The sequence below is a fragment of the Cygnus atratus genome, chromosome 1, assembly GCF_013377495.2.
Source record: "Cygnus atratus isolate AKBS03 ecotype Queensland, Australia chromosome 1, CAtr_DNAZoo_HiC_assembly, whole genome shotgun sequence".
Taxonomy (NCBI): domain Eukaryota; kingdom Metazoa; phylum Chordata; class Aves; order Anseriformes; family Anatidae; genus Cygnus; species Cygnus atratus.
This window is the reverse complement of record NC_066362.1, coordinates 114,971,064-115,042,304: the sequence shown is the minus strand read 5'-3', so window position 1 is coordinate 115,042,304 and position 71,241 is coordinate 114,971,064. Positions and strand designations below refer to the sequence as shown.

General features: G+C 42.3%; 3 protein-coding genes across 3 annotated transcripts in view; 1 reads left to right on the top strand and 2 right to left on the bottom strand.

The window, feature by feature from the left end:
- Positions 1–21,264: 21,264 nt before the first annotated feature.
- TMPRSS2 (transmembrane serine protease 2) lies at positions 21,265–32,960 on the top strand. Its single transcript, XM_050712015.1, has 13 exons — positions 21,265–21,279; positions 22,107–22,299; positions 22,609–22,692; positions 23,961–24,080; positions 25,494–25,623; positions 26,465–26,575; positions 27,277–27,320; positions 28,044–28,218; positions 29,939–30,114; positions 31,311–31,406; positions 31,949–32,091; positions 32,624–32,776; positions 32,949–32,960. The coding sequence occupies exons 1-13, from the start codon at positions 21,265–21,267 to the stop codon at positions 32,958–32,960; spliced, it is 1,452 nt and encodes a 483-aa protein (XP_050567972.1).
- A 1,140-nt stretch (positions 32,961–34,100) lies between these two features.
- On the bottom strand, positions 34,101–56,031 carry LOC118247687 (interferon-induced GTP-binding protein Mx). Its single transcript, XM_035545890.2, has 14 exons — positions 55,949–56,031; positions 52,419–52,740; positions 50,693–50,885; positions 49,142–49,279; positions 47,737–47,891; positions 45,986–46,124; positions 45,295–45,493; positions 43,767–43,845; positions 42,713–42,835; positions 41,842–41,983; positions 41,007–41,165; positions 40,135–40,211; positions 38,117–38,356; positions 34,101–36,013 (listed from the first exon to the last, which is right to left on the bottom strand). The coding sequence occupies exons 2-14, from the start codon at positions 52,647–52,649 to the stop codon at positions 35,780–35,782; spliced, it is 2,109 nt and encodes a 702-aa protein (XP_035401783.1). The 5' UTR covers positions 52,650–52,740; positions 55,949–56,031; the 3' UTR covers positions 34,101–35,779.
- A 14,993-nt stretch (positions 56,032–71,024) lies between these two features.
- The window catches only part of FAM3B (FAM3 metabolism regulating signaling molecule B), a 14,721-nt gene continuing 14,504 nt past the window's right edge, over positions 71,025–71,241 (bottom strand). Inside the window, 1 exon segment of the mRNA XM_050711984.1 lies at positions 71,025–71,114. Coding sequence (XP_050567941.1) covers positions 71,025–71,114 — 90 coding nt within the window.

The window sequence follows — 71,241 nt, the reverse complement described above, 5'->3', positions numbered from 1 at the left end:
CTTAGTCGGAGACCTACGCACAGCAAACAGCAACTGTGAGGAGAATTTCCCAGTATTTTTTCATAAAGACAGAGATCATTACGCCTCTGACCTTCCATATGCATTTTAATATCTTCTTACGACAGGCCTGAGTAAATATCAAACTGGGATGTGGTATTTTCAGTCTTGAAGATGGTGAAGACCAAGGATGCATAGGGATGCCAGCTCTGCACTCATCCTCAGACTGAACATAGCTAAGTCTGAAAATACTTGTCAGAAAGCCTCAGGGGCTTCATGGTCTACATCTTACCTTAGCTCAGAGATTTTCTGGATGTGATAACAGAAATATTAACAAAGGTACCACAGAAGTACAGTGGCTGCTCTGTCTGCACCAGGCAGGAGAACTATCTTGATTTGGCAGAGATCTGTAGTTCTCTCTGTTTCTTTTTCCAGGACAGGTTTTAGTAGGTCACATTAGGTATTTGGCAAGGTTCTTTTATGCTCACCTATGAGATGACATAAGTAATCTGTCTGCATGGATCACAAGACTTGAGGGAGGGTAGGGAAGAGTTTTTGATTTCAGCCTTAAAGTCTAGCTGACTCTTCCACAGCATTTGCAGTGGCTACATTGGGCTTTTTGCAGATCTGTCATAACCACCCACCAGCATTTGAACATAAGAATAGATCTGAATACATTTTGGCGTGTTGAAAAGAAATCTCTTGTATAAGTCTATTATTCTTATGGGCAAACATTCCTAGCAGACGCTCGGGGCAGAAATCCCATCAAGGCCTGTGGTACTTCCTAGGAGGATATGAATCATAGAATCAAAGAGTCATAGAAAGGTTTGTGTTGGAAGGGGCCTTAAAGACTATCTGGTTCTACCCCCCTGCCATGGGCAGGGACACCTCCCACCAGACCAGGCTGCCCAAAGCCCCATCCAGCCTGGCCTTGAGCACCTCCAGGGATGGGGCACCCACACCTTCTCTGGGCAGCCTGTCCCAGTGCCTCACCTCCCTTCGCAGCAGTTAGTATACATTGTGCTGCTGTGTATCTTTCTTTCAGCATGTATTTTATAGTTCCGTCAAAAGTCCCCACTGATCCTGTACTTGCGGATGTTAGACAGTTCCTGGTTGGCTCAGTCATGAGACTTTTGTGAGTTTTATGCAAAAGCCAGGCAGGAAAATCAAGTTTTTGATCCAGAATCCCACTAGAAAATAGCTTCAACTCAAGGTAATTTGTAACTGCTGTACTCCTGAGGGTAAGAAATACTGGCAGGAGAACAGTATGTGCTGTTTATAAGAGGCTGTGAAGATCATAGTCTTACACATAACCAAAGGTGTATTCAGAACACTCTCTGGAATAGTGTTCCTTCCAGTTCCTTCAGTGGCTACCTACACTTAGAAGGTAGCTTCTTAATTGTGCGATTTGGAGACAGTAACCTAAAAAAAACTTCAATGTTATTATGGAGAATTGAATGGAAGGAAAAAGAGAGAGAGAAAGGAGAGGAGAGGAGAGGAGAGGAGAGGAGAGGAGAGGAGAGGAGAGGAGAGGAGAGGAGAGGAGAGGAGAGGAGAGGAGAGGAGAGGAGAGGAGAGGAAAGGAAAGGAAAGGAAAGGAAAGGAAAGGAAAGGAAAGGAAAGGAAAGGAAAGGAAAGGAAAGGAAAGGAAAGGAAAGGAAAGGAAAGGAAAGGAAAGGAAAGGAAAGGAAAGGAAAGGAAAGGAGAAAACAAGGTTCCTCAACCTTCATTTTTGTTCTACAGATCAGTAACTTGCCACCTGACTCTGCTGTTCTGGGAGCCTGCAGATCACAGCCACGAGAGGTATTTCACGCTATGTAACACGTTCACTGTGAGGCTGGCTGAGATTCTCATCCATTTTGCATCACAGCTACCTTTTTCAGAAAGTTCCACTGAAGAGATTTCTTCCTTTTGGGTTTAAACCAACCTGCAAGCATGTGTCCAAGCATGTGTCTACAGCTCCTGCTGTTAAGGAAGATTCAATCTTTTAGGCACCTCTGAGAGAGGTACACAGAATTTTTTCTTTAGACTTTTCTTTTTCTGCTCCCTTTCCTTTTACTCGGGTCATGGGAGGGCAATCAGGACATCTCTCACTTCCAAGAGCACCCTGAAGAAGATGCCAGTGTTAGGGATGTTACCCCATAATAGGCATGACAGTCTACCTGTCTTTCCCTTTGTGGTTTTAGCTTTGGGTATGCAGCTATGAGCATAATGGCGTCTACAAAAATGGACAGCCAGTTTCAGGGGCATTTCACAGGACTGCTAACCTTCTGCATTAGGACGCTGAATGCCCCCAGGACAACAGGATATGAAAATGTCCTGGCTGAAAACAGAGAACTGTTGCTCCTAGGAGGGAGAGACTGATTTGGGGGTGTACATCTGACCTGCTCAGAGCTTTGCGAGGTTGCTGTGAGCAAGAGACACTGCACCATTAATAAACACTTGCACCATTAACCTATGTACTGCCTAGCCACATTTCAGCATATAATGCATTCACAGCAGCGTACTTCATATGGGGCCTGGTCTGCCCCAGTAGGAGCGGACTAAGCCCTCCATCCTCAGCCTGCTGGATATAGGTCACATCTTCCACTTACCTCTGGACAGTCTGCACCTGGACGTATCAAGATAGTCTGAGTATACAGACGGACAGATATGCAATCCTGTCTTACTGGGCTTGTACCACAAGTCCTTCCTGGCTGTAAAGGCTGATTTCTGTGATTACCTCTTCCAGGGACTTGGCATTGCCCCTCCTTCACAGGTAAAGCAAGCTAACCCCAGCCAGCTGAAAGCATTTTTGCTAGCCTACTTTCTACCTCCAGAAGGCAGTATCTGAATAAGTTGTTAAAAGATTATTGCTGGTCCTTCTTGCAGCCCTTTGAGGATGACGAAGTGCTTCCATGCAGAAACACTGGTACTGGATTTCTCTATTCACATGCAAAAATGTGAAATCTCAGTGCAGTCAAAGCCAGTTCTGGCACCCATTCAGAGCCTGACAGGCAGCCTGGTTGACCCATCTAGATAGGAGTCTGAGCAAAGAACCCTATTGTCCTTGAGACTTTTAGGACAGGATTGTCCCTCTCCCAAGAGTAAGACATTTGCCTCTGGATAACCCTCAACTGCCTTCCTATGCTGTGTTTAACATCCCAGTTCATTTGAGGCAGTGCAGCTCAAATGTCCTTCTGTCTGACTGCTTGAAGTACTGCTGATCATGATGGTGTGGTCCAACAGCACAGAAACATTAGAGGTCCATCTTTCCAGTGCTTATCATAAGGCTACTGCAGCCTGTGCCCTACTCCAGCACCAATATCAGCCGGCTGTTCTCTCAGTCCATTCCCTGTGCAGGGGACTGGGTTAAGGTCAGCTCCACCAGCAACTCTCAGGAGAGCAGCCAAAAAGAGGGAGGGAACAATACTCTCTTTAAGGTCCATTTTGCAGCTGCCTTCTCCAGCCTGGGCTGAGCCTGGGCACCCTGCTGGACCCGTGCTATCCATACTGCAGGCCCAGCATCTGGCCCAGTGGCATGGCATGGCCCGGTGGCATGGCTTAGCCCAGGCAGCCTATTTTGATATTGTTTCCTGTTCTTACTGGGCTCTTGTAGCATTTCTAGCCCCATCATATACTGCTACAATTTTTGGATCAGCGCACTCATTTCAACACAGGGTTGCATTGAAAATACACACAGTCAAGAGATTCTGGGTACATAGGGTGCAGTGGTCTCTTTGAAGTCTTCTGGTAACTGACTAACTCTGAATGTCTGACAGTCAGTGGGTTTGTGCTGAATGATATGACTAATGGTCATCTGGATTAATTTGTCACCTGCTTCATATCTAAGACACAAATTGCAAGTCTCCTCAGATGGGGTTCAAACAAGTGGTGTCTTGCTGAAATACAGGAACTCTCCTCAATCATTAGCTCCATACCTACCCTTCTGGTTCATGCTATGCGCTGCTAAAAGTCGATTTTTTTGTGGATTTTTTTTCTATTTTGTGGATTCATTGCCCTAAATTCATCTCACGGTTCCCAACAATCACAGGGTAAACTCTTCTCTGAGTTTCATCTCTAATTTCTGCAAGGATATGAGAAAAATCATGTTTTCTGGGTGGAATCCCACAGTTCTTGTTTTAAATGCAGTACAATGTTAAAAGATTGTCTACTGAGTAGGCTTTTCTAACAAATCTCAGTGGCATCAAGGCACACAAACAAGAGCACAATAACATAATTTTAAGGGGATTCTTTTGTATTTATAAACCTTAGGAAGTTTAAGGCACTAAAAATATTAAAAAACACTACATATTGTCTAGCTCTCCTAAAGGTTGCCAACTTCTACAACCTGTGCTGTGGTCAGGTGTTCAACCTTGGTTGTTCCTACTGGTTTGGAGAGATTATAGTGCTGCCCCAATCCACAACCCTTTGAATCAGTCCCCCAGGTTTGAACCTTCAATTGGTTACCAATCGACCCTTCTAGCTTCTGCACACATGCTCTCCTGATAAGCCGGTCTCCTCAGGAACAAGCCTGGAGAGCACAGCAAGTGGCAGGACACAAATGCACAGAGCTCTTCTTGAACACCCATGAACTGCAGCCCGCAGTCATAACTCTCTCTCCCGCCTCCACACAGGCAGTTTAAGGAAGGTTTAACTCCATGTTTTTGTGCAATTGGCATCTGGCAATATTCATGCTCTGTTCAAAGGTGTGAAAATCCTCTTTATTGTGCCAGAGTAGTTCAGTAGAACTGAGTTCCCTGGAAACAGGGCATGGGATTGCTTCGTCTGGAAGATGAAACAACAGAAAGAGAGAGAATAAGGTAATGCTTTCAGCTCTTGTATAGGTAATGCTAACAGTTGAAACATGTACATAGACATGGGGAGAAGTTAAACAAAAACAGAGACATTAATAAAAGAGTAAAATAAATGAAAATGACTAAATGCTCACCTAAATTATTTATAGATATTTGCAACGTGCCTCCCACAAAATCTGAATAAGGGAGGATAGTTTTATAGAAACAGACTTAAAAAAATAAAACACAAAATGGAAATACATACCCTCAGTACAATTACAACACAGTTGGTGCACGCTTGCCATCTGTGGTATTAGTTGGCAATGTAACAGCAAAAAAGTGGCAATATTAATGCAGTCCACATACAGGAGGCATCTTGTCTCACAGAAAACCTTTTTACTCCTCAAGTAACATTCTTGTAATATTCCATGCACTCCTGGGTACTGAAGTTCCCACATCTCTAAACAGTTTTCTAGCTGTGCAGTCAATAGCAACACAAGCTTTAGGAAAGCAGGAGCAAGAGATCAACTCTATCAGAGAGAGGTGAACAGAATCATGTGGAAAGTAGAATCTGCCTACCAATATAGAAAGGTGGAAAGTATTTGTTTGAATAATAGAACAAGATTGGAAGAAAGAGAAATTTAGTGTAACATAAGAGAAAAAGCAAAATGGTAGAACAAAGCTTGGGAACATGGAAAGTTGTCCCAGGCAGGACTTTTCATGGGAAACGTACTGAGTAACCTATTTTTTCATGCCTTTTGCTTCCCTAGCTTCTCTGTTGATAACAGAAAAGGTGGAAAAAAATATGAGAACAGACACAACATGTTAATAAAATTAACTCTCAGTGAATCTACTTCTCTTATATGGATTCCGTCTATGCTATCTATTCTATTTTCTCCTCAAAGCATGCACAGACAGTCAAGAAGATGATCAGGATTTTGTGAAGAGACTTTACCAGCCCCACTTTTCCAAAGTCATAATTAGCAACAGTGGTACAAAGTTACCACTTAAAGCATAGGTTTGGTTAGCTTTGGATGTTTGTGGAAACACTGTTTTCTTACCCAATAATGTTGTTTTCTGCAGAGTACATGCAATGTTCGTAGAATCACAGAGTATCCCGAGTTGGAAGGGACCCATCGAGGGGATCATCGAGTCCAACTCCTGGCTCCACGCAGGAATGTCTAAATGTGTTTCATGGTACCTATAACTTGAAATGTTTTAAATAAATCAACAGTGAAGATGCTAGCCCTAGCTGGTATTTGTTTGGTATTTGTTTTATGAGTACTGTTGCTGTTACCACAGAAATATTTGGGAAAAGAGGTCCATCACCAGTAAAAACTTGTATTAGCCGGCCTGTACTCCTTTCCCAAGATGAGTTCAAATTACTTTCTGAAAATTATTTACCTGGTGGCTATAGAGTGGTTGATGACCTATGTCCAACCAATCCCACAGACAGTAAACACTTCCAGTTAGCTTCTTCTAGTTTCATATGAGGCTTTGATATATTTTGATGTTTGGGATTTCATACCAAAGGAGTTATAAAACTAGTAAGACAAAGTTTGATAAGTAAGTGGTTAAATCAGCATAGGAATTTCCTGTTCAAAAGCATGCTTGCTTAATGATGAAGTGTTGGCAATTAAGTAAAGGTAGAATCAAGTATAAATCTTTCACCTCTTGGAATAAAATAGTAATGCTGTGGTTCTCATTATTTATTAGAAAAGATCTGCTTCCTCATGCTGCCTTCTCTAAAGATAAGAAGTATTTTGGCTTGGTTTAATTTGCGCCTTTAAACACAAGATTTTTTTACATAGGTAGCAGACAAGCAAACAGAATTCTTTCTTAAGGAATTAATGCAGCAACTGAACAAGAATAAACCAATGAAGAGAGTCAGACCTAACCAAGAATGATGAAGTAAGACAAAGAAATCTAAACATATTCTAGTCATTAAAGAGGAAAATGTAGCAAGTGGTAAGACAGCTGAATGTATGATGTTCTTTTACTAATAATGTTTATACAGAGGTGTTGAATAGTAACTACTGATTCAGAAAATTTCAAAAACACAATTTTTTCTCCACTCCAATATATACCCATATTGCAAACAGGGCTTCACTGAGGCACTTCAGTTTTTTTTTAGTGAACTGTAAAATGTTGTTGTAAGTCTTTACTCACGACCATAAAGTTATCCTGTAAAAACTCATGGAAAAACATCTAGATACTTTCATGGAAAGCACAACTTCCTGAAACTCAAGGAATGGCAAAAATCCCCTTACTAGGAATACTGGTTCAGATTTGCACAAACAGAAACCAAAATCTTGCATCTGCATATGTAAATATCACTTTCTCATAATTGCAATTAAATATGTTTTTCCCCCAAAAATTTGGCTTGCTGAAGAATATAAGCACATGAAGTTGAACTGCATTTTCACTTGCCTATAGCATGCCTGATCCAGTGAGCTGGGTCAGTTATTTTGTTTGTGACCAATCCATGATTTACAGTTTTCTGACTTCATCTCCTCAGTTTATCATGGAATTAAAACAATGTTCAATTGTTGATAAAAATCAAGTACTTCTACCTGATGCGGGAACAGACCATAAAAGCTTGCTTAGCTGCAGATAAATATAAAGAGGACATTTTATTTTTACCCTTTTGTAGCAGTCTAATCAACAAGTCTCTGAGCACTTTTTACAAATATTTGGTTAAATGTGAAAATAGCTACAGTGCTCCTGATAATGCATACCTTTAATTCCCTTTTGCAGAGGAAGAAATGAAGGCAGATAGGAACAAGTCAGCCAAAGCTATGCAGCAAATTTGGAGCAGAAGTAGGATTGAAAGTGAAGAAAACCCTAAGTCTTTATTATTCAGACAAACAAAAGGCAATTCTGTTTGGATACAATTTATCTCTGGTTATCTCATGCAGGTATTCAGAAAATTCAGCTCATCTAATTCCTTTTTTTTTTTTTTTCTTCTGCCTAGAATTATTATCAAAGAAATTAAACTCAGTGGAACAGTGGTCTTCTGGATCTTTAAAAAATTAGTTATTTCTTGATATAAGATGTTAACGAGGAACACTCAATGCTTTCAAAACAAAATATCATTAAATGATCAGTTGAGAAAATCTGGCTCCTCTAAATTGATAGTAATTTTCTCCAAGGTTATATTTAGATTAAAAACATAATGTATAGTTTCTAATTAAAAAAAAAAAAAACTAAAAAAAATGTGGTTTGTCTTTTTTTTTTCCCTGTCAGCATTTTTCTGTATTTATCAGCAAAACTAGTACATCTGATTCTGATTTCTACTAAAATACTAATAAGTATTGAGTCACTTTCCTTTTGCAAATTCCTATTAAATATTTTAAAATGCATCTCACAATGTATTTGTGTAATCTCTTTTTTTGTAAGAACGGTGACATCAGTCTGCATCGAAACTCATATTCACTGATGCATTTAGTTGCTTCAGACCTGTTTGCTGGCACAAGAGTAACTATAAACCTGGTTTAACTGGCTGAGCACATTGGATTTATGGCTGCTTTGTGTTACAGGTGCAACACAAAGCTAACAACCAGATCAGTGAAAAAAAGTCCAAAGAATCAGAAAAAGTCATACAATAAATTAAAGTTGTCATTCAATTTCTGTGCCACAAGACCATCGCTATTTGAATGTGGATAGCAAGCCAAATTTGTAGGTCAGATCCCGTTCTGATGGGGGAAAATGCAGCTGCATTTGCATGGTACACCCAGAAAAATCACACAAAGAACAGTATTTGATCTTTTATTTTCTTGTTTTACAATAACAGACAAGAAACACGTTGAAACTCCATGCAGTTGAAGGCAAGTTAAGGTCACTTATTATCCCTGACAGTTTCTTCCCTCTGGGAGAAAGCAAAGAATTTCATAACTCTAAGACTTTCTTTGTTTCTGTAGGGGAAGTGAGAAAGAATCAAGAAAAACCTAGGTAATTTTCTGTTTTTTCATCTGTGTGGGGCTTGAAACTCCAGAAGAACTTCCTGAATGGTTGGGAAAGAAGTGAGAATGTTCCCAGGGCCACACCTTTCTAATCTGCAAGTGTGTGTTACCCTCTCCTGGTCCCAGATAACAGGTAATTGGTTTCAGTAGTTGTGTATTTTTCAGCATCTTTAGTTAATATGCTAACAAAAGACTACCTTTTGTTTCACAGGTGTTCAACAGTTAGAATAAGAAATGATTTTTGGATATGTCTGCCCATTTATTTTGATTTCCAACTAGACCTGAAGCAGGTAAGTTTGTGTGTGTGTGTGTATTCTTGATAATACCAGCAGATGCAAATGTACTTCCACAGTCAACATATGTTTAGTTTTAGCTTACTTATTAAATGACTAGATTTCCAAATTTTGAGAGGTTATTGATGTAGTTTTGCAGATGAATGCATAACTGTAGCATCTCTCAGGCAGTGCCGAACAGAGCTGTTTCTCATGGTGTTGATGAAGAAATGCCAGTAGGGCATAATGAGATTCCCAGTGCTTGAAGCTGGGTGAAGGCAGTGTTGAGTTGGATTAGCCAGTTTGTCATCTGAATGGTTTTGTCAAGGTCGGGGCTTTGGCACCAAATTTGCCTGGAGATGCCTTTAATTCTGGTTCTCTTGGTGGGGTAAAACAGTCCTGTGCTGTGGTCCCAAAGTGGCAAAGACAAGCTCATCCTGACATGCTTTAAGGAAGTATTCTGTAGCTTTGCTTTAGAGAAAATTTATCTCCCACACCCTGAGTTTCTTATTGGACATTAGAAACACATGCAAAAAATCAGACGTAAGAAAGAAAGACAATGGAGCAAATTATACGTTGGGTATTAACAGAGGAGGAAATGAACTGTGTTGATGGAGGGCTGTAGGAACAGTACAAGTTATGATTAAAGGGTGGGCAGATCTGCCTTAAACAATAGAGTAGAAGTGGGAAGCAAAGAATGACGAAGTTTTCCTGTGGTGGGATGGTAGGTGATGCCAGACACTTAAGATCAGTTCATTTACATGCTGAAATTCAGATGCTTAGCACACGTATACAGAAGCACTAACATCCGAGCCTGTAAAAACAAAAGAAAGCACCCTCCCCTGCCCCTCACATTCATAAACGCAGATTCATAAATATGGAGGAGGAAGCGGTTCACTGAGCGCTTAAACTATTAAGTGAGAAAAAGGTGTTTGGTGTGAGCGTGGAGACAAGCAGCAGCAGGCTGGATGACGTCTGAGTCCTCGGACACCTGGAGGTCTGGGCTGCTGGACAAGAGAGAGCCCCTCGAGAGCAGGACCCCTCCGCAAGCATGCAGTGGCCCTGAAACACCAAACCCAGCCCTGCCCTGTCGAAGGCGGCTCGTACTGCATTACTGAAACGAATGCTTGGCATCCTGTGCTGCGAAAGCCAGCTTGAATAATTAAAAGCCATATACGCACAAATATTTTGTAAGAGCTTACAGGACCACAACTAGTCCTCGGCTAGAAAAGACAAGCTGAACAGACCTTTCAACTTCTGCTGCCAAGAGGAGGCAGTGTCCCCCTCCCCACCTCCACCTCCGCTGCTCCAGCTCGCGTCCGTTTGACCTTTGTTAGCAAACTGAGTTAAGCTTGCAGAACATTAACCCAGTTAAAAAAAAAAAAAAAAGGCTTTTACTACGATAGAGAACCGAAATGTCAACCCTTCAGTGAGCCAGAGACCCAGCCTCCCAGCCTGAAGCAAGAAGGAGAAGAATTGGGGAAATGAGGGAATGCACTTTTCCCTGACCAGCTCAGCCATTCTGCCTGACTTTGCTCGGAGAAGAAAAGGTGTTAACAGTGTTAATCAACGGGCTGCTGGCGGGTACCCAGGTCTTCAAGTCTGTAACTAAGCAGAGCGCCATTAATTGTAATGGGGCCGCACTGAATCCCTGCCATGGCAGATCTGGTATTATTTCGTGGTTCACAAAGCCACGTGGTTACCCATCTAAAGCTTCTCCTCAGCAGAGCATACTTATCCGCTCCCTGCTACCCTGTCCTGCTCGCTTTTGTTTATAACTCCTGAACTGATGTAAGACATTATAAGTGGCTACATATGGACAACATCAATATACAGAGGGACTTTCCTAGGTATTTTACATCTCCCTTTCTCCTTATCTGTAGCCATTGTGCTAGGTATTTGGACAAATCCAAAGGGGGATCTTACGCACAGAAAATTTGCCTTTAGAAACCTAAATTGTTAGGCATCCTAATAACTGAGGGAGCTGTCTTGAGAGAGGAATGGAACACACCACCAGTATAGGAGCCTCCGAATGATCTTCAAAGAAAAAGTGAATTTTGAAGGTGGAGGCTCTTTCAGATTCTGCCTGTAGAGCAGCACAGCTCTCCTTGATGGTCATGTGGCATCTCTCTTTTGTGGCCATGGTGACGTGGCAGTTTGCAGGGCCATCTCCCTCTGTCCTGGCAAGGAAGCTTATCAGGAAACCTCATGACCAGGCACCCTGCTTCAAAAGTAAAATGTCTTTAAGCTCTGAAGGCCACTGGCGGATTTAAAGACAAGGCAGATTTAAAGACAAGATTGGCAGATTAAAGACAAGGACAAGCCAAAAAGGTGAAAACTTTAGAGAAACACTGTAGGCATGACTTGGGACAATCTTACATTTTGCTTCAGGAGAAATTCAAGACCAGTTCCTGCAACTAATTCCACAGTGGAAAATTACTGAATTTCACCAACTCCTTTTGGGAGAACATGAGCAGAAATAGCCCGACAAAAAGGTCCAGCTGGAAAGTCTGAGCAAAAGTTTAAAGATGTTTCAGCAAATGCTTCCCACGTATTAGTACTAAAAGATCAGAATGGTAAGTTCATAATGTCTTTGAATAAATATATAGAGCTGGAAAAATACTGAAGGTATGATTCTGGCTTCTTGGTGCCCTGGATGTGATTTCTTGATGTGCGTTTGAAAATATAAACAAAGCCCAAACACTCATCATGCCTTGCTTCGGTACTTTCCCTTATCTGGAGTCTCACTGCAGAGGTGCTAAGCACAGCACGCAACGATGCTGTAGCTAATTTGGAGCTGTTATTAAAGTGAGTGGAAGTTCTCCATGCACCTATGAACTTACCCAGTCACACTCTGAGGCTTTTGGATGTAAGAGGATTTTTATTGAACTTGTGAGCTGTTTTGGCAGAGAACAACCTTATTCCTTTGTAGATCTGCTTTACAGGTGAGTTACCCCAAATCACTAGAGTCTTATAAGACTACTGACAGCAGTAATCTTTTCAGAGTGCCGCTTTCTCAAACAGACCTCAACGGCAAAAGAAAAAAGGAAGTAATTTCCCAGGCCTTATTATGTTACGAGCACTTGCTATCAGCTCGGTTTAGGGAAGGGCTGAGGCTCCTTATTTGCATACGGCGCTTTGAGAAGCAGACGACTAATGAGTGCTGATTACTGAGCTTCAAAAAACTCCGTCTCAACGTCCCCCGCTCGGGGGCCGGTGTCTCTCGCTGCTCGCTTCCCTGCAGCGCGTTTGTTTTGCAGACGGGCGCAGGAGGAAGAGGAGGAGGAGGGCTGGGGGAAGGGAAAGCCCCGGCTCCCCTCTGTCGGTGCCCGGCCCTGGCGGGGGCAGGTGCCCGCAGGTGGATGAGGTGCCCGGCCCCTTCCCTCCTCTACCCCCGCCCCGGCTCCTCCCTGGTCGCCGCCGCTGCTCCCGGTCGGCGCCGCGTCCCGCTCCGGATCCGCTCCGCTTCTGCTCCGCCGCAGCGGGGGCGGCCCCAGGTAAGCGGGGGCTCCCCCCTGTCATGCCCGGCCGGGCCTCGGCGCCTCCGGGGCCGGGGGGCTGCCGCCTGACCCTCGCTTCGCCGCTCAGTCCCGGCCGCCCCCCTCCCCCTGCGTTTGCTGGCGTTTAACCGAGGCTTGGCTTTTGGGGGCGCCGAGGGACCCCGGCGGCAGCATGGAGGCCGTGTCCCCCACCCCCGGTCCAGTTGCTTGCCCCCTTCCCAAAGGCCGTCCCTGCAGCGGTGGGTGAGGCGAGGTGGGACCTGGAAGCCGGTAACGTGGTCTTTTGGGGTGCTGGGGCCAAGCTGCAGAGAGTTCTGTGCATGCTGAAGGCCCCCCACCTGGTGCTTCTCGAGGTGAATGTTATCTGTTCTTGCCATCACGATTAAGGGAAGAGAGATGCTGTGAGATGGGGCAGCTCCTTCGAGGTCACGGAGGCTGTGGCTGTTCCTATGGAGGTTAAACCAAACCAGCACCTAATTCTGGGACCTCCTCGCTGTGTCACCACTGTTTGGTTTCTTGCGAAAGCGCTGACTCGTGGCTACAGGCGGCACGGTTCGTTGAGTAGCATTTTGGAAGAGCAACGTTGTTGATAGAGCAGAGCACCTTCCAGCACGATCCATCGCATCAAAACTTCCAGGCCAAGACCTTGAGGGTTGGAATAAAGCTTCCCTCTGCACGCTGCTTTGGGCAGCTTTCTTGGTGATCACACCTTACTGGCACCTAGAGTTTCACTGCAGGTTTGCAGGGCTGCGTGTAGGTCAGTGAATTTGAGAGGTTGCTTTCACACTGCGCCGTTGTCCCGAGTATCCCTGTTTGCCCTGAGTTAAATTACACCTTCAGCGCTTTAGAAAGAGCTGGAGGGAGCAGCTTTCCCTCTGAAGGCTGACTTGTGTTAAGTGGGGCAGCGCTAGGTGAGGAACGAGACGGATGCTGTGTGGGACATCAAAAGTTTACGTAGGGCAGTGGATCTAGAGCAAATCTGTTGTGGCAGCCCAGCCTAGGTTGAAATGATATTCTAGGCAAAACAGATTGAAGCAGCATTCTGGGTTGCTGGTCGGAACATTTCTCTTGGAGATGCCACTCCTGGAGGTGTGGGCCCTTCCCCTGCTGTGCGCAGTCTGCCTCAGTGCAGGGTCTGCCCACCCTGAGCAGCTCTGGTGCTGCAACTGCAGCTCTGCTGCATTTGTGCCGCTGCGTTAGTACTTGTCCTGTATCTTCGATGCATAGATCCCTAAACCAGTCCCTGGCAATGAGGGTTCACCCCGTGGGTTGGATTCAAACCTCCTGCTGGTCAGCTTGCTTTTCTTCCTTATCTGCCATAGGCCCCTTGAAAGTGGTTTATAGCTCCTCCGGAGGTGGTGCTCACAGGTTGAAAACAGCTGACCTAGACAAATACCTAAATAAACCAGATTTGTTAACATTGCTAGTTTTTATTTATTTTTCTGTGGGGTGGGCGCCTCCTGCTAAGTGATAACTGTCTGCAAGCTCATTTGTTTGCAACTCAGATGTGGTAAACAGGTGTTCTTGAGAGCTTCCCCCCTGCCAAGAAGCAGCCAGAGGCTCTCACTGCTGCAACCTGAGACTTGAATTTTGCTACGTGAAGCTGAGGTTGTTTGCTTCTGCTATAGGGTAAATGGGCAGAGGCAGAACCGGGGGTGTAATATAGGGAAAGAAAGCATGGAAATGCCAGGCTGGCAGTTAGAGCATCCTTTAGCAATTCAGTGATCTGTGTATGAGGTGCTGGGTGCCATGGGCAATAACTGCATCTGTACCAATGGATAGATCCAACTCCCACCATACCTGCAAATCTGATTCTCTTGGACTCTTGACCTCTCTGTCTTGGAAACAGCTTTTAGTAGGGCTATAACTCTTCTGCCACTCATCATCCACTCATCTAGGCAATGCCTTCTCTGCCTCCTTTCCCACTCCACCTTTCCTAATTGCTTGCATGTGATCTTTTTTTTTTTTTTTTCCCCTTATATATAAGCATCTCATTTACTTGTGATAGGCAGTTTCATGGTAACATTTGTTTTCAGGGAAGACAAATAGAGCATTACTCATACTATGAATACAGCATCCTACAACAGTTTACTGGTACGCATAGTACTTTTTAATGCCTTTTTTTTTTTTTTTTTTGCCTGTGAAAGTAGTATGAATCTTGGTTTGCTGGCCTGGAGAATGCTGTTGTATTGTGGACTTTATTTGAGTTTCTGGTAGAGTTTATCAAGAGGTGCTTTTTTTTTTTTTTTTTTTTTTTAACCACCTGTTGATAAGTGGTTCTATACTTTATTGATGTTTTAGGAGCTAATCTGGAAGAGCTCCAAAGCTATTTCTTAGGAGACCTAGGAATGCTGAGGCTCTATTGTGGCAAACTGACTTTCTTGTAAATATTTGCACAGTCTTCTATAGTTCTCTGCAAGACCACAGAATCACAGAATATCCGAGTTGGAAGGGACCCACAAGGATCATCGAGTCCAACTCCTGGCTCCACACAGGACCACCCTAAAACCAGACCATGTGTCTGAGAGCCTTGTCCAAGCGCTTCTTGAACTCTGGCAGCTCGGTGCCATGACCACTGCCCTGGGGAGCCTGTCCCAGTGCCCGACCACCCTCTGGGTGCAGGGCCTTTCCCTAACACCCAGCCTGACCCTCCCCTGCCCCAGCCCCACGCCGTTCCCTCGGGTCCTGTCGCTGTCCCCAGAGAGCAGAGCTCAGCGCCTGCCCCTCCGCTCCCCTCGTGAGGGAGCTGCAGGCCGCCATGAGGCCTCCCCTCAGCCTGCTCTGCTCGGGGCTGAACAAACCAACACTTAATATTACTGCTTGGGCACATTGAGCAGAGCTTACCCTTATTGAGAAGGTTAGCTGAAAAGCGAGGACACTGAAATAACTCAATTTCAATTACTTTAGACATTCAGGTTCTTGTTGATTTGGTTTTGACCCATCCAGAGGTTAAATTTCACCCCAAAGGAGTAAATTACTTTTACTTTTTTTATCATCGCAGTAAAAATATCCAGTACTACTTCCAGATGTATTGAGGAAATCTTGTTGATGAAATTATATGAACATTCTTATTTAATTCCTTTCCTCTTTCAAAAATAAATGGATTTTTAAACCTTTTTATAGTTTATTTGTAATTCATGATATTTTTAGTGTTGCTTGTTAAACAGGGACCTTGACCATGTTTCTTTTTCTGTTGTCCAGGCAGTAAAAGCAAGAATTGCCCATTGTGTGAAAAGATTATGCAAGTAAATTTGGAATCACCTCTTTGCTCATTTGCTCCCCACCCCTTACTATCATGATTGTCTACCTGTAGCTACTGAAGTTTCTTGGATAACATAAGAGTTGGATGTAAACAAATAAAAATATACTTCCTTTGTAGCATCATCAAGAAAAGCCATAATTTGTTGGTTTATTCTGTATTAAGATTGAGCTTTGCACTCCATTAACATTTTAATGAGTATGCTGTATTTCTTTATCTGGATAATAAGAATGGATATTTTTGGATATTAATTGGTGTTAGTCACTGCTTATGTAGATTGTGTGGATACTTTTATGCTTCCTTTTCTTAGAAGCTGAACTTGTCTTTATGCATTTGGTTTTTAACAGTTCTTTTTTTCTCTTCTTTCTTGTTTGCACGTGTTTGCTTTTACATAGGTATAGTTATCAGGAACTGGTATGTTTTTTACTTATTTATTTATTCAGTTGATGGTCTTTATCATAGAGCTTAGCAAACAGCTAATAGCATTTCTGTTTAAGGAAATGGCACAAAATACATATTGAAATAATAAAGAAATATGGGAAGTAGACTGTTGGCAATATAATCCCGGCATCATTAGCCAATTGACTGAATTTACAGTGTTATATTAGTATGGTTGAAGGTAACTATTCCATCTTGTTGACTTACATGTGTCACCTGGACACAATATATAGCTATCTCTATGGAAAAGGCTGTGGAAACTAAGGTAGCTGGTAATACGTGCAGAGTTCTGCACCTCCAGAAGCATGGTACTGCTCTTAATTAGCAGTTACAACATGGTGTGTAATAAGGAAGTAACATGTTTATTTCTTGCATGGAGAAACTAGGGTAAAAGTCTAGGGTAAAAGTCTGGTTTTATGAACAAAAATGGGACTCTATCTCCTGCTTGTTTTTCCCTTGTAATTTTTTTATTCGTCTTTATGGGACGTTGGCTCCTGGTTATTGAAGGACACACGCAGTATAAAGGAGCCATGACCTGTTGCTACTGCAAGGAGGCGAAAGCAGAGGCTTGCCTTCACCTGGCAGTAGCAAGGCGAGGGGCTTAGGAGGATGGGGCGGTGAGAAGCACCTACTGCTGAGCAGCACAACTCTGCTCAGTGCTTTTCTTGTCCATGGGACAGTGGTAGGGAGGAGGAGGAGGACAAGCCTTTGGGGAACTCATGTTCTAGGGAGTCTATATCCAGTTAGGTAGCAAGTTATCAAATGTAGTAGAGACCTATCAAATTGCCACTTTTTTTTATATACAGGATTGATTTGCAGGAATTAATTGAAAACTTTTTTCTTTTTTTTTTCCACCAAAAAGTGTTGGATTTAATTTGTCTTGGGTGAATCTAATTTTTTCAATTTTCTCCTGTTCTGACAACTTTTTCTTGGAAAAAAAAAGATGTATGTTTTTTTAAGTCTAATAAACTGCGACAGAACTGTACTTAAAACACTCCTTAGACACATATAAGAAGGAGCTAAGATATTCTAAGTAATAGCTGTCTGCTGTGAGGCAGTGTTTTATAGAATGGAACGGCTTGGGTTGGAAGGGACCTCATAGACAATCTACTTCCACCCTCATCCTGCCATGGGCAGGGATGCCACCCACTAGATCATGTTGCCCAGGGCCTCGTCCAGACTGGCCTTGAACACCTCCAGGAATGGGGCATCCACAACCTCTCTGGACAACCTGTTTCAGTGCTTCACCTCCCTCTGAGTGAAGAATTTCCTCCTAACATCTAATCTAAATCTCCCCTATAAGTCCCCTTCAAGTACTGATAGGTTGCAATGAGATTCCCCCAGAGCCTTGTCTTCTGTAGGCTGAACATTCCCAGCTGTCTCCTCCTTTCTATGTAGGAGAGGTGCTCCAGCCCCTTGATCATCTTTGTAGGCCTCCTCTGGACCTGCTCTAACAGATCTACAACCTTCTTGTGATGATGGCTGTATATTTTATACTCTAAATGTGGCTATCATTAGAAATGTTCAACATCTTCATTGAAGACCTTGATGAGGGAATAGGGTCCACCCTCAGCAAATACGCCGATGATACAAAGCTGGGAGGAGTGGCCGACGTGCCAGAAGGCTGTGCTGCCATTCAGCGAGACCTGGAGATCTGGGCAGAAAGAAACCAGATGAGGTTTAACAAGAGCAAGTGTAGAGTCCTGCACCTGGGAAGGAACAACCGCATGTATCAGCACAGGCTGGGGGATGACCTGCTGGAGAGGAGCTCTGTGGAGAAGGACCTGGGGGTCCTGGTGGATGACAGGTTGGCCATGAGCCAGCAGTGAGCCCTGGTGGTCAAGAGGGCCAATGGCATTCTGGCGTGCATTAAAAGGAGCGTGGCCAGCAGGTCAAGGGAGGTGATCCTCCCCCTCTACTCTGCCCTGGTCAGGGACTACAGTCACCTGGAATGCTGTGTCCAGTTCTGGGCTCCCTGGTACAAAAAAAGACAGGGATCTCCTGGAAAGAGCACAGTGGAGGGCAACAAAGATGATACGGGGCCTGGAGCATCTCCGTTATGAGGAAAGGCTGAGAGACCTGGTTCTGTTCAGCCTTGAGAAGAGAAGACTGAGGGGGGGATCTTATCAATATTTATAAATACCTGAAGTGTGGGAGACAGAGGGATTTGGTCAACCTCTTTTCAGTGGTTTGTGGTGACAGGACAAGGGGCAATGGTCACAAACTGGAGCACAGGAAGTTCCGTACCAACATGTGAAAGAACTTCCTCATGGTAAGCGTGATGGAGCACTGGAACAGGCTGCCCAGGGAGGTTGTGGAGTCTCCCTCTCTGGAGATATTCAAGGCCCATCTGGACGCCTACCTGGGCAACCTGCTCTAGGGAACCTGCTTTGGCAGGGGGGTTGGACCCGATGATCTCTTGAGGTCCCTTCCAACCCCTACAATTCTGTGATTCTGTGAAATTATAGCATTATTTCTTTGCTTTCAGAGTTGTGGGAAAAAAAAAAAAGCAAACTTGATTTTTGGAACTTCTGGAATGCTGAAGGGCCAAGTGCTTGTTCTGCTCATTATTGGAGTAAACTGAAGGGTTTGAAATTCAAGGGCTTGACAGCATATGAATGATGATTCTCTTTCGTTCGTTAACTATAGTTTTCTCAATTCTGTAAGGTGTTGCATGGCAAGCTGATCTGCAAGGCTTTGCCCCCTGGACATTGTCTTGTTCTTTCAAGCCTGCTGCAGGGATGACCTCCATCCCTGTGTTCTTGCCTAGGGATCCCAGTGTTCTTTAACTCTGCCATCTCACTTTAAAGAACGTTTGAGGTTTCTTCAGATGTACCCGGTAATATGCCGTTATAACTTGGCACATATTTGGGGAAATGACTGGTGGGGGAAGGGAAGGGTAATTCTGTGTTCCCGCTAAACTATTTTCTTATCAATGTGGGTTTACACTACTTTTATGTGGGATGTATTTAAATCTGTCAGATGTGTGAGCCTAAACTATTGGCCTGAGATAAGGCAGCCCCATGCCTTCCAGTTCTGTCGCTCTTGGAATGGGGACTATTTGGCAGGTCAGTTTGTTTTTCCATGGCCCAGCTTGCTTATCCGTGAATTTGCTGCAGTATCCTTGATTTGTTTGTAAAACATTTTGAAGTGATGTATGTTCAAGAAAACTAGATTGTATCATTATTGGATGCTAGCCATCACTTTTTTGTATTTGAAACGTGCAATCTAATGGGAGTCCAGTGTTTTTGGTTTAATCTCTTCTTAATACCATGGCAAATAATTTAATTGAAATGTGTATGTACCTATGTCTTGCCTATGTTTTGTGGTGTGGTAATGGAAAATCTCTTATTAATTAGAAGTTGGATGGGAAGTAGTTTAACAAGGACTGAAATGGGAGAGGTGGTTAACAGCGAGTTAAGTAGCAGCGATTTATTTTTTTCTGTAGTTAATTAAAAAAAATAGTGAGGAAGACTGTCATCTGCCAGCTTGTAACGAATTTCAAATTGAAATGTAGAAAATATTCTTTTTTCTTGTTTTTGTTTGTTTGTTTGTCATGCCTGGCTTACCTCAGAATCACCTAGTATTCTTCCTTCCATCTGTTATCATTAAACTTCTGTACCTTTTTTTCCTTCCTTTTCAGAGAACAAGTAACAACAGTATCTTCCTGTGAAGTGTTACTTGTCCTCTGAGTTTAGGCAGAACTGCATTTCCCAGCTCTACAATGAAGAACTGACTAAGAATGGATGCAACATAAAAGAGAAGTCCTGCAGACTTAGTCACCAGTCTTGATGGACTTACTGTAAGTAGGAGTAGGACTTGTTTTCTCTTGTCTGCCATGCAAGTAAGAGTTCAACTGTGTGTTATTTTATTTATTTATTTTTCTTTTTGGTAGCACAAATAGGTGAATACCATGATCAGCCTTCCTAAACTGTCATGAAGTATTGGCATGTTCTGGGTGCTAAGCTGCAGTTGACATCTGCTTCAAAGACATTTGAAATTCAGTTCTGGGTGAGGTGACACCTAGGTGCAGGCTCTAAAACAACCTTCTGCTTTAGGCTAAATTATGCTGTGTCTTAGTGCAGCTGCTGTTTATAGTAGTGGCTTGCAACAGGGGTGGTGGCATTGTGCCGGTGTGCAGGGCTTGTTCTGGAAGATGGAGAACTGTGTTGCTCAGCATGTGACTGAGGCACTTCCCGTGCTTTTTCTCATGTAGGGTAATACTATGAGAGGTCTCTGTAGATTAAATTATTTATTAAAATGATCGCTTGTGGCTGTGTATAGCCACCTGTGTTAGAAAGGCGACAGCAAACATTGTGCATTTCTTGTGTTTCTGCTAATCTTTGGTTTTACCTAATGTTAATGTTTAACTTCAAAATAAACTGCTATATGCCTGAAACTTTGGATGCAGCTCCTTTGTTTTACTCTGTTTCAGTAACATTTGTATTGGTGTGGCATGCTGTTTCACTGCAATCCTTCTTTCCCCTCTTTTTGGTGTGGTGGCCACAAAGTATAACCAAGAAGAAAACTGTTTGCAACAGAGTGGAGTGAAAATGGTGTGGTTTGCAGGGCTACCATCTGTAGCATTATTAAATGAGTTGGGGGCATTTGTATTTCCTTATGCGTTGTTCGTCTTCTTGTTTCCGTGTCATAAACTTCAGTGATACATGAGTAAGTGTTGAGAGAGGCAGGAGGAACCGTGCCTGGCGCTGACAGCGGGTGGGTTGCTGCCAGGGTGCCCTACAATGCTCCTCCTGTCAGCGAGGGTGAGCACTGCCTCGGTCTTCTCGGTTTGCTAGGCGCTCGTGTTGATGAATAGTGGCCACTGTATAATGCTCAAGGTTGTATTGAGAGGCTATTGAGATCTGATTTCAGGCTGCACCTTAATTTATACCCTCTCTTGAAATACTCCCCTATTTTTTTTCCTCTCAATTTGGCATTTTTTCAAAGGAAAAACGAGAGGTGGATAAAGCTTTTGGTTATGATCGTTTCCTGTTTTTTGTAGGTTCAGGCTTTACTTCCAAACGCTTGAGTTGTTTCAGTAATACTGACAAAGGAAAGATGACCTCTACTGTAGTAAGTAAACAAAATGCTTCGTTATTTCTTTTTTAATGGGGTTTTATTTCTTTAAAAGTAACAGACTATTGAGTTATGTACTGGTTAGTAAGTCTTTTAAAATGTGGATATAAGTATTTCTTATGTTTTTTGTATAATGGGAAAGATATACTGTGGGACAGGTGTAAGAGGCTTGAATTAACTAGGATTTCAAGTGCTCAGATACCTCTAGGAGAGATTTATGCTTTTAAAGATTGTTCGAGAGGGATTGGCATGGTTTCTGATTAATTCTTAAATCTCTCGCAAGGTAAGTATTCCACAATCTGTTGGTAGGCCAGTGTGTTTCAGAAGTAGCTCAGGTGCACTAGGTCTTCCCATAGGACAGAATGGCAAGTAAGCATTTTTCTTAGACATGGACAGCTGAGTACACAAAGGCTGTTAGTTGCCAGCATTTCTTTTGATGATGGTATTGCCTAAAACAGTCCGTGCTGCTTATTTGTTCGCTGTCAGATGTTCCAGTGAAATAGTTGGTGCAGCTACCTGGTGGGCTGGGTTCAAAAATCTTTTTTAGATTGAGTTACTTTGGACCAGGAAACCGATCTCTTAATATGCCTTTGGGCATCACTCTGTTATTTTTATTATTCAAAGTATGAGGTATTAGGCATATGCTGTAAATCTCTCTCCATGTAAATTGGAGTCACTGGTATGTATAAGCACGTGTGGTGGACTCCTGCAGTAGCAGAATTACTTAGTAGGGTTCTGTATGGAAATGGTATCTTAAATTTACTTTGTCTTAATTGCAGTCTTGCCTTTTTTTTTGTTTCCTTTCCTGTAATGTTATCATTTAGGGCCCACCACCATACTACGAAAATCATGGCTTTCAGCCAGAAAACTATTTTGCCAGGCCACCAGCAGGTGCTAACCCATATCCACCGTACTTCTCTACAAATGCTCCATCAGTGCCAACCTATGTCCCAAGAGTTTCAACCTACCAGTCGACTAGTCCAGTAGCCCCTTCATCTGGGAGGACTTGTTCATCAGGTAAGATTTGTCGGGATTTCTTCCAGTTTCAGGCTTAATGTCTTCCAGAGTAAGGGGGTCTTCCCTTCACATTCCTGTGTTGAAGGAATATGCAAAAGCCAGCTTCCTCCTTGTGGATGAAGAAGTGACGGCTGGGATGCAGGTGTAACTGCATCCGCAGTGAAGGAAGGGTGTTGGAATGGAGAAAGTCTGATGGACAAACACCATCTAGTTTTAATTTCAAGGAAATACACATAGTGCTGGTCTCCATGTTGGAAATTACCTTATTTGTAAACCTAATTTCTTTTTTTGTTCTTGTTTCTGTTTCAGGTGTAAAGAAAACCATAATAATTATAATATCCATTTTAATAGTCATTTGTTGTGCAGTTGGTGCTTTCTTCATTTGGTATTTTGGTAAGAATTACTGTTTTGTTTTGTATTGTTCTGAAAGAAAGGAAGTAGTAAACTTGTATGGTTAGAAGTATGCATTTTTTATCTTTTTATGCTGAATTAAGGACAGGAAAGACTCTTATCTATCTCATAAGAGATAAACTAATGTTGCTTGTAAAAATAAGCCACAACTATGTGCTTTTTAAAATTATTTTTAAGTAAACAACGTTGCTATTGCTTTCTTTTCCATTTGTAAAGTAAACATGTTTTTGACATCAAGTGTTGTCATCAACTTTCTGATTCTCTTTCACCTCCATCTCCTGGAGCAGCTTTTTCAGTTGGCTTTTCTGGAAAGCTACAAACTGTCTGGGAAAAGCTGGTGTAGTACAAGTGTACATTGCAGTAGCTTTGCTGCAGAGCAGTTTGATGTCTTACAAGGGTTTTTTGCATTTGTGGATACCTGGCATGTGAGTGTCTGTGGACAACTGATCCTATAGTACATTTCATTAGGGAAATGACTACTGTATATTGTCTCTGACATGAAACTCTGTTCTAACTTCTAACTTGACTTAAATTCAAGGGTAGGAAGGAGACTGAAGTAAATTTGTGTAGCTTAACTGGCAGAGTGTAAATGATTAAGATGTATTTTATTTTGGTAAAATGGGATCTCTCTCAGAGCGGAAGTAATTCATGTATGTTTATTTGTTTCTGAGATGGCTTTGATTTGAAAGTGTGTTAAAATTGTGTGAGCCCAGTCCAAGTAACCACTGTAAGCTGGAACACAAGTGATATGTTCTGTGCAGGAAAGGAAAGGAAGAGAGAAGGTAGTTCATTTAAAGCTATTAGATGACACTTTTGTGTTCTTATGGTGGTTGTTTTTTTTAACCCTGATTTATGCAGGGTGAATGCAGTCTTGTTTTAAACAGGACTGAAAGCAACAGGATGTAATTGGAGTAATTTCTTTCTTCCTCCTTTTCTGATTATAAATGCTATGCTTTATCAGTGTGAAGCTAATTCCTTTTAGACAACTTAATGGTGTTTGTTTATTCGAGGGGGGGCAATGGACAAAATCCAGTCAGCTGCATCAATGACTTAATTTGACAAGCGATGTCAAGGACAGATAGCAATAAATCTTCTGTTGTGTCAGGCTAGGTTTCTTCCTATCTCTGAGTTTGAGCTTTCTGATGCTTTACTCCATCAAACTGGCATGCTCCTTAAGGTGAGAGTTGGCAGTGGTTGCCTGAGGCTAAACTGTTGTTCAGTCTGATGACTGTGTGGCTTTCTCCTTACAGTGGAGAATCGTTGCCTCGGATCGTTAATAGAGTGTGGGTCTTCGGGAGTGTGCGTGTCTCCCTCAGACTGGTGTGACGGAGTGACCAACTGCCCAAATGGGGAGGATGAAAACCGTTGTGGTGAGTGCTGGTGGTCAAGGCGGGGGCTTTTAGCCAGCTGCAAGCATTCTCGAGCAAATGCCCTTGTCTAAAGCTTGCCTAAGTTACCATAGGGCTGGCTTAGGCTCAGTTATATCTCCATAATGCTTTAGGAAGTTTGAGTGCTTCAAATCCTACATTCAGATCTTCAGTCTGTTTCCAGTCCAATTGCACAGCTGGAACAAAGTGACTGGCTCAGCGGGTCATAGAATCATTAAGGTTGGTAAAAACTTCCAAGATCAGCTGGTCCAACCACCCCCCTACCACCAATGTCACCCACTGAACCGTGTTCCTAAGCACCACGTCCAACCTTTCCTTAAACACCCCTGGGGACTGTGACTCTGCCACCTCCCTGGGCAACCCCTTCCAATGCCTAAAAGTCAAGCTGGCTTGATTCAGAATAAGCTTTAAAATATTACCTTCTAATTTAAGTCTAGTTTGTGCAAACCTGAATATAACATTGGTTCTGGAATGAACAGTCATAATTGACTTCTTAGTAGAACTTCAGGTGATAGTGTAAGTCTTTTTCCATATATTTCATATTCCTTCTTCTCCCAACACTTTATTTTCAACTTTATAACTGCTTTGTGTAAGAAAGCTTAGTCTGATTAGTGTTTCCAACTCAAAAGATGTCAAGAGGAGTTTTTGTGCAGAGCTGAAAACGTAAGGTGGAAATGGCATCAATTTGCCCATTCCAAAAGTGTGGCATCTTGATTCTAACACCTGTGTTGTGCTCATTGTCTGTTTGGGAACTCTTCCGTACATGCTTCATGCAGTGTTAGTGTTTACTGGCATATGCTCTAAAGCTGTTCCTCTCCATTTGGTTGAATAATGTGTTTTTGAACAAGCTTGTTCAGTCTGCTCTTTCATTTGAACTATTTTATATTGAATTCTTCTGAAAATAAGTACATAGTGGGGCATGGAATGTCAGAGCTAATTGCTCCTTGTTACATTCTTTGTCTACAGGCGCTTGTCTGTTTGGTGTATTTAAGATATTATATATTATAACAGTTTATATTTTATTTATACATAATACACGGTTGTGTAGGTAGATGATAAAAATGATTGGGTATTTCAGTCTTCTGCAGTGGTGGAATACGAAAAAGAATTTTGAGAATAAAAACTGAAATGACAAGATGAACACTATGTTGCACACTTGCCTTTTAAACTGGTAGTTATTTTAAATTCCCTTGCATAAAGGAATTAAATCACTGTTATATTTCTGTCTACTTGGTATTTAACCAGAATTTGAGTAGATGGCAGCACTAAATTAACACCGGTTTATAGATGCAAACAAATATAACGGGTGTTTAATAGCTTTAAGTAGAGAAAGAAGTAGTATAGCATGTGTGGTGTTCTTACATTCTTTTTTTTTTTTTTTTTCTTTTCTGGCAGTTAGACTTTTTGGACCAAACTTTATCCTCGAAGTTTATTCACCTGTCAGCAAAGCCTGGTATCCTGTTTGTCAAGATGACTGGACTGATGATTTTGGAAAGATTGCATGTAAAGATATGGGCTATAATGTGTAAGTCTAACCTTTATCAGTCTTTGAAAATGCATAGAAAGGTTAAAATTTTCCTCTTGCAGTTTTTAAGAATGCATATGTGAAGTAAAAAGCAGCTGGCAGTCTCCTGAGGACACGCATAACAGATGCTGGTGTGAAGAGCAGCATAAACGTTTGTGGCCAGAATGCTGTCCATGTTCTCCCTGTGTAAACACTGCAGCATAAATTCTTCCACAGTTGAAATACTCTGTTGCCTCTCTTTGATGTGGTTGGCAAATGCTGTCTTCTGGTGTGGGTGGGGTCATGCAGTGAATTTATTGTCCAGGAAGAACTTGCGTACACCACACTCAGAATTAAGGTCTCTGAACCAGCAATGCCTGAAGTAGTTTCCAATCAGTAAGACAGCCCAGCAGCTACTATACAAGGCTGGTCCTCAGCCGGAAAGCTCTGCAGAGCAGCAGAACTTACTACCCCTGCAGATGTCCCACAGAATGTGGTTGTTACATCCTATTGGACCTGAACTTTGCTATGCTGTGTAAATGTACCAGCAAAGGCATCTCTTCATTATGTCCTGTTTCATAAGGCTGAAGATTCCTACCATGAACATCCACATACTAGATAAAAATATTTTAATCTAGTAACTGTCTGGGAAACTGAGATTGGTGAATGTTTAAAGAAATCTGTTTGTCTGGCATTGTACTGCTCCATTGGGTTCTGTGCTTAATGTAAAATTAATATATATATATATATATATATATATTAGTGTTGTTCATGTCAGAAGCTCTGGCTTGGCACTATTTATTTTCACTTGTTTAAAAACTGAAACTGCTGGGTTTCTTAATAGAGTCTTTCTGTTTCACAGAGACACATATTACTATAGTCAAGGAGTAGCAGCTGAAGTCAGCTTTAAAAGCTTTATGAAGCTGAACACAAGTGCTGGGAATACAGACTTGTATAAAAGGCTACATAACAGGTATCTTAATACAAACTAATTTCCTTTTATGAGGGGTACCTTTAGCTGTTGTGGGACACACAGCTTCTGCCTACAGCATAATGCAAGCACTTCTTTCTGTGGGGATTGTTGAGGGAAAGAGGTTTCCTTTTAAATCTGCTTGCAGCAACTGATCTTACCTCTATTTAAAAGCACATCTGTCACTTTTCCATCCTTCCACTCCTTTTCAAAAAATGTAGGTGTCCCATCCTGCTCCCATGCTGTACAGAAGGTTGCCCTGTCTACGATGCCTTAAACAACTCTGAAGCCTCTCGTTTCCTTACATGTAGACTGCTATACCTGCAAAGTTTCCATGGCTCCCTTGTTGTTCAAATTCTTCTACGACTGCTTCATAAATCATCTCAACTTTATCTTATGCTGTTCTTTATCTTGCTCCTCAATAGGCTTACAAGCCTTTTGTGCTGCCTACCTCTACTGGAGTCTGCGGTCTTCCACATGACAGTTTTGGTGAATGCAAGAAATGGTGGAGGCCAGATGGGTGTTGGTAGGGTAGCTGGAGAGAGTGAAGAAAGGAGGGAAGCCTCACCAGGAAGATGAGTGTGAAGGCAGGGCACATAGCTGGAACGGGTAGGAAGCAGCTGGAGGGTGAGCTTTGCCCACTATTTGCCTTGCTGGATGCCTAAAAGCCTGTTTTCGTTTTTTTTTTTTTATTTCTATTGCAGCAATGTCTGTGCATCGGGAAATGTGGTTTCTCTACGCTGCATAAGTAAGTGTCCTTGTTTTCCAGACCTTTGCATGTTCACACCTTTGAATGCTGTGGCAGTAAATCTTTTTGAATCAACGTAAATAATTGCCATCTTTTAATGTGTAGATGATTTAACCATGCCTCCCAAGTTTCACATTTTAAGGAGCAGGATTGAAGAGGAGATGAGGGGGATATTTGGTCCCCAGTTGCTCTCTCTCTGTTGCCTCCAGTTCCTTTAAATGGCTTGCACGTTGTGTGCTCTGCATCAGTTGCTATGTTGCTGTGGTGGGAAGTCTGTAGCGCAGTCACTGACGTGTGGCCATCAGGTGGACACCGTTCCTCACCGTAATAACTGTGGTGAGGTGACTCCTGGGTGTTGCCTGTTCCGTTGCACAACACAATGTTGTGTGTTTATGTGGCTCATTAAAGATACTCAAACAGCAGCATTCAGAGCATTCAGTGAGCCACCCTCTTATGGTTCACTTCTGAAGTGATGAACTGAGGGCAACAGCTACCGGCAAGGCAGGGCAGTGTTTGCAATGTGAAGGGTGCCTGGGTCGCGTGAGGCTCAGCCCAGCTCGATCCCGTGAGTGAGCATTGTAGGGCGATGGCTGGGATGTGGGATCAACCACCAGCAGAGTCTGCTCTCCCCTCTCTGCTGTGCCACAGCAAAGCCTGGGCTGAAGAAACCACCTTTAAGACCACCTCTCTCTAACGTCTGTCTGTGTGTGCCTGACTCCCCAGAGTGCGGCCTGCCCACCAGAAGCACGGCCATCATGAACAGGATCGTGGGCGGCAGTGCGGCAGCACTGGGGCAGTGGCCGTGGCAGCTCAGCCTCCACGTGCAGGGCACCCACGTCTGCGGGGGCTCCATCATCACCCGCGAGTGGCTGGTGACGGCGGCTCACTGCGTGGAGGGGTGAGTGCCGCGCGGGTCTGCCTGTGGGTGGTCTTCCTTGCTTCTGGTTGGCAGGGGGGCAGAACAGATCTTGCAGCTTTCTGCTTTCAAACAGAGTCAAATGCAGGCATTGGATATGGTATTTTAGCTATACAGACTTAAAGTGTTAAGGGAAGTTTTGGAAGCTGCAGGTAGGATTTTCTTCCTGTAGAAGTCAGACTATTTTGCTTGTTGAAGGGGGAAATTAAATTGGACGGAGGTGCTGGGCATGGATACCCACCCAACTTAAAAGGCAAATTCAAGGCACCAAACTGATGCCAGACAACACAATGCTATCACAAAGGCATTACACTTTGTCCCCAAAATGTCCAATATTACAAAACTGTAGATATGTTCAGTTCAAACATATCTGTACCCTTTATTTCCTCATATCTTCATGCTACACGGTCAAGTAGTAAAGTCCAAGTCAGTATTAACTGTAGATTTATACCTGTCCAAGGAACGCTTTATGTAGGCATTGTAGGCATCAACAGAAGAAAAGAAAAAGAAGAAAAGCTTTGTCCCTTTTTAACACAGAAGCCCAATTTTAAAGGACAGTTAAGGGTGTTCTGTGGCAGAATGTTTCCTCTTCTATTGGAGGAAAATCCAGTAAGCAAAAACATTTTAACGGTTGGTTGGCTGGTTCACAGTTTGAAACGCAGCCAGAGAAAAATAACTTTATCCTTCACCTTGAGAAAGGAATGCAAGTGTTTAGTTTTATGTGAAGATCTTATTCCCCCACCCTCTGTTTTCAGGTGTGAGCTCTGTAATATGCAACATTTTAGGAATGGCAACCAAAGTGTAGCTGGGTTAAAAATAATACATGCTTTCAGGATATTTTTTTTGACACTTCTGAGGGAGGGAGTTTTAACAGTTGTGGAAAGCTTTCTACTGAGCATTTGTAAATTGTACTGGAGCACAGTAACTACTTAAATTACATCTAGACCATATGCTTAGCAATTAAAAAAAAAAAAGGCAACAAACACCACCAAAACAAAAAAACACAACCCAAACGAACAGCCTAATAACATTTTTCAAGATAATGAAATTCCTTCACTAGATCATGTTTTTACTAATTCTGGCTTCTGCTGTCCTTCTGTGCTTTGGATAGTGCACAAGTGATAACACTGACATGTGAGACTTTAGAAATAACAGCTTGATCCCTCAGCAACTGAAATCAAAAAAGAGGCTTCGGTGTTGCAGTCTCAGCCTATAATTTGCTGTGCTGAGTGACTAAGGGGATAGACAGTAATTCTTAACGTATTTGAAATATTTTTTTATATTTATGAAACTAGAGTCAAGCTTTCACAAAGTTAGGTATCTTGTACTTTGTCTTTCAGAAAAACTGACTACGAGATTTTTTTAGATTAAATTAGCTCCCTTTTATGCTATTTGTCCATTTCACCTTTTTTTGATGTGTATGAAACAGGTATCTGGACAAGGATTTCTCTATTTTATTTGAGGGGGCATGTTAATACTTTTGCGTTAACATCAGTAAAAATCACGCTGCTGGGTGGCTGATGAGGGGAGGCTGGCCAAAAACAGAGAAGGCATGAGTTACTTCTTAATTTATCTTCAGAAGTAGTAGTCAAATGCATGTATGTTCTTGGTCATGGATGCTAAAGACAATTCTTTGAAGTTTGTAAGCTGAAATCCCTACCAGGGAAGCAAACCTTCTGACCTCTTTTTTATTTTTCTGTAGACAACTTTCTGACCCATACATCTGGAGAGTTTATGCTGGGATTGTGAGCCAGAGTGACGTTATTTTAAGAGCCGGATATAGAGTGCAACAAATAATTTCCCATCCAGATTATGATACGGACACTAAAGACAATGATGTTGCCCTTATGAAGTTAGAGACACCGTTGAGTTTTACTGGTATGTATTCTGTTCTTCTTAAGGAAAAAAATCCAATGGCAATGAGCACATCTCCTAAAACTTCTGAAGTTAATGAAGAAATCCTCCTTGCAGATATTTACTCATGGGAAAAACACAAAATGTGGGTAGAGACACCTTCAAGTGCCTTTTGATTTCCGAAGTAGGGTTTATTTACATCTAGTACCAGGTAAGGGAGTTTGGACTAGGTTTAAGCTTGTTCACTTCTCTCCATGGTCAGTAATGTACATTTACTGCAGAGTACTGTAAGGTGTTTAAGTGTTATCACTCCTGTATGTGCAGTCTCAGGGAGTAAGGGTGGAGCAACTGACTAACTGGTAAACCAAGTTATATCAAATAACTACTGGGATGGGGGGGAAACACACACCACCCCCACCCATCCCACACCCACAAAGTCCAAAGCAACAAAAACCTTGTTCTAAGAAGTTCCTGCTCAGATGGAGGAACCTAACACCTCATGTTAGTAGGTTGCTAACATTTTTTTTAAACGCATAAAGCTGAAAGGGGCTTTTCTTAAAAGTAGATGCATATTCTTTGTAAGCAATCAGGGAAAATGAGAGGACAAAGCATTATTTAATCTTTTAAGTGCTTTATGTATATAGGTCCTATACGTGTATAGGTGCTTTATGTAGAGGTCTTGTATGTTTCAGTGCATCAGCTTAAAACTAATAGAGGTAATCTGGAGGGCTCATCTTCTTCTGGGTGTAGGGAGGTTACCTTTACCAAGAAAGTTTGTCTTTTTTTTTTTTCTTCTGCATTTCATACTTCTTGTATACAGGTATTGAATCCTGCTTGTATTGATTATTTTCAGCAGGGTTTTGTAAACAGAATGAAGCTAGCTGTTAGAAGTCTTTGTTCTCTTCTTTGTCCTCCTTTACTGATCAAGAGGACTGGTGTTAATTGTTGATGAATTGAGCTAGAACCATTAACTGTGTTTGTTCCTCACTCTGAGGTCAGGATGCAGTAGGTAGCCCTCTGGGAAAGGGCCACTGCTGAAATTTCTACTGCTGCTTGTGTTGCACAGTATTGCATTATCCTTAAGGAGAGGAGGAAAAAACATAGTGTGTATATATTTAAAGCAAGTGATGGTCATGCTGAGAAGTTTCATATGCATTTGTTTTGCATTATACCTGGACATGTGGGATTGCAGACTGTCACTGTGTGTTTTTTTTTTGTAGATAATGTACAGCCAGTTTGTCTGCCTAATCCAGGAATGATGTTCCAGCCCAATCAAGAGTGCTGGATATCTGGATGGGGAGCAGAGTACCAAGGAGGTAAGAGTGGTTCTGGGATATTTGGGTCTTCTACAGAGCCGGTCCTCTTCTGGCTAGGTAAATGTATAAGAAGTGAGAAGGAAAAGGGAAGCAAACTTTCTTTCAGTGTCAGAAGGTCCTGGTCTGTGGTAGGTGGGGGGGGGGCTGTTGGGGAAAATGGACTCTGAATTTGGGTATTGCTGCCCCCTTGTTCTGGACTGCGAAACGGGGGACCTTCTCACCCCTTGCTTTGCTCATGGGCCTTTAACAGCCCTGTGTCTTATGCAGTTGATTCTGGGTTGTGGTGAGCAGGTCCTTGTTCTCTTGCCTTAGGGTACACTGACAGCAATGCAGAGTAACTTGCTGACCTCTGGGAAGGGAGTTTTAATGTCAAAGTGTTCTGCATGATGGACCATATGTCTTAAGAGTCCATGCTAAAGTTTCTAGTGGGTTTATTTCACTCTGAACATTGCTAGCTGCTGGGATTTGTAATAGCAGTGTGACTTGACGCTTGTTCTAATCTTGTCTTTGTGTGTGTGTTTATGTGCATGTTTCAATTTTAGGTAAAACATCAACTAACTTGAATTATGTTATGGTACCTTTAATAGAACGTTCTAGATGTAACTCTATCTATATCTATAATGGCATGATTTTGCCTACAATGGTCTGTGCTGGATATCTAGAAGGAGGAATTGATTCCTGTCAGGTAATTATTCCTAATAAACACTTAATAATAATCTGGCTGATTATTTTTCATCTTAGTAGGAATTTTGTCATCTATTAATTAAAAACTGATCCTACAATTATATATTTTTATGACTAACACTTTGGTTGGGCTTCCAGTTCATTTTGTGGTGTCCTGAATGGTAACAAGTGCCTGAAGTCTTCTTATATATGCCAAGAGGGTGAGGTGGCCCTTATTAATGCTTTGATGTTTTGTGATTGTGTACTTGAAAACGAAGGTCTTCGTAATCACTACAATACCCTAGCATTACACTTGTGAACAAGAAAGTCAATAAAGTCTATCTCGTCTAGTGTTTTGGGCAAACAATTTTCATTCCTATGGCAAACAGTTATCATTCAATACTGTAATTGCCATAGCATTTTGTTTTAGTTGTTCTCTTGAAATGGTCTTTAGCTTTTTTGAAACCTAACCTGTAGTCCTGAAATGAAATGGATCATATTCTGTGTCTTTCCTGATGGCCAGGTCACTGATAGTATGGATATGTTTTGTGCAGGGTGACAGCGGAGGTCCTCTGGTAACAAATAAAAACTCCGTGTGGTGGTTGGTTGGAGATACCAGCTGGGGATCTGGTTGTGCTACTCCCAATAGACCTGGAGTTTATGGGAATATGACTGTGTTTACAGACTGGATTTATAAAAATATGCAGGTAAGATATTTTGGTCTTTAATATTTTTAAATGCCCCAAATCCTGAAACTTAAATTTAATTATTCATATCCTGTGAGTTGTCTGATAAAGCTATTCCATTGAGAAGCATCCAAATAATGGATAAGATGGTCTGTTAGCACAACTAGAAACTTTTGTTTTTTGTTTTAAACAGGCAAACAGATGACAATGATGTCTGTCCTTGTTGATGATCAATGTTTCTGAGAACAAGAAAAAATGAAGCCATGGGATATTTATTCACTTTTACAAATGATTTTTCTCCTTGAATTTTCTTTTTAAAAATAACATGAAGGATTGCACACTCGGTTCTGTACTGGCTACAGTGACCGATTTTAATCAGTGAAGGATTATCACAATGAGCACCTTTCTTCTTGATGTGGTGCCTGGCAGAAAGTTGTTCTGCCAGCTGCTTTCTAAGATGTCTTTTTTAGTTGAGTACTTTCACTTGATAATCAAGTACAGGTTTGTAATGGCAATTTTGATCACAATTTAACGTAAGATTTTTGTAGCAGGATACTGAGAAGGTCTAGTAGCGTTTTAAATTAAATGTTAAGTAATGTGAACACTGAATCTCTGAGCTGCTGGTTGGCAATTTAAGAAGAATTGAATGTTTTTTCATATATATGAAGGGAAGTTTTCATGCACTATGGTAGAGACACAGGAAAAAAATACTGTATATTCAGGTAGTTAAAAATCCTCAGGACCTTGACTGCCGTCATTCAAGTCAGACTGTTCTAAGAGAGATCAGTCTGGCTGTCTCAGTAATTAAAAGTGCTCTTCTGCCTTAAACTGCTCTGAATCTGGAAGGAGCAGGACCTGCCGTCACTTGATGTAGGCCAAGGAGAGGGATGCTTTGGAACTGCAGCGGGAAGCAGGGAGTTAACCATCCTGACAGGGGTCCCTGGCTGAGCACATCGTGATGAATCTTGAACTCTCCCTGCTGTGAAAGCTGATGTCTGGTCTGTCCTGTCCTGACTGTGAGGCTGTGCTGCAGGCAGCGGACCTCTGGCTGCAGTGCATATCCAGAGGCTGGATGTTCTGTGAGAAGAAATACAACCCCATGTTTCTGCCTAACCAGATGAACTACCTCATTTATTAAATTTGGCTTTTAATTCCTTAGAGCTCTCCTTTAGGTACCTGTATGATGTTTTTAACAAAAGGCAGTTAATATCACAGTGCCACCTCGAGTAGGATTTTGAAAATAATTTACAGCCAGTACACAGGATCAAAAAGCCATAACAAGTCACATTTGTTAAGAAGGATAAATTTTTTTTGAATGAAATGACTCTATTAGTCTTGTTTTCTCTTTTGGTACTGAAATGCAATTATCTTGCATGAAAACACTGCGCCAAATAAATATATTTTTTTTTACAAATAAATTTCCTTTGTGGTGGTTTCTGTCTGGGATGTTTTGGAAGCAATTGGTGAATTCAGTGTCTGAAATCCTCTGAGAATATGATTTAAGAAAAAAAGAAACAAGACAACGAAAACACGTAAGAGGGTGATCCAAGAGATTTCTTTAACTCCAGTATTTCAGGTCCTTAGAGAAATCCAGGAGAAGAGCTGGATGTCCAGGAGTGCTGGATGTCTTCAGTGGCTGGGTCTGATGAAATCACTCAGACTGGTGAAACTGAGGTGAAAGGAAGCTTAGCCTGAAGGCAGTGGGTTGAGGCACTTGCACCCTGTTTTGTTATTGCATCTCATGCAGCCTGAAGCAATGTGCACCTGCCTCTTTTCTCAAGGTGCTACAGGGTGTTTTCAATGGCACTAATGTCAAGTGTGCCTTGGGGGATACCATGAAGTAGTCATTGAATTTGAAGTGCGTTCAAAACAGAAATTAAGTATGTTCATTGTTTTGGTATCAGGCCGTTATATGGCTTGTGAACTGCAGTATTGCAAGTCTACAGTAGCAAATGTGGAAAACTGTCGATAGTCCTGAACAGGGTTGTAAAAGCTCTATGCTCCACTGGGGTGAGTGCTGTGCTGCAGAAGTCAGCCATCTGCTGCTGCAGTGTTATGAAGAGAAGGCTTTGCTTGTAACCATCTTGAAAATCCTTTCATGACAAACTGTCATAGGCATGTGTTTTTTTTAGCTCTATGCAGCCCGTAGCACAGCATTGCCCACAAAATAAATCCTCCAGGTGAAAGATGTCACAAATACAGTGCAGTATTACGTTTTGTACTGGCTTCCATGAAACGAAAGACAGCTTTTGGAAAGGTTTTCCTCGCCCTTTGGAGGGTAAAATGACAGGTACTAACCCCCCATGCTGAGACATCCTTCCAGTGTTCAGTGTCCTGGGTGGTTTAATCTGTTATGGACATCTAAATCCAGCTGTCCAGTGAATCCTCCATCAGACCCAAAATTTCAACCAAGGCTCCAGGCATCCAAAAGACAGGAGTGTTAGGGTTTCTCTACAACTCAGAGATCTGATAAAGGAGAAGCAGATCTAACATCATCCTGGGGATATACTTATCAGATGTAGTTAACTTTATTTCCCTTTGGGCTGGAACTGTTTCATACTCACTGTGAGCACCATCTCTACCTGCTGGGATGAGATTTAATAGTGATGACACCTTGCACAGGCATCTTTCAGGCAAGGGCAGGAAATACAACAACCAGCACAAACACAGAGCGAAGCAGAGGAACACTAGGGATGGGCAGTAAGTGTAACAACACCAGACCCACCAAACTTGGAGCTCAAGCTTTTCTTTAAAAAATATTTCAATGATGCACAGTAGATAAAGTTTATAAAATGAACATTTAGAAATGGGATAACATTCATTTAACCACATCTCTCCTAATGGAGAATTTTAAACAAGAGTAGGCGTGTGTGTGTGACTGTGGAAAATAAGACAGAATTGACCACTCTTGAAAATTTGAGAAACTGGCAGTAAAGGTCACTGCTGATGTTATATTTTAGAGGATTTTACATCAGTAATGCTAGAAAACAAAAGTAGAAAAATATGTCTGAAAAGTGAAGAAATCTACAGGCAGCTAAAGTCCTTCAGGCACTGGTAGGCTTTGCTGAGACGATTAACTCGGGCACTGAGGTAACTCCTAATTTTAGCAGCTTCACTGTCCTCTTGAAGTAAAATGTTTAATTTTTCCCTTTCTTGCAAAAGATGCAACATTGAGGTCTGCAAGTTGTCTCCGAAGTCATGAAGGACAGCAGACAGGATGATCAGAGGAATCTGATTGGAGAGGCGTTTACTTGCTCCCTGCAAGGAGGAAAAAAAAAAAAGTTACAAGATTTGTCTCCTAAAAAGAGAAAAAAAAGGGGGGGTATAGGTAATCTAATAAGTGACAGCACGTTTTAAAGTGTTATATTGAGTTTATTGAGTTACTGTTCAAGAAGTGAGTGCTTCTAGGAACTAAAAAATGTTTCCTGTTAGTCTCTTTCATGCCTAAAAATCTAAAAGTTAAAATTTATGGGAATATCAGCTGTTTTTTTTTTTTTCCTGTGAACTAAAGCCAAGGTATTTCATTCCCTACTTAGCTCTATCAGCTATCATTTCTAAGATTTATGCTAGGACATACCCACGAATAAAACTTGTCAACAATTTCTGGTATCAAACGTGGTCTCTGAACACCGCCAATCTGTTATGGTACTGGAAATTAAATTGCTCGTCTTTTGTCCCCCCCAAAAGGTAGCAAACTTCTATATTTAGATGGGGTTTCAATGTGATTGTCCTTTTGAGTATGACAGGTTTGGAGTAAACTTTAGCCTTAAGGGAAAGAGTCTTCAGCAACAGTGAGACTGGGCTGCAAGTACATTACATCTATTGTAAAAAAAAACTATAAGAATTTTCTACATAACCTGAACAACTCTCTGGCCTGGTTTATCTATGCAAACGGAAACAGATTGTCCTAGAAGAGATTGTGAGGCCCTTTCCATAGAGATGTCCTCAAGGCATGGGGGCTTAGCTGGTGCTTTTGGGTGATGGGAGGTGCAAAACCTCTCGGACGCTGGGAGGGAACTGAACCCAGCCCTCCTGTTGGCAGGGGAGCACGTAAGGGTGACTGGCTGGCCACAAATGACAGATCTGCCTTTCTTTTTGTGGCACATGGCTTGAAAACACCAGCAAGAAGACCAGGCGGAGGTACATTTGATTTGGAGGCCTTAAAGGGTTTAGGGCACCATCTCCAGAAAAGTCTAAGGTTTTTCTGGCTTCAGCTATCTTTGGAGCTCAGCAGCTGCAAATCTTTGATTTACAAGGGTAGGATCATGCTTATGTTGCAAAATACTGAAGAATAGGTATTTAGTTTCTCTTACTAGTTTGCAGAATCTAGTAATAAGGAGCAGTTCAGCTGAGTCAGCAAGAAACTTACCGAGCCTATGTATCCTCCAGGCACCACTGACTATTGCTGGGGGGGTGTAGATGCTTTAAAAATGTGTGCTTTTCTGCAGCAGAGCTCTACCCAGAACTCTGGCAGACCTGCCATAGGTGACATGGGTTCACGCTTGCCCTCTGCGAAGGCCATAGACACTTAAGAGCTTTCACCTCATTTCATCTCATATATTTGGCCCCTCATAAGTTGCATGGAGATGTGATGCCCTGGCACCCATTGGTTATCGTTGAAAAGGCTGCTTAGGGCATTTACAAAAAAGTACAACTCAAGACTTTGTGGTATAGCAGAGGGTATTGTGGGGCTGGAGGGAAGAAGTTTGTGCAATTCTGCCTTTATCTCTTGCTCCATTAAAACTGATGGCTTTCTCTCCCTCTCAGTATGAAAATTTGGAAGAGTAGCCTGAACGTTTAATTGCAGGAATTTGTCAAAACCTTGCTACTGAAATTCGAGGTGAACCACTGCCTAAGTTACTGCATTATTAATATTTCATTGGTGCTTTCCGAGGGAGTTCTATGAAACAGAGACCAAAATCACCTTCTGATACTATGCGTTCTCTTTGCTCTCTTGCTCTGAAATGTTCCTTTATTAAAGCATCCCATTTGTCTTCACCTAACTTCTGCTGAGCTATCTGCAATGTGTTGTATTCACCTGATCTCTATATAGAGCCAAATTAATTTTAACCAAACATCCGATTACCATTCCTCCTGCCCCATGAGTTAGTACCCGACTGGAAGCCACAGCAGCCACTTTCTGGAGGTAGCAGATTGCATGGTCAAAGCTCCTTTACTGGAGTACGGGGCTTGCCATCATCTGAGTATCAATAACTTTTCATTACAGGGCTAAGGGCTCTTCCCCATCTTCTCTCCCCTAAACCAGGTAAGTAACAGTCCTTCCATCCCCCCAGCACTTGTCCCCATAAGAAAAGCCAGCCAGAGAGCATTGCTGTGCTGGCTTGTAGGCTGTAAACTCACAGTAAAATAGGCCTTCGTGTGAGAAATCATTTCCTGGACGAAGATGGCATTCTGATTTGAAACAGATCCAAAACTGATCTCCTTCCCACTGTCTTTGCTGAGTATTTCTGCCTTGGTAGAGTTTAAATCATCCAAGTAAATGTTATCCTGGCAGTATACGATTCTCTCCATTTTAAACTGGTTCCGGATGTGATTTTCAGCATTCATTGCTTGTATATCTCTAATGACATCAATTCTGGTCTAGGAAAAAAAAAAAAAAGAGTTCAGAGATGCTTAGCAGTGTTCTTGGGGCAAGGTGAGGAGGACGTGGTATTCCACACCTCACTGCAACACTGGCTAATCCCAGGCTGGCTCTTGGTGCATGCAGTAATGCTCTAGCTGCAGGTTCCTCTGCCACTGCAGAAAGAGCAGGAGCAGGCAGCATTTGGTCCCTCCATTAAACAGGAGTGGGTTCAGTCATACGCTGGTGCTTGGACCCTGAGGGAAAATCCCAAGGTTGGTGGGAACAAGCAGCAAATGCCAGAAATTAGTTCAGCCTGCCCTCTTTTTTTTGCATGCCTTTTGGATGCTTTTGCATGCATTTCAATTGCTTCTCCCTCTTGCAGTAAGCCGTGATAGCAGGCACTGAAGTGAAATCCATTTCCCCTCCCACTGTTCTCAGAAACTGCTGTTTCCTATCTGTTGTCAGCAAACCAACCTTGTCTACCTCCTTGCTATCTGGCATCTTAATTAAAATAATCTGATGCTTTCTGGCCTTTTTGGTGCTTCCACCCAGAAGCCTGCAGGGGCAACAAATTCCCCTCAGTCATCCTTAAGATCTCCTAAAATGCTACCTTAGCATCCCTGCATCAGAATAAAGTCTTTTTTTTTTTTTTTCCTCAGTCTACCAAAACCTCCTCCTTCATTTCTCTGATTGTGCTGTGCCTAAAAATTCACCCAAAACACCTCTGTGCTTGGCTGTAATAGTTTATTTGCTTGCTGTCTGGTTTACCTGGGACTTCAGTAGGATTTGGTCATGCAAGTCATATAGCAAACCACCTGTTTCACTCACATTTGCCTTTGAGTTTCCCTTTAAGCATTGTGCCATGTGAGTGGGCTCTGCTTTCTGGCTGGCCTGCAATGCTTCTCACCTCTTCCTCAAAGCTCTTTCACAGAAAAGGTCTTCGAGGACATCAATGTCATTTAACTCCACCCCAAAACCTGGAAGCCTCCAAACTGTGAACAGGAGTATACTGGCTTTCATGGTTAAATGATTTTTGGCTTGTCTGCCACTGCTCCTTTTTGTCAAAGGTGAGGAGCCTGCCCTGGCTAACACTCTGGCTTGCCTTTCAGAAAGCGAAAAGCACCCCTCAGTGCTCAGAGACTACCCACATGCTTAGAAATCATTGCAGGATTTAAAACTGAAATTAATGATAGACTTTTCCAGGCAGCCACACCAAGTTTTCTTTGCCCAGTGTTGTGTGCATCAAGAATGTGACCAGAATGGATGTATGTTTTAGATCTTGTCAAAGTTGTACAGAAAGGCAAAATGCACTTTCATTAGTGTCATTACAAACGTGCTCATTTTCAATTTCTTACTTACTCTATACAAATCATAGACTGTCATGAAATTGCATAGTTGCATAAAGGTAAAACAACGGGATAGGTACCGTAAGCATGGCTGTATTTACAAATTACATTCTATTTTGCTCTTCAATTATCACAGAATCATCTAGGTTGGAAGAGACCTCCAAGATCACCGAGTCCAACCTCTGACCTAACACTAACAAGTCCTCCACTAAACCATATCACTAAGCTCTACATCTAAATGTCTTTTAAAGACCTCCGGGGATGGTGACTCAACCACTTCCCTGGGCAGCCCATTCCAATGCCTAACAACCCTTTCGGTAAAGAAGTTCTTCCTAATATCCAACCTAAACCTCCCCTGACGCAACTTTAGCCCATTCCTCCTCGTCCTGTCACCAGGCATGTGGGAGAATAAACCAACCCCCCACCTCAGGTTATAGCTAGTTCCTCACCTGAGCAGCTCTTTTTAAATTTTGAAAATTAGCAAAATGCTTGTTAGTGAGCTCCAGAAATTTCTCTTCAACCAGTCCTAAGGGAAGAACAGACAGACAAAATAAAGTCAGGTAAGCAAATAAGTTTTTAAAGCTATTGTCAATACGAGGCTTGGGAAAACTGCTAGCTTTCTGCAGTATGCCCTTATAACTAATACAGACAAATGGGAATTTAGATTTCTAGGTTGAAGAGCATGAGCCATTAAAGACCTCCTGTAACCACTTATCTTGTCAGAAATTGAATATTGCTGAGATTTCTTTGATAAAGCAATTTATGTACTTGCAGCTGTGTTTGACCAGGTGGGCCATCACTTGGCCATGTAAGCACATCCCAGAGTGGCCTCCCCAGGGAAGCACTGAGTGTGGCACAGGTGCCAAAGCTGCCTTCTAAGGCAAACATGGGAACTGTGACATACTTTTTCCTTTGGTGTTTTTTACTGGATACGTTAATCCCTTTCCCCCACTCCCAGCAGTCGCTGTTTAATTTATATAACATGCAAAGAACTGGCAAAGAAGCTGGGATCTTGGTTTGGGTTTGTGCATGCCACTCCCTGCACCTGGGAATACCAACCAGCTTGGCTGGCACCAGGTACTTCCACTGCACCACTTCATTACAGTGTTATCTATTATAGTTAACTAACTCCCCATTCCCAGCCACTGGGAAGTGTGTTAACAAATTCTGAAGAGCATGTGCAGAGATTTGAGGTCTCAGCTCTAGACAAAGAGCAATCGCACAGGTTGAATGAGATTCATTTCAGCTTATCCTGGAAAAAAAATTATCAGGCACACCAGCGTCACCCATGTGATGGCCTCATGTGGCCTGTAAGACATACGGATCACGTTGTTCAGTATCACAATAGCTGGCTCCTCTAGGTCTACGATTTGCTCTTTTATAATGTCCTCAAATGTCCTGTAGTTGATAAAGCCTGGAAACTCCCGTCCACGGTACTGGTCTTCATATTTCCATATTTTACTGGGTATGCTTTTTTGAACTGTAATATAAGGATAACATTGCTTTACTACTAAGTCACTGCATAAATTTCTGATTAAAGAAATTCTCTTAAATTTCTTAAAGAAAGTCTCTTTCTTGTCTTTGAAAATGCTCTTGTGAATAACAACTACTGAGCCCATCTTTCAAGCAACATGGTTACTGCAGAATGGAGCTGGCTCTCAGTGCTCAGTGAATGAGCCATCTCACCCACTGAATCAAGCATCCAGCAGACAGAAAGCAATTCAGAAGTGAGAGGGCTCAGAAATACTTGTTCTTCCTGGAACTGGTACCCTCACAATATTGGCCAGTACCAGTCACTGCTGAGTTCAAAACCAAACCACAACAAAAAAGACCAAAATTACGAAATGTGAATAATAACAACAACAATACCAACAAAACCAATTCATTACATAGTATAAATATTATTATTGTTGGTTTTGCTGTTATTGAGAAGAATGGTTCAGAGAATCAGCACCCAATTCTCTGCCAGGGTCCACAGTCTTGCTTTTATTGCTCTGCTGAGAAAAAAGAGGCTCAGACATCTCTGTAAAGACAGCAGTTTACACAAGCTGGGTCTCTGTTCCTAAGAATCAAAGCATAACTTGCCTGGCATAACAGCAGATAAATGCTCCTAGCTTCTCTCAAATAAGGTATAAATGATGGTTTCCTCTACTTACCCTTGGCAGCATTTTCCATGAGAATTAGTCCCCATGTTTGAAATTCTTTGCGGAGTTTTGCAAAAAGTCTGTTTTCATTTCCAAGCAAGTGTTCCTCTCCACGTATCGCCCGAGAGACATCTTGGTTAAATAGTTTGATCAACTGTAATGAATTAAAAAACAAAACAAAAACAAAACAAAAAACAAAACAAAAACAATTTACTAAAGTTTCATTTCTTCAGAGTAATTTATATTTGTTAAGTAAATCTGCTATTGTGACGATGAGATAGGATTCATTGAAAATATTCCTTCCTTACAATTTTTATGCTCTTAGATCTTTTTTTTTTTAATTATTATTATTATTATTTTTTCCCTGTGAATTCTTAGAACTGTTTACTAAATTGTAATGGACCAGCCTTTGAAGGCCGTTGAGCCTGAGTAAGCCTCTCTGCTGGCCAACCAAAAGCTTATTGCAACAGATGAGCTCCCTGAGAGGAGACAGTCAGATGGACTTGCAAACCATATTGGTATCAGGAAGGCATTTATTCTTACAAGTGCTGTAAACAACGGAAACTCTTCAGAGAGTTTCAGGGAGCTGGGCAGACAAGAGTGTAGATTTTCTTTCTCTGAGATGCTTGATTTTGACCAATCAAACAATTTGTTGTTGAGTTCTTTTATCACATAATGAGAGGAAAAAAATTGCGAGGTAAGAACATGAAATCCTGTAGTCCAAAATTTTTGCAGGTATGATGTATTCCTGCCAGAGGTGTGCCTAGGTAACTCTCAAAATCTTGCAGTGACAGATCCAAGAAGCTCCCTCGTCCATCCTGTTGCTTTGCTATCTTTAAAAAGGTCTGCTCTACTCTGTAACTAAATCAATATTGATACTTACATCTGTGAGGAAAGCCAGCTTTTCTGTTTCTATTGTGGGTGTGCTTCGTCTGTACATTTGTAGTTCCTGCACTGATTTTTGCAGCACCTCACGTATTTGGTTCTCGATGGTAGGCAAAGTTTTCTGGAGGGTAGACAGGAAAGAAGGACTCTTAGGTAGGCTGAACACATCTGGTTTGGGAAGGAAAACAAAATAGCTGCAGGAGTGACCTAGGCCTGTACATGACCTTTGCTGCTCTCGAGAGTCAAAGAGTTCCATGTCACCTGCATCCCAAGAGTAACGGTGGGATAGCACCACAGTGCAAATGTGGCCTTATATATCTCAGGGGCTACCTGAGATACCAGGGTGGACCTCACTGCACAAGAGCTGCAGTCTAGGTTTCACATACAGTGAGCCAAAAAGTGTCTCCTGGCAGCTTGTGATGGGAATGTGCTGATCCTTCTGTTCCTGACAAATACATGGTTGGACATGTCTGTTTGATTGCTTTTTTAATGTAAGTTTACATAAATACAGAATTTTTTCCTCCTTCAGGGCTGAGTTTAGATGATTCCTGTATTTTAGCATTTCCCTTCATGGAGCAACTTATATTATTTTGGATATATTTCTATAAAATAATAAAATAATATATTAGTTTACTAGTATCACAAAGTGATTAGATCTTAATTGAGGTTTTGAAGACATTTTCACTGGATAGAAATACTAGATTTCACTAGATAAAATTACTGTGTTTTAGAAAGCTGATAGTGACTTGTTGCTCAACCTATCAACACTTTACAGACAAAAAAAAGTATCATGACTGCCATTTAAAAGGCAGGGGTTATAATACACAAACAGATGAAATGAGTTGCCTATTGCCATTCCTTTGGTTAAAGGCAAATCCGAGGACACACCATGGTTTTCCTTGCCTCTAACTCTCATCTCAATTTGCTCTCAGATTGCCATATTGAAGGACAGTTAAGTCTTATCTATGCATATAAAGAAAGGGGGAAGGGTTGGACATATTTTTAGATAGTAACTGGTACACATAGCTTAGTATGACACCTCTGTTACTTACAATAATATGTGCCACAAGTTCATTTGTGAGCTTCATTGCCAGATGAGGAATAGTAGCCTTGTTTTGATCCAGAAGAATGCTGCAAAAAAGGGGGAAAAGGAGGTTTGGGACAAAGCCTGTTTACAGGGTAAGGAGGCAGCACGGATGTTCTGCTGCATGCACTGAGTAAAAAAAAAAAAAAAAAAGAAGCCCTCAGGGGAGTGCCAGGTCAGATGCAGCAGCAGCCAAGGGCTCTGTGGACTCCACATCTTTTCTGCAAGACTTGCTTGACAGCCACTGCAGCTAGTGGAGCCAAAGGAAACAGAGAACAATTTAAAAATGGCCATTTCTAACATCAGATTATTGTATTGCTCTTACTTCTTCATGTGGGAAGTATGCTGGTTCAAAACTCTTTTTACCTGTTATTCTTCATGTAATGATTGATTTGCTGCTGAGTCGTTTTCTGGGGAAACATCAGCACAAGCATTATCTTTTATCATACTGAATTTCGTGGTGTTTTCCAGTGAACAGAAATACTTTAGTGCTTAACTGGTTGTGCTCAGATGCTTAACTTGACTTCTTTGGGACTATTCTGATCTCATGAGGCTAATTGCACTTATCATAGAGTCATCTGGGTTGGAATAGACCTTCAAGATCATCAAGTCCGACCATCAAGCTGACTACTGAGTCCCATCACCAAACCATGCTCCTTAGTGCCACATCCACACATTTCTTAAATATCTCCAGGATGGGGGCTTCTACACTTCCCTGGGCAGCCAACCTCTCTGTGAAGATATTCTTTCTGATATCCAACCTAAACATCCCCTGGTGCAATTTGAGGTCATTTCCTCATGTCCTTTCACTTGTCACCTGGGAAAAGTTCACAAAGTGCACAGCCTCCTTGCTGCGACCTCTCTTCAGTAGTTGTAGAGAGCAAGGAGGTCTCCCCTCAGCCTCCTCTTCTCACAACTAACCAACTCCAGTTCCCTCTACCTCTTCTCGTAACAATTGCATTCTCATCCCTTCACCAGCTTTGTTGCCCTTCTCTGGTTGTGTACCAGCACCTCAATGTCCTTCCTGTAGTGAGGCGCCCCAAAATGAACACAGTACTCGAGGTGTGGCCTCACCAGAACCAAGTACAAGGGGACGATCACCTCCCTGGTCCTGCTGGCCATGCTATTTCTGGTACAGGCCAGGATGCTGTTGGCCTTCTTGGCCACATGAGCACACTGCTGGCTCATATTCAGCCGGCTGTTGACCAACACCCCCAGGTCCTTTACTGCTTGGCAACTTCCCAGCCAAACTTCCTCTCATGAAGTCAGAGTCAAGGAGAGTTACAAATCAAACTTGCAACAAAAATATATTTTAAAAGAGTATTTGCCTTGTAAAATTATTCTGGCTTACTAGAAAGCAATACTACATGGACAATGAGAAATAGTGAGTATAATTCATTTCTGGTTTTAACTTTAGTTGAAATTTCAACATGTCAACAGGAGGCTTTGAAGTGACATTAATATGCTTTGGGTTAGGTCCTTTATATGAGAAGTACCTGAAGTATTTATGAGTCTTGAAGAATTGTCTCTCCTGCTGGATGGCAGAAGCCAAGGCCAGTTTGTTGTCGGTGTCCCGTTGCCCACGACACTTCACAATCATGTAGCCTTTTCTAAGGGGGATGACCTCATTTTGTACTATGCTAATGATGGACTCTTCAGTTCCTATGTCCACCAGATCAGGTTTTGTGAGGATCCCTGTGAAGTTACCCAAAGAGAAAGTTAGTCAGGTGCAAAAGTTGATAGTGGAAGAGGTGCAGTAGGACATCTAGCTGTCAGAGTGGAAACGTTCCCTGCAGCATTTTACAAAGCAGCTGCTCTTTGTTTCATTTTCTCTTCTAGAAAGCTCTCAGCTCCTGGACCTTGCACTGTAAAACTTGCTCTATAGTAGGGTTCCAACCACGCCTATTGCCTTGCAAACCTTTTTAAGCAGCAAGGTTTCTTGCAAGTACCTCTGAGATTGTCAATTTCCAATTATTCACAGTGGGAATGCCAGTAAGACACTAAACTGAGGTATTTTTAGAACTACTACAGCTTTGTAAACAGTTTATTTAGGTATTATTTATTTATTTATTTATTTCCCTTCTAGTAGCTTTGAACTAGAACTTTGCAGTTCTGGTGTGCAGTGCAGAACATTTGACCTTCATGGAAGTGAAAGATTCATACTTGCAGCTTAAAAAAATATCTTACCAAGTGTCCTTTCTCCCTTAGGGTCCACCTCTTGAGCCATTTTCAGTGCTTCTGTTGTCGCAATATCCACATTACATGGCACCACTACCAAATTGATTGTCTCTTTGCTGCTAATAATTTTTTTAATTAGCATTTTGATCTGAAATGTAATACAGTAGTAATGAAGTTCAGTGAAATCAAATGCTTGCATGTAGGATATGAGCATTTCTAGCAATACAAGCCACCTCACTGCCTGATGACACGAAATGTCACATACACTGAGGATGCTATTAAATACTAAAGGATAACATGGAAATGTGTCAAGAGAAGAATGCAGCCTGTTTTCCTACGTAAAGATAAATCAAAACATCTAATGTAAATGAGAGCAGATTATTGTTAGACCTGTCCTGAAAAAAATATGTAAATTGGGGAAAATTTAACCCCTCATACTATGTAAAATTTAAACTCATACATATCATCTTTCATTAAGGAAGTACTAATGATATTTCATAAATAATCTCACTTAAGAAAAATGAGTTGTGATGCCTAGTTACACACTTATAGAATGAAAGGAAGTCATTATGCTGACATGAAATTTGTATCTCTGAAAGGAGAGAAAATATCTTTGGCTTATCTTTCTGTGGATGATTTGTGAAAAACCATCTCTCATGACATCTAGTTGGTATTGTTTCTATGTTTCAATGCCAAAGCAAATGAGTTTCTCAGAGTTTGTGTTGTATTTTAAAAGGCACACACAGCTCTATTGAGCTTATACTGAAGCAATTTAACTCTTTATTCTGAGTTTTGGTAAAGGTGTCTCTCTTCTCTAATCCCCATTCATCCCAATTTCTGACATGATGAAGTGCTATAGCACAGACATATAAGTGCTATATGTCTGAAGCATGCAGGCAGCTGGGTACAATGGGGCAGTGTCACATCAAACCTGCCACTTTCTTCTGAATACAGTAGAAAGGTTACTGTCTAATTGTAAAATGAAATTACACTTTCCCAGAGAAAGAAGACCAGACTATTCAACCACGTCTCACTTTTAATGTCGATATGTCTAGTTTAATTTGTTCTACTTTTATTCCAAATTCCTGTGTAAAGGTATTTTAGGAGAAACAACATAGTCAGCTCCTGCACAACACCCTCACAGCTGACCCCGTCTCCTGGAGTTTTATTTGTGTTCCCCAGCATTTCCTCAAAAAGCCGCCAGGGGAAGTATAGAGATATCCTCCACGTTAATGCATATTCTTTATACTTCAGAAAGGGTCTCTTCAGATCTGGTAGGCAATGAGAACAATGAGCACGAGTACCCTTCTGATGTGTGCTGTAAGCAAGGGATGACAGTACACCAAGCCAGTAAGAGGGCTGATCTGCCTTCTTGCTCTGGAATAACATAGGAGAACTCAGACACATTCACCAAGTATTTCCCCAGCACTGGGAAGACACAACCCTCTTGGGATGCATCTATCCTGCAGTCTAGCCCAGGGGCACAGAGGCAGCGCTGTGTTCAGAGACTGCCTGCCTGGGTCTGTGTGGCTGGGATGTTCTGTGCTGCCCTGGCAGGCACCTGGGGTGGATCCTGGTCATCGCTGTTCATATTAGCACCGCTTTCCTGAAAACCAGGCCTGGCTGCTTGCTAGCATAGCTATCATTCTAGTTCAGAAGCCCAGCACAATTATTGCAATGTTCTGCAGCAGAGACCTGCATGTAAGGTAGGTTACAAAAGTGAGTCTTTCCATAGGTTGGCATAAGAGACTGAATTTTACCTGTTCCCCAATGTCTTCTGGCTGATTCCTCATGGCCACTCTGGCAATTCCAGGAAGATCAATTAGTGTCAGGTCTGGGACGTCCGGGGAATAGATTTCTAGGGAAATTAGTTCTCCACTAATGTTGCAGTTTGTACCAGCCACAACATCCTGGGCTGCAAGGAGAAAAGAGCAAAGCAATGAATACAGGCTTCAAATGATGCATCGAAGTAAAGATGAAGTGAGAATATAATGGCTTCAGAAAGTATGTACTACCACCTAGGCAACTAGTTATTTTAGGCATGATTTTTTTTTTTTTTTTTCAGATGCAGCCATGAATGTAAATCTATTTCTGCAAAGATCCAAGGAAATTATTATGGACTATGTGGAGTCCTTTTGGAATGGGAACTGCAGTATTTCACAGAGCGTATGCTTGTGGACTGCAACATATGAAGACAAAATACACATAAATAATCAATAACAAAAGCGATAGGATAAGGTATTATTCAGTTGCGGAAATTATTCCTCAACATGAAGATACTTTGTAGACATTAATCCTTGGTTGCCTTAAAAGATCAATAGGTATTATTCTATATTCTTCACACGTTGATAGTGAGGTTGAGAGGCTAGGCATTTTGTCCCAGATCTTATAAGGCAATAATGGACTGTGAGCAGCACTGAGGAGCAGGGAGACACTGTGACCATTCTCATTAAAGATTTTCAGCTCTGTAATTAGCTTGTTCAAATCATACCACTTTACCTTGCAGTTTTTGAAGGACATATTGAATATCTCCAAATAACATATTGAAAAACTAATGAAACATTGCAGTGAATAACAACATTGTGGAGCTGTCCTATTCAAGGAAATACGAACAATCTCACTTTCACACTTAGGGCAAGTGCTTACTACCCTTTAGGTATGGAAAGTGTATTTCACAGGAAATACAATAAAAGCAAAGATGTGACATGGGAAGGGCAGCACCTGAGGCTGTAGTCACACTAACTGATGGAAGCTCTGTATGCCCTCCACTCTGTCATGTTTTAACTTTCTTCAAAATCATTGGATTTCCAGCCACAGACACCACAAGCATTCCTCAAGTTTTTGAGGTGATAACACAAACCATTTAGGGCTTCTCATGTTTCAAACTTGACAGACACACTCCCCAAACTGGGCAAATGGCAGCTATCTGAGGACATGGCCTGAGCTTTTATCAGATACCATGGATCATCTTCACCACTGAAGCAATAAGTAGCACAACTTTCTTGACGTATATTGCACTACCTCACCTTCTTCTGCTTTGAATTCAGCTCTTAGCAGCTATGATCCCTGTGTTAGTCCACAGACTTCAGCTCAGCCTAGGAAACAGGGAGAAAGGATTCAAAGGAGATTGAACAAGTCAGATCAGGGCAATATGCTACAACTCACCATTACTTATTGCATTCTCCACCTCTGATGCATGCTGCAGCTCTATACTGATATTGCGGTAAGAAATTTTCCCTTTCCATTCCTGTGAAGTGGGTATTTTTTTCAGTTTAAGTTCCAGGGGACATCGAGTAACGATACCTACAGTGATGCCAAAGACAGAGGTAATGCCGTTAGCAGTTGTCATACATGAGAGACAGAAAGTGTGTGTGCACAGCATTGCCTAATATTTCAGAGAGATGTACCAAAAAGTTTCAAGGGATATGGCCAAAGGACACTCATCTGACTTCCTGCTTGGTGTCACCAGCACTATGTGATGTCAAACATGGCTTGACCAGCCAAGTCTTGCCTTGCAAACTACAAGGATGGAGATTTGTTCCTCTTTGCATGACCTGTTTCGACGCTGCACCTACATCTTATGAAATAAAACCTTTTCCTCAAGTCCACCCTGAAAGCCTAGATGTGCTCAGGTATTGCCAGCCAATACAGGACTTGCAGAACCCATGTGTGTGTATATACATGCACATAGATGCATACACACATATGAAGCTGGAAAGTGAATCTTCCTGAGCTGCAAATGAACTCTTCCAATTATCTTCTCTGATATCCATATGCTAATAAGCAAAGATCTTTGTAAGAAAAAGATCTTTTCTGTAAGAAAATCTTGGTCCAACAAACAAACACACAAACTAACAAAAAACAGAGGCAAATTTCAAAACTAGTCACTCTTTGCTGGAAAATACACATGGTTAGCTGATGCTGCTGCCTTTCAGCTTGTCTACAATTTCAGGCAAGTATCATAGAATGGCTTGGGCTGGAAGGGACCACAAAGATCATCTGGTTCCAAATCCCCTGCCATAGGCAGGGATGCCACCCACTAGATCAGGTTGCCCAGGGTCTCGTCCAGTCTTGAACACCTCCAGGGATGGGGCATCCACAGCCTCTCTGGGGAACTTGCTCCAGTGTCTCACCACCCTCTGAGTGAAGAATTTCCTCCTAACCTCTACTTTAAATTTCCCCTCTTTTAGTGTAAAACCTTCCCCCCTTGTCCTATCATTATCTTCCCAAGTAAAGAGTCCTTCTCCATCCTTTTTATAAGACCCCCTTAAGTACTGAAAAGCTGCAATGAGGTCCCCCCAGAGCCTTCTCTTCTTTAGGTTGAACATCCCCAGCTCTCCCGGCCTTTCTTCATAGGAGAGGTGCTCCAGATCCTTGATCATCTTTGTGGCCTTCCTCTAACAGATCTACATCCTTCTTGTGCTGCGGGCTCCCGACCTGGACACAAATATGCTACACTACATGCTTTTTATTCCTGCTTCCTTGACCACCCAAACCATGCAACCTGTTTGGGTAACACTACAGTGCCCCACCTTCACATCCATTTCTTCAACTGGAAACCAGAGCTGAGAAAGCCCCTAGAGTCTCATCATTCAGATACAGCCTCAGTCATGGTGTTATCTACTCCCAGATACTAGGAAAAAACACCACCAACAAAAAACCTTTCACCTCATCAGAGTGAAATTCAGGTGAGACCCTGAGAAGGTGATTTCTTACCGTTGCCCCTAGGAAGAGAAACACCAGACAGGGCTTCTAGGATGGAGCTTTTCCCAGAGCTCTGGTCTCCAATCACTGCAATTGCAGGCAATGACAGGTCTTTTTCTATTCCAAGTGCTCTCAGGCTGTCAATGAGATCAATGCAAGGCCGGATCTTTTCCTCATACTGATTGTACAAGGTGTGTTCTGCTGCCTGTTGGAGTTAAACTTACAATGATCTTATGAATTTTCTATAATTTTAAAATAAACTATTTCCACAAAACAAAACAAATAAAACCCCAACATCCTTCTTGGCACCTTTTCCAGTTCATCATTCTCTAGTAGACCTTATGTACTAGCTTCCGGCTGTACTTTGTATCGCCATGCATCCTTGCACCTCCATGCTATAAATGGATGTCTGTAAATATAGCTAAATCAGTTGAGGTTGGCTCAGTGACTGAAATAACCTTGGTAAAAATAACAAATTTTGTAAGCTGTCCTGAAAGGTGAAAAGTGAAAGGAGATCTCAACATTAAATGTGCTTTTTTTTTTTTTTTTTTTTAAATAACTGACATTTTCTTCCACCCATCTACAGATGTATTGAAGGATATGTATGCAAATGCAGACTGGTCACAGTAATAAAACAATTTAGTACAGAGAAGATTATCAAATCTTTGTTTTGAAGTTTGGAGGTTTAGTTGTTGAGCAAACACCAAATCATTCTGTTATGGTGTTCTTAGTAGGTGACTAAAATCTCATGATATCTCTTCTCTTTTTGCCTCATTTCAGGTGAAGATAAGGAATGAATTAGTGATTTATTTTAAATAAATTATTATTATTATTATTATTATTATTACTATTATTATTATTATTAATTACTAACTGCAAGGTATTATACACATGCTCTTCATTTTCATGAAACCACACTGAGTAATTTCCAACCTTTTACCCAGCTGGTCCACCAGCTGGTTAAAGATGTCTATTTAAGAGTATAAAGATCATCCTGGTGCCTTCTCTCAATTCCTCTCACCATATTCCAGCTGGCCATCTCCAGAAATGCAATTTTGAGAATATCAGTATTTTACAGACCCTAACGGGCCACCACCATTACTTTTTTTTATAAGAAAGCCACCTCTGAAAATATCTGTCAGATGTAATCAGAAAGCAGATTTTTCTTTCAAGATAAGAAAGGGGGTACACGTCCCTAGCTGCAGGAATTAAAAATTAAAATTGTTAACCCTTCCCCATTATCTTCATTACAGTGTTTGCTGGCTAGTAAATCCCAGCCATTCTCAAGGAACCCCATTAATTATAAAAAAAAAAAAAAAAAAAAAAAAGACTTAAAAAAATCTTTTCCAGTGTTATATATACAACAGATTATTTTTAAGATTTCTTTATATTTCTGTTGAAGGTTGCAGAGCCTCAAATAAAGAGTACCTCAGATTTCAGGATTCCCATTTAACGCTTGCTAATTGTTCCTAATGAAACAGATGTATCTCACACATTCAATTGGCTGCTATGACTCTGCCATGCTTTTTACCACACCTGCACTATTTATGCCTTCCGATTAATAGTAGGCACACACCTTCCCAGCTACACAAATGAGTGCTTGGCCTTGATCCCCGAAGTTCTCCACTGCTTAGGCCTAACAAGTGCCTGAACGAACAAAAGAATTCATTTGGAGCACAAAGTGGAGCACAGGGGCGAGCATGAGAAGATCTGTGCTGTTCCCTGCTGCTTGCCTTACCATGTCCTGTTCTCCTTCGTGCAGCTTCATGGACACCTTCTGCTCCTGTTGAGACTCTCTGGTAGTCTGCTCTGTCACAGGAAAATCTATTTGATCATCCAAATCTGGTGGCAGCGGCACTGCAGAAGCTTCTGTACATACTGGTAAGGAAAGTGATTGAAAACCATTTTTCATCAGGACAGGACTGCGTCTTTTGGCCACTGCTTTGAACTTGGGACTTCTGTTGTACATGTTCCACGGGTCTTCTGGCTTGCTACGTGGCTTGTCTGTGTTACGCTGAGTAGTGATTCTTATCGGCTCCAACCACTCTTCTGTACAGCTTCTAAAATCAAGCATGGGGCATTGAGTGACTCCAACTTGCAACGGAAACCACAGCACAGAAAATCAAAGCACGGCTTTTACCTACTGGTTCAAACCCGTAGCAGAGATTAAGTGGCAGAATTCTTTTCAAATCAGTAAAATTGATCTCCAGAGTTGAAACACTTCTTCCTACCTCACTTAGGCCATTTTTCTTTCTTTTTTTTCTTTTTTTTTTTTTTTTTTTTTTTAAAAAGAAGCTGTTACAGGGTAAACAAGAATATTATTATTATTATTTGTTTTTTTTAGGGGGAGGAGGTGGTGGTTTCACACTTATGGCTAGCTAAACTCCACAACATCCTCTCTCAATCTCCCTCCTCAAGAAAACAGGGGGGAGAAAATACAATGGAAAAAAACTCATGGGTTGAAACAAGGACAGGGAGATCACTCACCAACTACTGTCATGGGCAAAACAGACTCAGCATAGGGAGATCAGTATAACTTACTGCCTATCACTATCAGACTAGAGCAGTGAGAAACTAAAAGCAAACCAAAAACACCTTCCATCCGTCCACCCTCTTTTACGTCCTCCCCCCAGGCAGTGCAGGGGAACAGGGAATGGTGGCTGGGGTCAGTCCCTGATGCTTCGTCTCTGCCGACTGGGAACAGTCTACTATTGACTGAAGAAACTGGGAGCATATTCTCATATTCCAGGGAAAATGAATGCCAGGGATGAGGCATATTCCAGGGAAAGTGATTTCCAGAGAGAATGATTTAAAGAAACAAACAGAACAAACAAAAAAGCATTATTTTTTTTAAACTATTTTTTTAACCTCCCTGTCTTTCCCTAAATCTGCTTATACTAAACACTTGGGAAAATGATGAATTTTTGAAATGATGAATGATAAAAACCACATTTTTTTTCTTGAAATAACTCCTGTTCTTTGGTGTTTTTAGTTGAATTAAGCATACAGGTTTTGTCTTTTTAGCAGATGTCAAAACAGGAAGATTAGACAACATAAGCTATTTTTCCAATGCATAAAAGAAGTTTAAAAACAAACAAATTACTTCCTTAATTGCTATTCAGTCTCTTTTTAATAAAGCAGTACATTTTAAAATATTTCTGTCTCCTTTAATCAACATACAAAATAAATGTCTATGAGGAAAAAGCTTGATTTTTTTTTATCAACAATAAAAGACAACAGAACTACTTTCATTTCCATATAGGTATTCATTTCTCAGTTTCCCCACCTTTTTCCACACTTTCCCTTTCACTCTCGTTTCACTATGAACTTGATCTATTAATGAATTTTAAGATTTTTTTCCTGGAATGATGACTCAGAGCCTTATCTGCAACCAACATTCCCCATTCACAGGTGTGAGAAACACTCCGTAGCCAATAACTTAGGCTCAGGCGAGGATCTCAGTGAAGTAGTAATTTATTCGCGATTGCAATGGTGGGCGTCCCACAAGCAGGAGCGCGCCTACTGGTTCCAAAACACAATTTATATACTTTTTGATGACAGGACCCTCCCCTGTTTCCCCACTGAGTGGGTAATCCAGGTTCACAGACAATGCATGGCCTTCAGTTGCTGGCCTGTTAAATTTCAAATTTCTTTTGACTTTTTTTACTGTTTGAAGTGGTAATGTTTCTTCACTTATCTGACTTGACTTAACACCATGATTTTCACCTAATTTTTCTAAGGAGTCTGGTTGTCTGCATTTTACAAGGTCGCATGCTAAGTTTTCTTATCACTGCAAGCGCATCTCAATACCCAATTCCTTACCTTTAAACAATGTAACTCTGCAAAACCAACATTTTTATTCCCACACAGGCAACCAGATTCTTTTGTGTTTATCTATTGCCATGAAAAATAAAGTACTGATGATAATGTTTCTGACAGTAATCCCTTCTAGTGCCCCTCTCTCTCATTCTCCACCCTCCTTTCAATTCAATGGAATTAATGCATTCTACACGTTTTGGTTTTAACATAAATATTACCCAGGAACAATTGTCCATCACTTTTACATTATTATTTATATTCATTGTGCTGAGTTGAGAGCTGTTCTTGTACTACTATTAGCATGTGGCCTCACAGACATGGATGTAGTTCCTTCAGACAGTGGCTATGCAGCAAGCTTTATAGTGACTAGGATGAGATGCAGAAGCAGTGAAGTGAGACCACCAGGAAACAAAAGAAAAAGAAGGCTCCTGGAAGATAAACTTGTGGCACCTGGGAATACTAGGGACTCTGAAAACACAATGACAACTTTTAAATGTTTTGGTGCAAGGGCTGTTTCTGACCACGTACATAAGAGAGCCAGGAGCTAAACAGCTGCAATGGTTAAAGCACCCTTCTGAAGCTGACCAGAGTCAATAGGCAAAACCTGGCACCTGAAGGACACGTACTGATTGCACAAGTCAAACAACACCCTGTTGACACCAAAACTGCCATGGCATTGGTACGATACTGGTTTCCTCAAACTTAAAGCGTTTGCCTGCCTTTGTGCCAGCAAGGTCCTCCTGCACCATAGGAAGCTCTTCTGGGCAGGATGACCCAGTGAGGGCGGCACAAATTGCCAGCCTGGAGACGAGTTGCTTCACTTTCCTCTGACAGTCCTGGCTTTACATCTCCAGAAGAAGTCACAAAACCCATCACTGAATCCGAAATGCAAACTGTGGTGCTGAGCCTGCAACCTCCCTCCTCTCTTCTGAGCAAAATTTATCCAGTTTGTGTCCCACCAGAGGAGCGCACAGACTTCTGCCTGACCACAGGATAGCTGTGCAATCTGCACAGCCCTTTGGGTTGTGTGTTTTTTAATTCTGTCTGTCTTCTCAGAAAAAAAGAAAACAATGAAATGCTCACAATGCTATACACACAAACCGCTGGCTAGACCATGCTACTGAGCACTGCCTCCCCACATTACATATTTTAAGGAGTATATTCCAATTTAAATGCCATCTTTCAGTTGTCTTCTTTTAAAGAGAGTTAAGCCAAACCGAGTATTTTTTGTTTTAACCTGTGCTTTGTATAATATGACTATAGGTTGGCAGAACTACTAATTTCTTTAATTTTTCCCCACCCTAGAAAACAACAACTTCCTCTCCCGACAACCTAATTTTTAACCACACTTACTTTAGATTCTTATGCAGCCTTCTCACCAACTATTAAAGCAATAAAGACAACAATTAAAAATCACGTGGTTATTTTTAAAAGAATGTAAAGTTGTACCTCACAGTGTCTGTCTGGCAGCAAGGAGAAACAGTAACTGTTCTCAATTGCTTTGGGTGCTTTTCTATGTACAGGCTCCACCTACACACTGTGACAAGAATTGGGAGAAACGAAACTGGCGCTCCCTCCTGACAGCTTTGGAAATAGGAACGTGATGTCTTTTTCCTTTTTATACCAGAGCCAACTTTCTTCCTGGTGCTTTGTAGAGCCCAGAAACGAAACTCCCTCCTTATCCTGCGCCTTTCCCCTGCAGCGGGACCAAAATGTGCAAAATGGGGTGCTGGCAAGCAACAGCCCCTTGCCTCCCCCCAAAAGGCTGGCTCATCAAAGCGGCCACTCTGCACCTCTGTTGCTCACCAACAATGTTGCTTGGCTCCTCTGCCATTTGCCCACTGGTCCCACTGCAGGGGAAAACAGGGAGTTTTGTTTCTGGTCTCTGCAAAAGATCAGGAAGAGAGTTGGCTGGTGTGTGAGGAAAAGGATCAGGGGAGGAATTTGTTGTTGTGAGGAAAAAATCAAAGAAATTGATTTCTTGCTGCTACCCAGCACCCCAATTTGTACAAACGGCAGGAGGGCTGTGTGTGTGTGTGTGCTTTTGGCACCTCCATGCCAGCCCCTCCAGCCCGGCCAGGCTGGCAGGGCTGAGCCACTGCTGCCCTGAGCTGCTGCCAGGCACTTCTCAGGGCTGTGCACCACTGCAGGGCAAGTGAAGTCTCCAGTGCTTCTGCACTGTTTCTCAGAGTTACTGGGTCAGGATGCTCCCTCTTCTGATGTCTTCACTCTCCTGCCCCCATTTTTGGTGTTTTATGGGTTCTGAGCTGTTAGGCAAAATCAGCTTTCTCTGCTATTTCTCACTTCCTCCGTTTCTGACTGCTGTCTTTATCAGCCACTCTCGATTCCATTTTTTTATTTTTTTTTTTAGTGATTCTCAAACTGCCCTATTCTCCCCTGCAGGCTAGACTGACCAGAAATGGCACTGTTGCATTTTCAGAGCCAGCCCATCTTCCTCCCTACCTGTCCCTCCCTCCCTGTCCCACCTGCTGGTCACCACCATCAGGGCTGCGGCCGGTCCTGGCCTCCTTCTGGCACTGGTCATCATGCCCTTAGGTATGTAGGAGACAGACCTGCAAGGGAATGGGCTCCCATATGCACCAACTGGCTTATTAATTTTGAGCATTGCCAATGGAGTTGTCTTGGTTAAAGGGTTTTGTTCAGTCCTCTGTGTGTTTCAGAGAGGAGCTCTGAACAGCACCAGAAGGATTCTGCAGCTTGCTTTGCAGGTACAGGCCAGGGTTCTCCTTTCTCCCATTGTAGAGATTTAGGTTCTCCTATTTTCTCCTGAATCAGCGTAATAACATCTTTAACCCACTGGAAAACCCACTGGGAAATAATGCATTGAAAACAGGTTTCATGTTTATGTAATGACTTATACCAGCATGTCCCACTGGCAGTACAATTCTACGGATTAAGACAACACAATAAAGGATGTATAAAAATAGATTAAACTGAATTTCATTCAAATCTCAGCTGTACAGAGTATGTTTGGAAATAATTTTAATGAAGAGAAAAATGGGACATACTGTAAAAGTATGCACTGATCCTTGCTGAATCACACAATGTTTAAGCCTGTGAGCAGCAGCTGTAGGGAAAGCCAGTGAAGAGAGCAGCTATGTCACTGTACCTCCTAAATAAGAGCCATTTGCTGGCAAATCATCTTGCTGTGTTGCCCACCATGGGCGACTTAGTGTCCCATCCGAGCAGGAGGCTGTTAACAGAGGGTAGAGCTGCTGGTCTAGGCACATGTCCTGGAAGAGAAAGGGCAGACACTTCTGTAACCTTGTTTTGAGAGAGGAGATGGCCCCACTTCATTGTGCCACAATGCCCAGAAGAGACTAGAGGGTGAAGCACATTATCTCTGCTTCTCCAGGTTTCTCCTACCCTCTGCTGAGCAGAGTGAGGAAGCCTCCATTTCCTCAATTTTACTGCATCCCTAAGGCAGGTAGATCCAGCCCTGGCAGCTGAGGGAGGTGTTGCTTCCCTGCTGAGGTGCTCTGTAAGAAAAATGTGGAAAAGGAGCGCTCACACTTTGAGTGGGCCACATTTTGGTCCACGTAACAGGAAGCAGCAGGGAATTTTTCCTTCACTTCTTTGACAAAGTTCCTCCGGTTATTCAGTAAGCGCGGTGTTCCAGAGCAAGGTTATTTGGCATTGAAGAAGTAGAAGATATCACCCCATGGCAGATTTGACCTATCTAGGGAGGTGAATGAGAGAAGATAACCTGGCCGTGCATTGAAATCATCAACAGCTGGAGACCCCTCAGAGTAGAAGAGAGCCTGGCTTTTCCAGCAATTGCATGGACTGGAAATGGACAAAAGCTCAATGCTAAAAGCCTTGCTTGTATTGCTTTTCCTAGAGACGATAAGAATTCATTTTTTCGGCCTTTCACCTCAAGTTTCTTGCAGTAATGCGGCTTGTGGAGGCAGCACTGTTTTGTATAAGGGTGCATTTTACTTCATCTCCATTACATGCTTTTGAAGCAAATTTCAGGGTTGTCCCCAGCTATTGCATTTTGCCTCATGTCACAGAGGAGACTTGGAGCATCCTTTCTGGATTGCTTTGGAGCAAGAGAAAGCCAGCAGATGTGCTCCGAGATTGTACCTCATATACCACAGCCACTTGCAGGTATATGGTCCTTGAGAGCAAACGATCATGTGAAGCAACCTCCTCCTCCTTCCCATGGACTGTGCAACAAGTATTTTGACCCACAGACCTGCCCCTGTTGGTGCATGCCAAGGGAGGCAGGCATGGCCTAGGTGAGCTGGAGAACCATGATGAAAAACGGATGGGCTCTGTGGTCGCAGGGACAGGAGAACCCAGGCCCACCCGAGCAGGACCATCAGCTGTGCCAGCCCTTGGGTGACTCTGCTCCCCAGCCCTGCCTGTCAGACTGAGTTATCTGCTGTAAAGCTGGCATGCCTGGCTGTAACATACTTGTACGTTCCTATATGTGATAACAAAGAACGCTGTGTTTTAAGTGAAGTGGGTTAAAAGCCTGATCCTCCATGGCAGGAGAAAGCAGTCTCAACAATAAATACTAGATTCCTTGGTGTTCGATACTGGCCAACTGCAAGCTAATTACCGCTGGTGCCTTCAATAGCAAAGGAAAGACTTGTGAGGAGTCACGTGGCTTTAAACGGGAAGAGAATGCCTACTTCCTATTCCTTCTGCATGAGGCTTTGCATTGAACACGTCAACTACAGAAACAAGTTCAGCAAGAAGTTATTTCCTGTTCTTGCTTTAACTTGCTGAGTAAACGCCCCTGTAGTTGCACTGAGTACTGGCAGTGGGGATCCCGTCTCTAGGCCAGGATTTAATGGCTGGTTGCAGAAGTTGCTTTTTAACAGATCATGAATATCCAATGAAATAAGGTCCCCTGGGTCGCAGATGCCAGGGCAGTGAGCATCTGTGGCAGATCAGCCACAGATGCTGAACCCAGAGAGACGATGGGGCTCTGGCTGGGAAGCAGGTATATTTATACGAGTAAAAGTCAAAGCATCCCGATGTTTGCAGAGCTCTTCTGTGAGCGGGGGCGGTTTCTTGAAAGGCACTGAACAAAGCCATGGTTTGTTTCCCAAGAAGACTGCACAGAGCACAAATGAAGGCTGTAAGGTTCACTCTGAGAGAGACCGCTGTGTGCCATCACGTCTGAATGTAGGGAAACAACTTAACTCAGCAGGCCACGGTGTTATTCTAGGAACAAGGAGACTTTATTTAGGATTGTGCAGAAGAATTCTCTTCTGAACCAGGGCTTGGGTTTGCAGCCCCAGGAGGCTCTGATTTTAGGGCTCGCTCTGCACTTTTTCTTTCTCTGCTCTCTTTAACTTCTCAGACATTTCTCTGACTACATTTCCATTTCTTTGACTACAGTTGAAAGACAAAGTGAGGGAGTTTGCTTTTTGCCTTGCAGCATCACTAAGATGCTGCCGCTATTGGAGGAAAGCCCCGTAATTTGTGTGCAGGGGTGTAACAGAGTGAGCCTGGATCCTGGCTCCCCTGATAGGCAGTGGCGCTTTTATGCAAAGCAGAGCTCTGGGCAAGTATTGGCCACATCATTTCGGGAGCAGCCTCCTCTCTCCTCCCTGTGCTTCTCTGTCTCATGCTCACTGGAGCTCATTTTCCACAACATTGCTTCCAGATTGCTTCTTAGAAAAAACCCTGAGGCAATCAAGTCATTCTTCACACAAATGTAGGGTAGATGAGTCAGCACACCAAGCCATAGGGGTTGCAAGGGACATCTGGAGATCACTGAGTCCAACCCCTCTGCTAAAAGCACGTTCCCTACAGTAGGTTGAGCAGGAAAGCGTCCAGGCTGGTCTTGAATATCTCCAGAGAAGGAGACTGCAACCTCTCTGAGCAGCATGTTCCAGTGCTCTGTCACCCTCACCGTGAAGAAGTTCTTACAACATGTTTGTGTGGAACTTCCTGTGATCCAGTTTTTGGCCATTGCCCCTTGTGCTGGCACTGCACACCACTGAAAAGAGCCTGGCCCCATCCATTTGCCTCCTGCACTTTAGATATTTATAAATGTTGATCAGATCGCATCTGTCTTCTCTTCTCCAGGCTGAACAGACCCAGGTCTCTCAGACTTTCCTCAGAGGGAAGATGCTCCAGGCCCCGTATCATCTTTGTGGCTCTCCGCTGGACTCTTCCCAGGACATCTCTGTCTTTTTTGAACTGGGAAGCCCAGAACTGGACACAGTACTCCAGGTGAGGCCTGACCAAGGCAGAGTAGAGGGGGAGGATCACCTCCATTGACCTGCTGGCCACACTCCTTTTCATTCAGCCCAGGATGCCGTTGGCCTTCTTGGCCACCAGGGCACACTGCTGGCTCATGGACAACCTGTTGTCCACCCAGGTCCTTCCCAGAGCTGCTTTCTAGCAGGTCAACCCCCAACCTGTACTGATACATGCAGTTATTCCTCCCCAGGTGCAGGACTCTATGTTTGCTCTTGTTGAACCTCATCAGGTTCCTCTCTGCCCAACTCTCCAGCCTGTCCAGGCCTTGCTGAAGCTGTAGTTGCATGCAAAGCCCTGTAAGCCCATTTGCTGTTTCTATATGATTCACACACTTAAAAATACTGGGAAACCTGTGACCATGCTGGTGATCCTTGCAGAACAAACATAAGAACTTGGACAGAAATGGTTGCAGATCACCCCACCCATGCTGTGCATTTGGGGGAGGAGTGAGGAAAAGCCTAGACTGCTAATAAATCATGCTGGTGTTGGGATATTACAGTGAGTTGTCAGCACATGGAGTCATTCACCAGGGGTGGGGTAGAATACGACGTCCATGCTGATGGCTTCATCCTCCTCTCATTTTTCGCTTTTCCTCCCTCTCTGCCTCCTACTTAGGGTCATCTCTGTGCTCACTAGCACATATTTACACCTTTCTCTTTCTTCATTGGTATGTAGCTCCAGGTTACATCTGAATTTACAATATATGGTACCATTTACACATGTGAAATAGCATTTCCTTGTTCTCTTTACTTCACCTACAGCCAGCTATGTCCAGCTCCAGCTCTGAAAGTTTTTGTGTTATTTTTTAACTGACCATTAGTGAGTTGGGGTTTCCAGTGCCAAGCCCATATCCCATCTCTTACCATCCTGCACCTGCACTCCTTGATGTCACAGTCCATTTCTTTGCTTCTCGAGTCCTCTGCTGTTTGTATTTCTCTACACTGCATTGCTGTTTTGGAGTTGCAGATATCATATTCTACTGTTTGTTACTGCTTTTTGTATAAAACCATGATTGTACCATACAAAAATAAACAAGATTAAAACAAACTAGATATAGATACCCAATCAATTACAGAAACTGTTGTCATAGCTTAACCAAATAGACAGTCTACAGGCAGACCATAGAAATTTCAGATAGAACAGATCTGACAAACCCCAGTGCTGAGGCCTCACAAATGCAGCATAAAGTTTACAGCCTGTGGGTATTAATGACAATACCGACTAAAAAGCTACGTGATTACAGCATGTTGGAGTATCCTTCATCTTCTGTGTTTGTGGGGAGCAAAAGAAATTTGTGTTAGCCTGCTGTTGTTTAACCCACGAGACAGCTGAACAGCATTTGACTCCCCCCCCCCCCCCATACACACACACACAGTGGGATGGGGGAGTAAATTGAAAAGTGCAAGAAATTACGGATTGAGATAAGGACAGTTTAATAAGGAAAAATAAGGAAAGAAAAGGAGAAAAAAAAGGCAAAAAGAATAAGCAAAGGAAGTAGCAATTGATGCACAATGCAATTGCTCACCACTGGCTAAATGACATCCAGCCAGTCCCCAAGTGATGGCAGCCCCCCAGCCAACTCCCCCCAGTTTCATTGCTGAGCCTGATGCCATGTGGTGTGGGACATGCCCTTGGCCAGTTTGGGCCAGCTGTCCTGGCTGTGTCCCCCCCCCCCAGTTCCTGGTGCATTCCCTGCCTCCTTGCTGGCAAGGCAGTGTGAGAAGTTGAAGCGTCCTTGGCTCCGTGCAAGCACCTCTCAGTGACAACACTGGTGCGTTATTAGCATTATTCTCATTCCAAATACACAGAACAGCACCTTACTAGCTACTAGGAAGAAAATTAACTCTCTCCCAGCCAAAACCAGGACATAGCCTTAGACTCTCTCCTCCAGAAACACATGCTTTGCTATGCCAGAACAGCTGCTGTCTCATTGTATTTGTGTTATGAAACTACACTTTCACTCTCCAAAAGCATCATACACTTTTACAACTACAACAATACCAATAAAGCAATGGTCAGTTTCCAGCAATATCTTATTCAAGCCTTCCCATATGCTCTGCTACGCAGCATTGTTTGAGCTCAGCAAAACAACACACATGGAGATGTTTAATTTCACCTACTTGCAGTAACACCCCAAGCTCCAGGCTGTACCTACAAGAACGCTATCTTTGCAGACACATTTCTATTTTAGCACCACGCCTAGATTCCTTTGCAATTCCTCTGACCTGTTGCCCCCTCTAGCACCCAAGGCTTTTAGCTGCACATTTGTGTTGGCAAGGCACACAGCAACAGGGAGCAGCTAAGGAACACATTCCTGTTTGCTACCTCTGCTTTTTGTTAAAAATCCAATTATTTGCCAGTAACCTGGAAAAAAAATACTTACTGTGCTCATCAGCAAGCAATAAAAAACATTTAAAGAGCTGTGTGAAAAAAAAGCAATAAATCTTAGGACAAACAAAAATACCTCAGCAAATAGCTCCATCTTGCCCATACTATTTCCTGCAGCAGATGGTAATCAGGGCTAAAATTTGTACCAGCTGGGGCAGCAGTGCTTCTGGATGTTTACAGGATTTTTCGGATGGAGTTATAGTAGGGTTGGTATCTTTCTTTCTTTCCTTCTTTCTTTCATGACAAAGAAGAATTATGGGCATAAAAAGAGAACAAGAGAAAGGGACTAAAAGTAAGATCGACAAGCAATTAAAACTAGGAAGGATTACTTATTGTTAGAACAATGCTTACCAAAAATTCCAAAAATTATCAAGAGGAGTGCCTGTTATTTGCTTTGGTTTTGGGAGCCATGCATCTCAAGGGCTGATTAAGGCTTCATCAAACTGTTGAGCTATTGACAGGGTGGAGTGCTGTGTGCTATGGCTAGGAGTTTTGCTGCGCTGCAATGCCAGAAAGCAGGTGTGGAAGTTCAGGAGCTGGCTTGAAACTGGCTTTGGCAGCAGTTGAACTGGAGCAGCTTCAGGACCATGGTGACAAGTCACAGACTGAAATACAGTAACTATATGGAAAACAAAGAGCAATCCCACAATCTTCTTTATGAATGGAAAGAGACCATCAATATTAGGAAGATTTTGAAGGGAAGAATAAAACATCTCTCAAGAACCTCCTGGTCTAGATCAGTTGTGAAAAGCCATGGAGCTTTTCTGCAATTTGTGTGAATGTTGGCCATGGCTAATGAAAACTGTGCTTGAGCTGGTTAAAGAAGCTAGCCTGCAGTTTTGCAAATGGGCCTATTTCCTCAAATGCCTTAAATACTTTTTTTTTTTTTTTTTTTTTTGCCTCTGCTTTTGGAAATCCTGACCCTTGTTATCCGCTCAGTCCTACCTGAGAACAGGCTCCAACTGGTAGATTTACCTGCAAGTTCTTCTGTCTGCAGGTGTCCAATGACACCTGAACCCAGGTCTTGTGATCCAAGCCAGATGGTAAGGTTTCCGTTTTCTCACCTAACATCTTCTTGCTAAACCCCAGTACCTCCCTTCATCCCAAAATGTCTGAGCTTCTTCCAGCTGCTCTGCTACCCTTACTCCATGCTCTACACAGTATATTTCTTTCATAGGATTTTTCCTCAGAGTTTCCAGACAGCCTTCTCAAGGAAATTCAGCAGGAGTTCCTGGTAGAGTTGTCAATATAATTTACTGCTGAAGTGACTTTTCCTTAGGGCTGAAGGTTTCTTGTGGAAGGAGTAAGGGTACATAGAAGGAGAGTGCCTGCTCCTTTAAGGGTATCTGGTCAAGGGCCCTTTTCAAGGCAAGAAGGGATAATAACAAAAGGGAGGCAGTGATGCAACCAAATCTGGTCAGTCACACTCATTTGTGAGAGCGTGTGACAATGTAGGAATGTTTATTCCAGCACGGTCATCTGATGGAGGATTTCTAAGCTGGAGGACAATCACAAGAAACAAACCTCCCAGCCACACTAATTGGTGGGCTAACAAGCTACAAGTACCACTTCCAGGAAGGATGAACCTTGCAACTGATAAGATTGTGAACCAAGAAGCCCACCCTCGGAGGGTGCAGAAATTGCAGAGCTCAGCAAACCCATAGGGGGTATGCAAGGGGAGCAGGAGGAACAAAATGTGTTGGGGGGAACAGGTAGAAAAGGGTATGAAAGGGCTAGTTGTGTGTAAAGTAAAGCTGGTCAGACTGTGGGTACGGGTGCCCCCAGCCCGTGGTGTCAGCTACTGGAGCGAGTGCGGTCCTAGCTTCAGCTACTGGGGTCAGTAGCTATATCCTGCTCCCAGCCATGGGGTGGGAGTGGTGTGTGTTCCCAAATCAGCTACTGCGATTGGGACTGGCGTGACTGAAGCAAGACCAGATACTCAAGGTCTAATTCTGTCACTTTTAGTTCTTGCAGAGAGTAAAATCTGATCGTGTAGCACAATAATGTTCAATGAGCCAGGATGGGAGGAAGACTGGAACTTAAGAGTCAGATGTGACTTCAAAGCATGTATAACCCTTTGGAAAGGCTTATATCAGGACTCAGTTCCTCTTTTCCAGGTGCAAGTTGTCATAGACCTTCTGGCCTCGGGGAGAAGGTAGAAGTTCAGTCTCATTCCTGAAAACTCTCTGGTAGTAAATGTCCAAGAGACAGAAAGCAGCTATAGAAAGTATAACTTCATTAGATTTTTTTTTTTATAAGTACATGGCTGAAATGCATAGTGCTTTTGGCTGAAAGATAGCTACTAAAAATATTTATTTTTAACAAGACATGCGTTGGAGACAGGGCAAGCCTAAAGCATTTATCTCTATGCTCTTGTCTTCGGAACAGGGAGATAATCATGTTAGAGCTTGTAGTGTGAAGTTTGTATTTGACTCTACATTTCCTGTGCTGTTCAATATCTCCGGGGGGGGGGGGGGGGGGCACAAAATCATGCCAAATAAACAAACAAACAAACAAAAACAAAAAACCAACTGCAGCAGAGAAGTCAACTTGCTGTCACTCAGACAGTATTAAAAACACCCATCTTAATCCCCTGAATTCAAGTCACCCTTCAGCAATCCACTGGCAGCTAAGAAGAGATCAGACATACGGCACTCATGTACTGCTTCCCACCATGCATAAGTAAAAGCATCGGCTCCTCTTTGCTCGTCTGAGTGGATTGCAGTCAGTGGGAGTTTTGCTTTAAGCACAGCCTGCCAATGAAAGGACATCTTTCACTGAATTACTTCTTCTTTATTTTTACCTCATTTTTCTTTTAAATATTCTGGAAACTTCCTAGTTGGCGATGGATAGCATTATACAAAGAACCTAAAGCAACAGTTACCACTGAGAAACTGAAAGTGTTACCTATTATTTGATTACTGCCATCAAGCTGGATTGCAAGATCCATCAGGGACTTTTAAGAGGCACGTCAGGACCCTGAAACGCTTTTCATTTTCTTAAACAGAAAGATAAAAAGGGCTTCTGTCCTGGCACTCCATTCTTTATAGGATTGCTTCTGTCATGTTTACACTGGAGGGAAAAGTGGGGATGGCAGCTACTTTTTCTAACTGTTTCTGTCCAGAAGTCTATCTAAATGCCCAGGGTGTACGAAGGGCCTATTTGGACGCTTCCAGTGAGGAATGCCGACCAACAGGCTGCTGCCTGTGGAGATGCTTGAAATGGGAGCCTGCTGCTGGCAAAGTACAGGGGGGGATCTGGCACGCTGCAGGCAGAGCTGCTGGCTCCCTTCCCAGCTGCAGGAGCACGGCCAGGTGGCAGCAGGCATCTATTCGGTGTGACAGCTCTGGGGACCCTACAGAGGCGGGATCTGGAACGCCACTGCTGCCACCTGCTGCGCCGTTTTGCTTTCAAATACATAAACCCATCTCTGAGCAGTAAGGACTACTGCCTAAAGCTCACGTTTTCCCATTCTATGTGTGTACTATGGCTTAGAAAAAGCCTGGTTCCTCCGAAGGCTTTAATCCTGTTTGTTGGTGGTGACACCCTTCCTTTACTAATCACCCTGGGTATTATTTCATGAAGCATGATGAAGACCACAGCGCTTACCTGACTGAGAGGAGTGCAGCAACTTGCTTCCTACCTGCTGCTTGTGGTCAATAATGTTACCTGAATTCAACAGTGCTGTCCACTGCTGAAGTTTGCTTGTGGTCCACAGTGTGTGACAGAGAAGGTAAAGACATCTGCACAAGGGATCCTACGCCCTATTGCCTCACCTTCAAATAAAACTAAATATTTATTTTCCTGATTTTTGTCATCATGTTGAAATCCAAAGCTATTTAACATTTCCCCAGGTCACTTTTTCAGAATTACTGTTCCCTGAAAGTGCTTTTCACTCCAATTTAGAAGGCAGTTCTTTTAAATGTGCTCGTTGTGTGCAAAATTGAAATCCCTTTTTCAAACCAGTTCTCTGTAAGACTCCTTTGATTGTCAGATTGTTCTGAAAAGTGATTGAAAAAGTGACATCGTTTTACTCAAGTGATCACTTCTCTGTGATTTATTGAGATCAGAGGTATCAAAGCTGTCGAGGCTCCTCCACCTACCATATGTAAGCACTGGGGCAGGAGTGAAGGAAAACAAAGCCAACAGCTCCTCAGCACTGCACAGTATTACCTGTCTTTGTCTAGGTGACTCAACTGCATCTCCGAGAAAGTGAAAACCTGATGGAGCATTTTGCAGGGACATGTTTTGAAGAGCACTCTGGTAGTCAGCTTTGATTCAAACTGCCAGGATGCACCTCTTCCTGTTGTCCATTTGTAAAGTGATTAGAGAAGTTGAGATAAAGGAGGAATAAAATGCAAACAGACCATTATGTATAGGACAGGAAACAGATGTATGGACAATATATTTCAAATAGGACATTGGAGGACAATATATCTCAAACTGGACATTGGAACCCAAGATAAAGAAATAATTAGCAAAAACCAGTCCTCGCGATTAGGAAGAAAGCAAACTCATCAGAATCCTGACCAAGGGTGAAAAGTACACTGTGAGGAAGACTTATGGCCTTCCTCTCTGAGACCACCACCCACAGCCCGACGACCACTGCCCAGAATTGATGAGAGGATCTGCGCAGATGCAGGACACAAAAAACTAATTAGCATGAGAAGCGAGAGTAGGCAGGGTTAGATAATGAATATGTATAGGCGTTAATATAATATTCATCACTCTGCTGTATAAATTTGGGACGGCTTTTCACTTCGGGTATGCACGATAGGCGGAGAGATCCCCCGTGCATCCAGCGCTGCAATAAAGAATATACCACTTAAAGAAATTGGACTATCGATCTTTGAATCAAAAGCACTGTGAACTTGCCCCATACGGATGGGCAAAGAAACCAACCCCTCTCAGTACAAATAAAGGCACTAAAAGCTTCCTTTGGAATTGTTAGGCAAGGTACACGCTGCCTGAAACGGCTCTTGCTCTGTAAATCAGTGGTAGCTTATATGCACTGCAGGTGCTTCTACCTAAATAGCTAAGAAATTAGAAGATACACAGTTAATAGAAACTAATTTTATTGCCAGCTGGGCAAAACATGTCTTGACACATTCCCCACAGACCCCAAACAAGCAGTACCTGTGTGATCTGGATTCGATGGGCAGAGTGCTAATAATGCAAAGGACTGTGCTTGTAACTGGTGTCCCTGTTCTTAGGTACATCAGAGCAGTTGTCTAGTGGGTGGATGTGCAAAACCAAATGTCCAGGGCCTTCTAACAAAGAAAGGTTGTTTGGGCAACAGGATAACATCCTTATCATGACATTAAGAGGGGATTTCTTTGGGGGTGTTAAGTCTTGTAAGCAATCACAGGAGCAGTAAAGCAAGATGCTGTTGAGGCTTCATGATGGCAGAGCTTTGGTTGTACTTTGTATTTTGCTTTTTTTCTCCAAAGGGTAGCAGCAGTACACTTTGTGATAATTGCTATACAGAAATTGATGTAAAATTTAATTGTAACTGACTTAATTGTGGGCTAGAGTAGAAGGCAATCACTGTCAAACTGCAGAGTCCCAGGACTGTCTCAGAGCCCGGCATCCTGAGGCTCACCTACCATTATTACTGTAATTACATTATATCAGGCATGTAACAAAGGGTGATTATGATGTAAAGGAATAGTTATGATGTAACTGTTCAGCCAGTAACATGAACACTTCCTGAACAAATTACTGATCACGTGAAGGTGTATACTTAAGAAAATGAACATACACAAGCCATATGTATTAGCACAGATTTGTCTGACATGAGTGCTGAATTAAAATTGGTTAGATCACTTTATCAGAAGCACAGGTGAGATATAATTTATCTGCCATGTTATAACATCCCTAGGAAGCATATACAGAGCACCTGCAGCCTACTGCTTTGAATCTCCTAAGGAATAAGCTCTGAAATATCTCTAGAGCTCCAGAAAGCTGCAAGTCTCGCATGCAAAGTAGATGCTTATGATATCTCTCCTTTCTCTCGGTAAAATCTAAGAAACAGATGCAGAGATCTTTTCTTAACTGATAACTCGCCTGCAACTGCTGGCAGATCTTGGGTTTCTCATCCAAATCTCTAGGTTTCAAGAATGCTTCCAAATTTAGGATGTTTAGGATGTGGCACAACAGTTCGTTGCAAACAGTGCATTTACTACTAGATATGTAAAATACCAAAATGAGGCCTTTGACCTACGAAATTTGTAGGATGAACAAGCAAAAGAACAAAATAAGAATAATTTAATGTATAAAAATATTGAAACAGCCATTTAAGTACTCATTTTTTTACTGACTAATCAGTAGCAAGGTGATAAGGAACAACCATTGTGAGTCTGCCAAAGTCAAATTGTGTTAAACTAATTTAGCTGCTTTCTTTGGCTGCGTCCCTGGGCTATGGAGCAGTTCTTAAACTGGCAGCAGAAAATCTAGCTTTACACAGAAGCACACAGAATCATCTAGGTTGGAAGAGACCTCCAAGATCACCTAGTCCAACCTCTGACCTAACACTAACAAGTCCTCCACTAAACCGTATCTCTAAGCTTAGGGACTGCAGGGGGAACTGCTACCAGAAAGCTGCTGGGAACACAGCAGTGAGTAATGGCAGCTATGACAAGGGTAGAGATAGGGAGCGCTGCTGCGAGGGCTTTAACCAGGCAACACAGAAAGCAAGAGCAATCTCTGGCTGTTGGCAGCCACCTCCTCAGGTCGCCACTTCCTCAGGTCACCACTTCAGATCTTCTCCTGCCCAAAGTCTAGAGTGCAGGACTATAGTACAGAGCTGTGAAGGCTGCCGTGGCCCATTTGAAGTACAGCATGTTAAGAAAGTTGCTGCTAAATGAACATTTCAATGATGAGAAGAATGTAAAGAAAGATTAAAACGCACCTGGTAGATTCAGTCCAGGAATGAGAGGATGAGACTGGCATAAAGAGAATGGTGTTAAGTTATTCTCTGTGCAATTGGCTTGGCCCATTTATGTTAATTCTGTATGTTCAGGAAATAGCTGTAAACAGCGAAATGCTACAGGAAGCAACTTCAACAGTTGAAAACAGTGAAATGGTACAAGAAGCAACTTGGCAGCTGCTTTATGGGATGCTTCTGAACAACAGGTGGGACAAACACCAGTTAAGAACAGTCCAGACATACTTCATTTACTTCAGAAAAAGGAACATTGAATAAATTGATCCTACAGTTTCCTTTCATATATGTTTCATTCCAGTTTGCATGAATAACACTTAAGCTTGCATGAAGTCAGTACAAACTTTTAAATTAAGTTAAACATACAGGAAGGGAAAATAAAACGAACCAAGTAAATTTGCAGCTTACGTTTACTAAAGTAATTCAAGTAACTTATCTTTACTTGTTAACAATCTTATTCTATGTCGTTAACATTACCAAAAACAGCTCAACAAACATAACAGCTCTTTCCTTACTTCTTCTGAAGAGAAGCAAAGCTACTAATAAATTAACATCAAAATAACTTGTTTTATTGCTAGCTATTTTATATTACCAGTTATATGAAGTTCTATTTTATGTTAGTTTATAAAGGGAACCAAAAGAAAACATGTATTGAAAACAAATAACTAACAAATTACTAAGGACAATGTACAATCACTTTCAATAATCCTGGTATTTGACAACTGCCTGAGCACTATAATACCAAAACAGAGTATTTTATTTCCACTTGTCATCAAAATATCTATTTGTTTTCAGATTAGAGAAAAACCTCACAGTTGAAAGCAAAGGTGAAAACTGTACATATGACTTATTTTACAGCTGCTGTTCAGACGCTTACTGGGTTCTGGACGCAGCCTACTAGTCATACATATAAAAGTATAGAAGTATCTTTATTAATGAGGCATTTGTTCAGATCAAGTTTCTTGGGATACAGCCTTCTATCACAATTTCAGCTGGCCAGCCACTGTATCTGTTCTTCTTATTGTCAGAGTGGTTTATCTGTTTTAAAATAATAACAATAATCATCATAATCATCATCATCGATACTTGGCTTATCATTTACAAATTAGTTTGTTAAACCTCATTTCTATCTGCCTCCCTGTCATACAGATAAGCACTTATGGGC

Excerpts from the sequence above, each read along its gene's own strand:
- LOC118247687 (XM_035545890.2), bottom strand. The coding sequence starts at position 52,649 with ATGTACAACAGAAGTCCCAAGTTCAAAGCAGTGGCCAAAAGACGCAGT. Across the intron at positions 41,166-41,841 it reads CATGGAAAATGCTGCCAAGG|TTCAAAAAAGCATACCCAGT; the intron begins GTAAGTAGAGGA and ends CTTATATTACAG. Across the intron at positions 40,212-41,006 it reads GATACTGAACAACGTGATCC|GACTGGTTGAAGAGAAATTT; the intron begins GTATGTCTTACA and ends TTCTTCCCTTAG.
- TMPRSS2 (XM_050712015.1), top strand. Across the intron at positions 26,576-27,276 it reads TATAAAAGGCTACATAACAG|CAATGTCTGTGCATCGGGAA; the intron begins GTATCTTAATAC and ends TTTCTATTGCAG. Across the intron at positions 30,115-31,310 it reads GACACCGTTGAGTTTTACTG|ATAATGTACAGCCAGTTTGT; the intron begins GTATGTATTCTG and ends TTTTTTTTGTAG.